General features: G+C 33.4%; 4 protein-coding genes across 5 annotated transcripts in view; 1 reads left to right on the forward strand and 3 right to left on the reverse strand.

The window, feature by feature from the left end:
* Positions 1-18,012: 18,012 nt before the first annotated feature.
* LOC120068917 (monocopper oxidase-like protein SKU5) lies at positions 18,013-22,598 on the reverse strand. Its single transcript, XM_039020557.2, has 9 exons — positions 22,074-22,598; positions 21,729-21,838; positions 21,354-21,624; positions 21,112-21,250; positions 19,664-20,030; positions 19,103-19,468; positions 18,940-19,018; positions 18,497-18,696; positions 18,013-18,397 (listed from the first exon to the last, which is right to left on the reverse strand). Exons 1-9 carry the CDS (start codon positions 22,212-22,214, stop codon positions 18,295-18,297), a joined length of 1,776 nt encoding a protein of 591 aa, XP_038876485.2. The 5' UTR covers positions 22,215-22,598; the 3' UTR covers positions 18,013-18,294.
* A 28,283-nt stretch (positions 22,599-50,881) lies between these two features.
* ATBETAFRUCT4 (Glycosyl hydrolases family 32 protein) lies at positions 50,882-54,378 on the reverse strand. Its single transcript, XM_039050841.2, is given in 8 exon segments — positions 50,882-51,237; positions 51,240-51,390; positions 51,491-51,578; positions 51,655-51,890; positions 51,971-52,132; positions 52,215-53,071; positions 53,158-53,166; positions 53,600-54,378. Coding segments are annotated over 8 exon segments (2,154 nt in total). The 5' UTR covers positions 54,012-54,378; the 3' UTR covers positions 50,882-50,998.
* A 14,560-nt stretch (positions 54,379-68,938) lies between these two features.
* On the forward strand, positions 68,939-71,760 carry LOC120068298 (O-fucosyltransferase 13-like). Of its 2 annotated transcripts, XM_039020019.2 has the most exons (6): positions 68,939-69,205; positions 69,663-69,742; positions 70,010-70,080; positions 70,179-70,267; positions 70,515-70,736; positions 70,878-71,760. In XM_039020019.2, the coding sequence occupies exons 1-6, from the start codon at positions 69,075-69,077 to the stop codon at positions 71,608-71,610; spliced, it is 1,326 nt and encodes a 441-aa protein (XP_038875947.1). In that variant the 5' UTR covers positions 68,939-69,074; the 3' UTR covers positions 71,611-71,760. The 2 variants fall into 2 exon arrangements, with proteins under 2 accessions (XP_038875947.1, XP_038875946.1); XM_039020018.2 differs by lacking the exon at positions 68,939-69,205 and having other exon boundaries at positions 69,988-70,080.
* Positions 71,761-71,987: 227 nt separating this feature from the next.
* The window catches only part of LOC120068299 (uncharacterized), a 3,078-nt gene continuing 2,976 nt past the window's right edge, over positions 71,988-72,089 (reverse strand). The window contains exon 7 of the mRNA XM_039020020.2: positions 71,988-72,089. This exon is cut by the window's right edge and continues 164 nt beyond it. The gene's annotated coding sequence lies outside the window, so the exon portion shown is untranslated.

A 72,089-nucleotide genomic window follows, 5' to 3' on the forward strand; every position in this document is an offset into this window, starting at 1 on the left:
TTTGGTCCTGACCATTCGTATATTAGACATGCAATCAGGGAAGCTCTATATAAAGGAGTTCGTATAAGACTAAATCACGAAATGTTTAGTCTCGTTATACAACGCCGTTCGTGACAAAGACTTTCATTTCACTAGGATGACCATAGGTAACATGACCTTAATCCTAAGTGAGTTGTGAACCCCTGCCTATGAGGGCAGTCCTTTGATTTGCATGAGTACGAGTGGCCAAATCACTGACTCAAACCTACCACTTTGGAGATTCGTCTGATTGGGGAGCTGGGAACTCAGCTACACAAGACGAGATTCACTCCTTCCCCGAAGCAGGGGTAAGTAGCTAAATTGCTCCCTTAAGAACTGATTCCAGGACTTAACAATGTGACGCCACACTTTCTCTTGGCCCGAGAAGTGTTTACTCATAGTTCATTAAAGAAATCAATGGTACTTAAGAAGTTAGATGTAACTACAGGGGAAAAACCATAAATTGGCCCAGCTATACTTACGAGTGATTTGTGAAGAGCCATCATACTGTTGAATAGTTATATCCAATGGACACAAAAATATATTTGTAGTGTAAACAGTAAATTGGCCTAACTGTACTTACAAGTGGTACTTAAGAAGTTAATGGATGATGGATATCGTGATTAAAGAGTTTAGTCAGTTATTCACATACCGTTGGAGCTTCAAGCTACAGGTCCATAAAGTTCCCTTGGTAGCTCAATGGATTCATGTTGAGAATCAGTTTTTGGGTTAGTTTGGAATTTGATTATATATGATATAATTAAATTGGTTCAATTATATATGATATAATTGATTTGATGTATTTGATATATTAATTGATTGGAGGAATTAAAATAAATACGAATTATATTAAATGCCATAAAGGAGAAAAAAAACTAAAAAGAACTATGGTTTAAATATTACATATAATGTATATTAAAACTATAGGTTATAAATATATGATGATAAATTAGCTATTATATTTATTTATAACAAAACAATTATGAGATCATTGTTGTTGGTTATTTTTCCTCTATTAACTGAATAAGTGGGAAGTTTTATTCAGTTTTGATAACTATTGAATAAAATGAAAATCATTTTCATTTTTTTTAAAGTCCAATGAATTCCAATTGCGTAAAGAGAAAAAGCTATACGATAGCGTTGAGAGAGAAAAGGATCAAGCATCGAGTTTGTTAGACGATAGCTCCTCACTACTCAACGATCAAGTATCCAAGTCTATACAATAGACTTTCTCATCTTCCCACTTACTCAGACATTTACTCGATCATATAGTTACTCCTTCCATCTACCAAATCTATACAGAGCACACACCTTCTAGATTCTCACACCAAGAATACCAATGTAGCCTCTTGGTAGTGTCAAGTTTGCTGTTTGTGGATCAAAGATCAAGTTTTACTCAATTTTGTTCGAGGATCTACTAATTCAAGTTTGTTGGGTTTGTTTGTTGCATTCGTGCACTTGATCGAGTTTGCTTGAACGCTTGGCTGATTGATCAAGGGTATACCAGAAGAAAAGTTCTTCAAAGGTTTTTCTTACTCGATCCTTTTGTATTTAACTTAAAAGCATGTTTTAATTTACTCGTTGATGCATAACTGTTATTTTTTAATTGTAAATGTTCTTGTTCTTTCATAATGGGATTTGGAACGATCTGTTTCCACTCAATGGTTCTCTTATTTAAGAGTTTCTTCAATTGGTATCAGAGCCAAGTTGAAAAGGGGAAATGTTTCCATTGCAACCAGAATAGGCACTGGAAGTGGAACTACCCACGTTGGTTGAAGAAGAAGAAGAAGACCAAGGTCAATCAAGATAAATGTGATTTACTGGTTTTGGAGACTTGTTTAGTGTTTACCTAAATGTGAAGACTTAGTTAAAACAAGAGAACCATGAGTAAATGGTGTTATGAAATAATCACTAAGGTAAACAAGAGGACAGTAAATGGTGTTAATAACCAAGAGGACCGTTCTACAACCCTAAACAAGAGGACCACGAAATAAGCACTGTTATGTATTAACGCCATTTACTGTTAACACTGATTAATTTCACTTCTTGATGACCTGGATAATTTGATCTGAATCTTGAGTTGTCTATGGACTCATGTTTATTCGGGATTGTCCCTTGATCTACATAGGTGAGGGTAAGCTCAGCAGCACTACTCATATGCTTTCCATTTCAGGGATAAGACCGGGTGGATAACTGGGGACATAGAATTTGTGAGATGGAATTCACTCCTACCCATTTTAGGGATAGTAGAAATGTTGTTCCCTTAAAGAATGATCTCGGATCTTGAATAAGGGGCCCCATCCTCTCACTGGCCTAAGAGGGAATGGATTTAGTAATTAAGATCCTAAACCAATTGTTCATTAGAGAGAAAGTGGTACTTAAGGAGAAAAGATGTAAGTTAGAGATAAAACGGTATTTGATCTAGCTAAGGTTACGAACAACCTATGAAGGATCAATTTATATCAAATTGACACTGTTAGTCTCGAATAGTTGGAGTCCATGATCTGTATATCCATTGAGTCTCCTTGTTAGCTCACTACAGATAAAATTCAAGAATTAGGTGAAGTGAGAATTTGAACTGTTCAAATTCGACCTTTAGGAAAAAATGTATTTTATATAAGATATAATTTATGATTAAATAATAAATTAATTATTTTTTGGAGAGTATATTTTATAAGATATTAAATAAAATATTAGCATGAAAGTGTTTTAAATTGATTAATGTGATTAATCAAAATTAGATGTTAAAGACAATATAATATGTGACATTAAATTATTTATTTTATTTAATTAAAATTATTTTAATTAAATAATTTCTAAAATATGAAAAATGTATTTTATATTTTGCCAAAAAAATTGATTTATTATCAATTTGTTTTAATAAAAAATTAGTTAGTGGAAAAATCTAATTGTACTGAACCCTAGCCCGTTTTCAAATTTTTGCCCAGTGGAAAGTTCGCACACAAAAATAGGTCTCCAGGGCACCCCCGCTGGGCCCGCGAGCCGTTTGGGGCGCTAAATTAGCTTCGTTCCTAAAACCGTCTGGCGCACGACTTTTTGCCATCGTTCTAAACCACTGGGTTCATTTTGAAATTTTCGCCCAGTGGAAAGTTCACACACAAAAGTTGGCCTCGGGGCACCCTCACCAGGCCCGATAGCCATTTGGGGCACAAAATAAGCTCCATTGCCAAAATTGTCTACGCACGGCTTTTTCTCATCATTCTGAACCCCTTGGTTCATTTTCAAATTTTCGCCCAATAGAATGTTTGTGCATAAAAATTAGCCACGGGGCACCCCCACTGAGCATGGGAGTTGTTTGGGGCACCAAACTACCTCCATTCCCAAAACCGTCTTACGCATGAGTTTTTCTCATCATTCTGAACCCCTGGGTCCATTTTCAAACTTTCGCTCCGTGGAAAGTTTGCGCACAAAAATTGGGACCCAGGCACCCGCGCCGAGCCCATAGCCATTTGAGGCACCAAATTAGCTTCGTTCCCAAAACATCTTAGCGCATGGATTTTTCTCATCGTTATTTACCCCGGTTCATTTTCAAATTTTCGCTCGACGGAAGATTCGATAAAAAAATTGGGCCTGGGGCACCCCTGTCGTACCCAATAGCCGTTTGGGGCAAGAAATGAGCTCAGTTCCAAAAATCGTCTGGCGCACGGCTTTTTCTCCTCGTTAGAACACCTAGGACCGTTTTCAAATTTTCACCAGGGGAAAGTTTGCGTACAGAAATTGGGCCCAGGGCAGCCCCGGGGGGCCCAATAGTCGTTTGGCGCACCAAATGAGCTTCGTTCTCAAAACCGTCTGGTGCACGGCTTTTCCTCATCGTTCTGAACCTTTTGGTCTATTTTCATATTGTCGCCTGGTGAAAAATTCGCGCACAAGAATTGAGCCCCAAGGAACCCCACCGGGCCCGATAGCCGTTTGGGGCACCAAATGAGCCTCATCCTAAAATCGTCTGGTGCACTCCTTTTTCTCATCATTATAAATCCCAAGTCCGTTTTTAAATTTTCGCCCGACGAAAAGTTTGCGTAAGAAAATTGGGCCCCGGGACACCCCCGCCAGGCCCAGGAGCCGTTTAGGGGGGGGGGGGGGGGGAATCAAATGAGCTACTTCCCAAAACCGTTTGGCTCACGACTTTTTCTCATCGTTCTGAACCGCTGGGTTCGTTTTGAAATTTTCACCCAGCAGAAAGTTCGCACACAAAAATTGTACCCCAAGGCATCCTCGTCGGCCCTAGTAGCCATTTGAGGCCCCAAATGAGCTTTGTTCCCAAAATCGTCTGGGGCACGGCTTTTTTTCATCGTTCTAAACCATTGAATCCGTTTTCAAATTTTTGCTTACGCAAAGTTCGCGCACAAAAATGGGGCCTTGAAACACCCTTGGCGGGCCTGGGAGTCGTTTGGGGCACCAAATGAGCACTGTTCTCAAAACCGTCTGGCGCACAATCTTTTCTCAACGTTTAGAACCCCTAGACCTATTTTCAAATGTTCACCCAGCCGAGTATCGACGAAAATGTAAGTGCATGTTGAGGAATATAATGCGAAAATATAACAAAGAGAATAATGTTACCTAATGCAGAGAGCAGAGGTGTACATAAAAGCACCAAAAATCGATCATGTCGGGTTGTATCTCCAGAAACTCGCAGTTTGTAAAGTTAAACATATTTTATTATCAATAAAGATATTTTTCGACATTACTTCAATAAAGTTGTTATTGAATCTATAAATTGCACTTATAAAATCTAAATCCAATAAACTATGATTCATGGCTATTATATGAATACTTGAACTTTATATGGATATATAAAAGTGGATCAGGTTCAAGTAAATAGTCAAAATGATCTATAGTATTTAAGGTTGGGTGTCTTATTATGGTAACACTATCAGATGTGGCCCACTCTGTAGTTGTTACAAGTTGTTGTAAACGTGCTACAAACGAAGTGACCCTGATTCATTCATATATTGACATGAGGAGTGGGGGCATCCTATGCAATGAGTTTGCATAAGACCAAACTAAGAAATAAGCCACTCTTACTTTATAACGTTGTTTACTGTTTAAGACTGACTATTTCGCTTAGATGACATACGTAACTCAATCTTAATTCTGAGATAACTATGAACTCTTGTTTATTCGGGATTATCCTTAGATTTGCATAGGTGAGGGAAGGCTCAACAGCGCCGACTCAATAAGCCTCTCATTTTAGGGGTAAGGCCGAGTAGATAGTTGGGGACATAAGATAGAATAAGGAATTCACTCCTACCCGATTTAGGGATAGAAGAAAGGTTGTTCTCTTAAGTATTTAATCCAGGTGTTGAACAAGCGCCCCAACCTCTATAGGCCTGATAGGGATCCGGTTTAGTCATTGGATCACAAACCAATTGTTCATAGTGTAGGATTGTATTAGCAACAGCAGAAGCACAAGGATCATCTAAGCACTAAAATTCACTAATTTTGGCAAAATATAAAGCATGCTCTTGCAGAAAACAAGTGAGTTTCAAGACATACCTCTTATAGAACTTCTTCAAAGCTCCTTCTCTTACTGCTATCTTCTCTGAATCTTGTTGCAGACCACCTCAATATCTTCCCACTATTCTCTTGGTGCTCTAGATTGAGTTGTGGGACATAAAATAAGCTTGAATCAAGGGATGAAGGAGAAATGCTCACTGCAGTAATCTTGTTGAAAAACCCTTTCTTTAACCCGAATTTTCTCTAAAAAATCTCTATAGATTGCATGCCCGGTTTTCACTCTAATCTCTTCATTATATTGTAGATCAACATGCAAAGAAGAGAGTTGCATGAGTTGCAACTCATGCTTGGAGAAGACAAGACAAACAGAAAAGCTTTTGTGTGAGCAACTTAGGAGATGGATAATGGAAAACAAGCTTTTTCCATTTTTGTGTTTTTGTTTTCTAATTTTCCAATTTTATCATAAACTCAAATTTTGATTTTAAAATTCATTTTATTTTAAAACTGAAAAAATTAAATTAAATTCATAAATTAATTTTAAATAAAACTTAATTAATTTAATATAAAATATTAAATTAATCTTAACACATATCCATCTATATATATTTAAATCATATTTAAATATATAAATTCTTCTATTCCATTTAATTCTCGAATTAAACATGTAATTATATCTCATATAATTACTAATTTTCTTAATTCTAATCTGAACAATTCAAATTAACTTATCACACTATTCTAGAGCTAATCTATTACGAGCTAGTAGTGAGACCTCGCAGACCTATAGATCATAGGCTTCAACGATCCGAGATTAATTGACTAAACTCATTAGATCAGATTAATCCTCATTCGTTAACCAATGTGCCACTCCACTAAAGTCCATTGTTGCACTCCCCTCACTGTAGATATATTATGTCCACATGATTTAACCATAATCAGTAAGTCGACCTTCATAGGTTGTTCGTAATAACGGCTGGGTCAAATATCTGTTTTACCCTCGAGATTACATCTTATTTCTCAAGTCCCTACTGATACTCTAATGAACAACTGGTTTGTGATCCAATCACTAAACCAAACTCTCTCAGGCCAGTAAGAGGGTGGGGCCCCTTGTTCAAAACCTGGATTTAGTACTTGAGAGAACAACCTTTCTTCTATCCCTAAATCGGGTAGGCGTGAACTCCGTCTTGCACCCTATGTCCCCAGCGATCTATCCGGCCTTACCCCTGAAATGGGAGACTTATTGAGCCAGTGCTGTTGAGTCAACCCTCACCTATGCAAATCTAAAGACAATTCTAAATAAACAGGAGTTCATAATTAACTCAGGATTAAGATCGAGTTACCTAGGTCATCTAGGTGAAATAGTCAGTCTTAAACAGTAAACAACGTTATAAAGTAAGAATGACTTATCTCTTGGTACGAATCTTATGCAAACTCATTGCATAGGACGCTCTCACTCCTCATATCATAACATGTACGAATTAGGATCATATCGTATGTAGCACTTTACAACTTTTTGTAACAACTACAGAGTAGGTCGCACCCAATGGTATTGCCAAAGAATAAGGTACCCAACCTTATTCATGTACCATAGATCATTTTGATTACTTGAACCTGATCCACTCTTATGTTTCCACATAAAGTCCAAGTACTCATACAATAGTCATGGGTCTTAGTTTATTGGACTTAGACTTTCATAAAATTTATGAAATCAATAATAAGTATATTGATTATAGAAAATGTTTATCATTCTACATACTGCGAGTTTTAGGACATAAAACCCAACACATAGAGGATCAGTGGAACTTAATGAGCAAGATGTAATATTGGGGTAAAACAGCATATTGACCCAGTCGTTATTACAATCAACCTGTCAAGGGTCGACTTATTGATTATGGTTATATCAAATGGACACAAATATATCTACAATGAGGAGAGTGCAACTATCGAACTATAGTGGTGTGACTTGATAGTTAACGAATACTGATTAATTTAGTCTAAAAAGTTTTGGCCAATTAATCTTAAATCGTTGAAGCTCATGATCTATAAGTCCATAAGGTCCCTCTACTAGCTCGTAAAACATGAACATCTTGAATTAATAAATTTAGTAAATTTGGAATCATATCAATTTAAAAATGTTCAAACTGAAATTAGGTTTGAATTTGAATAGTTCAAAATTTAAATTAGGGTTTGTATAATTATATTTGATATAATTAATTAATATTTAATTTATTAAAATTAAACGAAATTTGAGAGTTTATAATATTTAAATATTAATTACATGAATAAGATTCATGTTTAAAATTAGGTGTGTGATTAATTCAATATTTGATATTAAATTATGATATAATTAATTAAAATAATTTCTCATTTGAAATTGTGATTTTGATTTTGATTATTTTCTGAATTAATTGAATTTTAAAACTGAGAAAGTGGAAACGCCCCACTTTTGACAAAAGAAGGTATTTCCTCCTTGAATCACCACCTAGCCCATTATCTTCATCATCTTAGTGCTAACATTCAAATAGTCAAGAAATGTTTGCATGAAAGAGTTGAATAAAAACTCTTTGCTTGGTTAGAAGGGGTAAGGTTTTTGGCTGCTGAAATTAGTTTCTGCAGAAAAGTTTATTCATCACCTTCAAATCCTTTTTTCCTTTCAAAAATTCACTCCATTTGGAGTTCCACCACTCAAATTCAAGGTTAAGAATAGTAGAGAAGATCTCTTAGTGGATCACTATTGAATTGGAGCTGGAATCACATGAAGAGCAGCTTGGAATTAGAAGAATTCATCAAAGGTATGTAGTTTAGAAACCCTCTTCTGAAATTTATGTTTAAGCATACTTTTGGAACTCAAATTAAATGCAATTAGAGTGCTTATTGATTATGTTTTATTCTTTGCATGCTAGTATATCCTATCAATTGGTATTAGATCGTGATTTAAGCACTATATTAGTGTTAACTTGAGGTTTGGTGGGTGTTTTTCATAAGTTGTATGAAAATGATTAACTGATATGATTTTTCTGAGTTTTGGCATTCTTTTCTCTTCAATTATGTTGTAATTCTTATAATTGGATCTTGTTTGATGGGCCTTAATGCGTGTTTAAGTGTCTGTAATTCGATTGGAGTCATTAAAGCTGTAATTATGATGTAATTGAAGAAATAAGTGAAGAAGGTCGAGCAGTAGGAACTAGATTTTGTAACTACTACCATATACTCGATGCTCAATGGAATACTCGATGGCTTACTCTATGATATTTCATGAAATAACTCAATGCACGACGTCATACTTGATCATACTCTATGCCCATACTTGGTATTTTATGAAATACTCGATGCACAATACCATACTCGATGGTACTCAATGCAACTCGATAGTATTTTGTGAAATACTCGATGCTTAAGGGTATACTTGATGCTTAATGGCATACTCGATGCTTAATGGTACTCAATGGTTTTTTTTCCTAGTTCAGCCCATTTTCTAGCATTGGAGGTCAAGTTCGAGAGGTTTGGGTCTGGTTTAAGGCAGTTCAAGCAATCCATAAGCATTTTGGAGCCGATTTTTTCTGAATTTTATAATAATTGGACTTTTGTTTGCTTGATAATGTCAAAACTAAAACCATATTAGTCTATGTCTAATTATTTATGCATGTGATGTATGTTATAATTAAATAAATCTTGTATGTGCATAAAGTATGTCATGTAGATTTAAAATCCCACCATAGAAAATATGTTACATGCATTAAGAGTATGTTATAAAGTGTTATAATATATAATATGCATGTATAGGGTTTCAAATGTTTTAATATAAATGTTATATTAAATATTGAATTCCTTCGATGTATGTTGTGGATGCTTAGCATGTCTAAGATTTTGTAAGTTGTGATAAAATTGGCTTAGACATTTAAAATCCATAACAAAGATAAGTTACATGGTCACGTAGGTTAACCACTTGTTTTAATAGTTAAAATAGGTCGACATCTTGTAAAAATGGTTACAAACTCAACCGATATATAATCTTGTCTAAGGTCGGCGGTACTTAAGTTGACGATCTATGGAACACCTCCTATCTGGGGATTATGGTCGAATAATTGAGCGTTGTTAACCAGTTTTATGAGCAAAACGTAAGCGGTGTGAGGTTTTAAAACTGGTTTATCACCTAGACATCGTAGGTTAAATCCAAATATAAACTTTATACTTGGATAAACACCTAGATTTAGGTTGTTTAGTTAGTTGAAACAAATCTGAGTAAAAATATACCCAAACAAATAATAAGATACTATAATGGAAGTTTAATAGCATATATGATATGTTATTAGAACACTTTAGTGGGAGGTTATTAGAATGCTTCAGTGAGAAATTAATAACGTATACAATATGTTATCTTTGGCTCTCGCGTCCCTAAGAGTTCACATCAAGATTCATGCTTCACTTCATGTCGATTATGAACCTCGACTGCTCCATTCAAAAAGTGTTGGCATGAATCAAGATCAGGTGAATAAGGAAAGTTGTTCACAGTAAAATCAAAAGTGATGTTTTTATTTTAAATCTCAGGTGAATAACCCATGTTACAACCATTCGATTGGAGTTCACATCGAGATTTTTGTTTAACTTCGTGTCGATTATGAACCTCGACTACTCCATTCGAAAAGTGTTGGCATGAATCAAGATCAGGTGAATGAAGGGAAGTTGTTCAATGTAAAATTAAATATACGATATATAAATTTAACTCTCACGTCCCTAGAAAGCTCATACCGTAAGATCCACGCAATGCCACGTGTCATTTATGAACCTCGACTGCTCCATTTGGAAAGTGTTTGTATGCGATCAAGATCAAGGTGAATGGGGAAGTAGTTCATAGTAAGTGGGTGAAGGATATGTGTCAACATGTCCTACAATCTCTTCCGTTTGTTTGGACCGTGAGATTCCTATGTTCCGCCTACTTGTCATCTTTAAGTCGGTTTTGTTAGTCGTTTAACAATGGCTATCCCCTCAGATGGTTGTAACATGGGTTTCGGAATATTCAAACTCTAGAAATGGATGGGATTTCTTAGGTCGTTTTCCAACCTTGATTTTGCAATTTGGTAGCATCGTAGGGGTCGACCTCTAAAGTCTGAAAAATGGAGGGTTACACTTATAGAATTACTAAAGTATTAGTAAATTCGGACAAAAAACGGTAGCTAAATGACTATCGGAATATGAGTTATTCTGGAGATAGTATTTAGTCAAGATTGTCTTGCTTTAGTGAAGGAGTATTTGACTACCCCTTGATAGCGCTTATTCTGACTCACTATAATATCGTTGCAAATAAAAAATGATTGTGGGTATATTATTACTTTTTGCTAAAACTTGATTTGGATTGAGTTGCAATTTATTAATAAGAATATGTTTAATTTTCAGCATGTCGAATTCTTCTAAAATTCGCTTCCGCTTTAGTTAATGGGAATAACAATTCAATATGCAAATTACTAGCAAATGATGATTCAAAACAAGTTTTAACAAAAGATTATCCTATATCTTCCCACTCATCTAAAGTTTTGAACAATATAAATGAGTATGAAAAATTCAAACAACAAAAAGATGCTTAATGGAAAATGACAAAAAGACCTGGATAATAGATTCATGTGACGCTAATCATATCTATATTTTCTCTCAGAAAACTAGTTCCTAGAGACAACTTACAAAAGGCGAAGCAACCTTTAAGGTAGGGACCGGAGAGGTTGTTTCAGCTAAAGTAGTGGGAGATGTGAAGTTATTTATAGGAAATAGGTGCATTTTATTTGAAAATGTTTATTATATTCCTTCTATGAAAAATAACTCGCACATGTTAAAACCGACTAAGGTAAAAGCCATTTTGAACATAGAGATGTTTAGAACAGCTGAGACTCATAAGAAAATGAAAGTTTCTCCAAATGTCTATCTTTGACACTTGAGACTTGGTCACATAATTCTCAACAGGGTTGGGAGATTGGTGAAGAACGGTTATCTAAATCAGTTTGAAGACAATTCATTATTGTCGTGTGAATCATGTCTTAAGGGTAAAATGACTAAAAGTTCTTTTTCTGGAAAATGTTTTAGAGCCAAAGAACCCTTAAAGCTGGTACATTCGGACCTATGTGATCCTATGAATGTAAGAGCTAGAGGAGAGCATGAATATTTCATCAACTTTATTGATGACTATTCAAGGTATGGACATATTTACCTAATGCATCATAAATCTGAAACATATGAAAAGTTCAAAGAATATAAAGGTGAGGTTGAGATCCAATTAGGTAAAAAAACTTAAAACACTTCGATCAGATCGAGGTGGTGAGTATATGGACTTAGAATTCCTGGACTATTTGATAGAGCATGGAATCCAGTCCCAACTCACAGCCCCTAACACACCTCAAAAAAATGGTGTGGCAAAAAGGAGAAACATAACCTTCTTGGACATGGTTCGTTCCACGATGAATTATGCTCAGTTACCAAGTTCCTTTTGGGGTTATGAAATTCAGACTACGGTGTATATTTTGAACATGGTTCCCTCAAAAAGTGTTTCTGAAACACCTTACGAGCTTTGGAGAGGACATAAAGATAGTTTATATCACTTTAGGATATGAGGATGCCCAACACACGTGTTGGTGCAAAATCCTAAAAAAGCTGGAACATCGTTCAAACGTATGCGTATTTATAGACTACCCTAAAGAGACATAAGATCATCATTTTTATGATTCTCGGGAAGATAAAGTATTTGTATCTACAAATGCAACTTTCCTTGAGGAAGACCACATCAAGAATCACCAACCTCGCAGTAGGCTAGTAATAGATGAAATGACCAAAGAAATGACAAATACATCAACAAAAGTTGTAGATCACGCAAGTCCATCAACAAGTTATTAATGAAACTGATATTCCACATCTTTCTCAAGAGTTGAGAGTGCCTCGATATAGTGGGAGTGTTGTACAACAGTTTGACCTATACATGGGTTTAACTGAAACTCAAGTCATCATACCTGATGATGGCTTAGACGATTCATTAATTTTCAAACAAGCAATGGATGTTGTGGACAAAGAACAGTGGGTTAAAGCCATGGATCTTGAAATGGAGTCAATATACTTCAATTTAATCTAATACCTTGTAAATCAACCAGAAGGGATAAAACTCATCGATTATAAGTGGATCTACAAGAGAAAATGAAACCAAGCTGGAAAGGTACAGACCTACAAAGCTAGGCTTGTGGTAAAAAGTTTACCCAAAGAGGGGGGTGGACTATGAAGAAACCTTCTTTCCGGTGCCATGATAAAGTTATTAGAATACTCTTTTCCATTGCCACATTTTATAATTATGAAATCTAGCAAATGGATGTCAAGACAGTATTCCTAAATGGCTATCTTAAGAAGAGTATCTACATGTCTCAACCAGAAGAATTTATTAAACGAGGTCAAAAGGAAAAGGTTGGCAAGCTTAATCGACCCATTTATGGATTGAAACAAGCATATCAATCTCGAAATATAAGATTTGACACTGAGATCAAATCTTATGGCTTTGACCAAAATGTTGACGAACCTTGTGTTTACAAGAAAATCATTAACAAAACTGTTACTTTTCTAGTATTGTATGTTGATGATATTCTACTAATAGGAAATGAAGTAGAATTTCTGGCTGACGTCAAGAGATAGCTTGCTACGCAATCCCAAATGAAAGATTTAGGTGAAGCGCAGTATGTTCTTGGGATCCAAATAGTTCAGAACCGAAAGAACATAACTTTATCATTATCTCAAGCATCTTACATAGACAAGATGTTGTCTAGATATCAAATGCGAAATTCCAAGAAAGGAAGGTTTCCTTTCAAACATGGAATTCATCTGTCTAAAGAACAAAGTCCTAAGACACCTCAAGATGTTGAGGTTATGGATCGAATTCCATATGCATCAGAAGTAGAGAGCTTATTGTATGTCATGTTGTGTACTCGTCCCGGCATATGCTATGTAGTCGGAATAGTCAGCAGATTCCAGTCCAATCCAAGATTTGATCACTGAACCGGCGTTAAGAACATTCTCAAGTATCTTTAGAGTACGAGAAACTATATGCTCGTGTATGGTGCTAAGGATCTGATCTTTACTGAATACACTTATTTTGACTTCCAGACCAATATTGATTCAAGGAAATCAACTTCGAGGTTAGTATTCACTCTGAATGGAGAAGCAGTAGTGTGGAAGAGTATCAAGCAAAGTTGTATTGTTGACTCCTATGGAAGCTGAGTATGTAGTTGCAAGTGAAGCAGAAAAAGAAGCAGTAAAGGAAGCAGTATGGATTAGAAAGTTCCTAACTGATTTGGAAATGGTTCCAAATATGCACCTATCAGTCATCCTTTTTTTGTGATAACAGTGAAACAGTTGCAAACTCAAAGGAACCTCGAAGCCATAAACATCGAAAGCACATCGAGTGCAATTACCATCTTATTAGAGAGATTGTGCATAGAGAAGACATGATCGTCATGCAGATAGCCTCACAAGACAACTTAGCTGATCCATTTATGAAGGGCCTCTCGGCTAAAGTGTTCGAGGGTCACCTAGTAGGACTAGGTTTACAAGATACTTATAACTAGGGAAAGTGGGAGAATTTATGGATATCTAATGTTCTAGTTTATTGTATTTATATTTTTTCATTCTTTTATTGTACTCAACATTATTTGTATATATTTATCCACTAGAGTTTTAATCCAAATGGGAGTATTGTTCGGTTGTATGTCCTAAAACTCGCAGTTTGTAAAGTTAAACATATTCTATTATCAATAAAGATATTATTCGACATTATTTCAATGAAGTTGTTATTGAATCTATAAATTGCACTTATAATGTATAAATCTAATAAATTAAGATCCATGGCTATTATATGAATACTAGAGAAGATCTCTTGGTGGTTCACTGTTGAATTGGAGCTGGAATCACGTAAAGGGCAGCTTGGAATTGGGAGAATTCATCAAAGGTGTGTAGTTTAGAAACCCTCTTCTGAAGTTTCTGTTTAAGCATGCTTTTAGAACTTAAATTAAATGTAATTAGAGTGCTTATTAATTCTGTTTTCTTCTATTGCATGCTAGTATATCCTAAAAAATCCGACCTATCAAAATCGACTGAATTAAGGTCGGTCAGTTGGGGCTAGGGTTCGGTCGGTTGGTTGTCGGTTTACTTATAAAAAATTTGGAAAATTGACTGCCCGAACGACATATATATATACAATTATTATTTTTTTTTTTTTAAATAAGTATAAAAGCATGCCCACTACCACCAACCCAAGCCTAAGCCTACTATTTTAGTATTGATTTTTTTTTTGTGTGTGTTGCCTAATTTTCAAAACCTATTACATGATTGATTTGATTTTTTTTATAAAAAAAATGAATTATTTAAACTTTTAAAAGTTGAAAATTATATTAACCTAACAATAACACTTCATCAATTTATCTTTCCTTTTCATTCACCTTTGCCTTTGTAAAATAAATAAATAAAAATAATAAAAATAAAAATAAAAAGACCAGACCAACCGACAGTTGACCAAATTTCACACCTTTTTTTGGTCGATTTTCGATGCAGGTTTTCTCCCAAAACCGACACCAACCGACCGGTGTTTACCCCTAGCAGGGAGAATCGAGAGAGTTTCGAGTGTAGAGGTGCAGTCGTCGAGAGATGTAAAATCGAAAGATGAGACAGAATAGTCTGAAAAACGAGTTGAAGTGGTGAAATAATGGACTTCAAATGGGTTGAGAATTCAAAAAGTTCAAAATGATCGAGTATACGTTAATCGAGTATCGAATAAGACGTGGCTATGATCGAGTTTACACGTATCGATTGCAGTCGTATCAAGTGACCATGCATCTGGGTATCGGGTAACTGTGGTCGAGGATCGTGTCACGAGAAAACGAGAATCGAGTGACAAGTCATCGAGGATTGAGTTGTCAGGCGCATGGGATGCATCTCAGGTGTGAAATGGCACAATTACACGTGGATGACGTCAGCAAAAGGTCACTTTCTATTATTTTTCTACAGACGACCATTTTTCACTTGGACCTCTCAAATGAGGTCATCCTACCAAAAAAAAAAATTGAATTCGCCTCCATAAGAACTCATCAGGGAAAAAGATATACTGTACCAGCTGATTATTTACTGATGACCATTGAGAGAGAAAAAACAAACCCATGCTTGTTATTTTCATTAATCAATTCTATATATTTTAATTATCATTTTTTTTTTTTTTTTTGGTTTAATCATCTCTTGATTTTGGATTGTTTGGTTTGGATTTTAGATGTTTTCTTTTTTACTTCTCTAGTTGTAGGCATGGTTAAAAATTTCAAATTTTCGCCGGGGGAAATTTTGAGCAAATTTTGAGATTTCTCTGAGATTTCTCAAAATTTCGAAATATCAAAAATATTTCAGGAATATTCCAATTCCTCACATTTCGACGGAATTTTAATATTTCGAAAAATTTTAACTTTTTTAATTAACAGCATTACCTCACCTCAAGCTTTTTCAATCTCGTAATTTTATTTTCAAAATAAAGGATTAAGTCATTTTTATTTGTTACTTTTTCTAATTTCCAATTTTTCTGGATTCTTATTTTCAAAGAAATTTAATTTGAAAAACTATAAAAAAAAAAAAAAATGTATATTTTTTTAAACCTCATTCAAATTTTTTCATTAAATTTTCACGGTATTCCACCTCAAAATTGAATTTATGTGAGTTTTTTTTTTTAATCATCCAAAACTTTCATAATTTTCATATCATTTCACCTCAAAATATTCTTAAGCTTTATATTATTTTATAATTATTTTTTATTTCTTTTTTAAAATTTCTGCTCTTACATCAACATTGACACAAACATTTATAATAGACGTTTAAATGTTGTCTTGCTTCATAGAAATTGTGATTAAAAGTGATCAATCATATCCTAATTAAGCCACAATCAAATATTCATTAACTAATTATAACAATTTTCATCTATTATCATCAATTTTCATCGATATTTTCATAACATCAGGACCTCAATATTTCCATCAACATCGATATTTCGAACCTTAATTGTAGGTTTTTGGTCCCTTATTTTGTCAGATTTTGAAATCATTGACTAAAGCCAAAGATCGTACTCGAATGAGCAATCGAAAATATTCTGGAGTATCCTCAGGTTTAGGTATTGTTCCTCCGATGATTGTAATACCAAGTACTTCTTGCTGAGTTTTGAATGTATCCTAATTTTTTGCCTAATTCTTCTTCTGACGATCGATTCAACCTCTGATCAAAAAGATATACCTTGGTTATATTTCATCTCTTCAACAAGTTTAGCAATGAGCATAACGGCCCTATTGTTCCGATGGAGGGAAGAACCTATGATTCTTTTTAGTTATTGGGAGAACCCAAGTACTCTCTTTCGGATCCAGGAAACCGCTCTCAAAGATCTTTTTTCCTTTTGGAAGATACAAGAGCGAAACAATCAACCTATTGATATTAAAATAGCCAAAAGATTCTTCCAATGTATCATTTTTGTGTCCAATGAAATTCATAGGTATAGGAAAATTCCTAATTAATAATTAAATAAATATTTTAGAAAAGATTAGGTCATATTTCAAAATGCAGATTTAAATTTGACATATCTAATTTCTGACATGCCTCAATCTGATTGGTTAAACTCAAATGTTAATAAGACATTATTTGATTTTGAAATTTAGTGGTATTTTGTATCCTTGGGTGAAATGTGTTAATTCGTAATCTTTTAGATTAAATAATTATCTTTTATTGTCAAAATGAACTTAACATTCTGTTAACAATCTCAAAGTTAAAATTTGACTTTTATCCTTCGACCTACCTGTGTCACTATATTCTTTTTCTGGGTTTATTATTAATTAATAAAGCTATGATGTGCTTACACTTTATCAAATGAAAATTTGAACCAATTTTGTAGCTTCAAATAGAATTTGAGTTCTGTAAAGTGTGATTATAGAGCATGATATATTGCTGCTATGTTATCTTGTCATTTGAAAACGGTTCATAAAAGGTAAAGGTACATTTTTTTCTCACTATAAAATTTCTGCTAAAAGTATAACTAATTAACTCAAAAGCATTCTTCTAATATTGAAAAATATTTTGATTGAAATGCCTTTCCTCTCTAAGTTAAATTCATATGTACATTATTTAATTATTTATGATTATTTACGTTTATGATCCTACGGGTTAGAGTATACACTCTCTTACTATGCCATTATTTTCTCTCTGTGTCCCGTAGAGATAACTAACAGTCGAACCAAGTAAATCTATTGTCGATTTCATAATAATTTCCAAACGTGAATTCAATCATCAGTTTCACAACAAGAACAGACTTGTTGAGCCACCAAAATAGAACCAGAGGTTTCAAATCAATTGTCGTTTTCACCAAAGAAATAAAAAAACTCCTCTTGGCCCCCTACCTAAGCAAAGCCAGCCAACGTTGTCTAGTGATGCAGCTCAACAAAGAAAACTGGAAAGTATTATTACTGTATTATGATGATAAACGACACGTGAGAAAGTAGCAGAATTGAACATCGAAGAATTGTTAAGGGTACAGTTTGCGTATCATGACTCGAGAATTAAAAGAATGATTAATCCAAATCTAATGAACAAGGAAAACCAAAGATACATCTTCTACAGCTTCCAGCATGTGGGGAAAAAAATGCTATGCAAAAATCATGAAGAATTGGGTATCCACAAGACTTACAGACCTACACACTCAACCACAAACCTTACCGACACGCCCGACATTTTTGATAACTTACATAAACACGAGCAGCCATATAGCGGTGCTTAGCACAAAGCAGAGATTACACTGGAGATGATCATCAGCAGAGTGAATAACATCTTCAATCTATCGCCAGTGATTGAAGTTGCAGAAGAGATATCTTGTGGCCTGAGTATAGGAAAAAAGTAATTGAGTTCAGAATCATTCAAATTTTCAGTTTCCAAAAGATAAGTGGAAAAATAGTTGAAAAGGGCATTTGTTCCATACTTCTGTAATTTACTAAGCTGACCACAAAAGAGAGCATTGTCTGGCATAGGCAGTTCGGTTTTGTTAGTAGCCTCAGGATTGACAACCCGAATATATGTCTCTTGCCCAAGATACCACGAGTCGAGATTTTCTGTCCTGATGTTCCAAACTCCCACGTTGTCGAGAGATATCAGGATGGCAGTCCATGCTCCAGGATAAACCTAGACCAAGAGATGAAGAAGTCAGGGGCACAATGGAATATGGTATTTGTCGGCGTCAGTATGCAACGTATAATATCAGATAACCAACGAGATTATCAAATTATTGGATTTCTATTTTTCACATCAACAAAGTTAAAAGATTACTAGCAAGAATTGTACTAGTAATAGAAAAAGGTAGAAATCACATCTGGGCAGGGCAGAGAGGTGGCATAATACAACCCCCCTCCCCCCATCTAAACATACCTGAATTGTTGAGCGAGCTATTCCATCCCATTTATTGTATGTGCCCCTGCTATTCTCGGTCCACTCGCCATAGTCCATCCTACATCCATTAATCATTGAGTGAATACCAAAGTAACTGTGGCACACATTACTAGTAACCATGAAGATAAATGATAAAACATACCCCACGACAAAGAAGGCATATCCATTCATGTGATAGCTCTGCATCTTGGTCTCGTTATTCTGCAGTATAACCTCCATAAACCCTCTATATGTTCCATTAATTACTGATGTCTCTGTCTTTGGAGGTCCTGTAAGTGGCCTTGTGGGGAAGTCGAGCTTATAAACACCCTTTAACTTGAATTGGTCAGCCAATCTGATTGGTGTGGATGGATTGACAAACGATATTCCACTTAGCGTTGTTCGCATTTTACCATTGATCGACACAGGAGGCTTATTTTTCAAGACGTAAACATCAGTTACATTAATTGAACCATATCTGAATGATCCTTGAGGATTGGGACGAGCACCACTAGCAGATACATTCCATCTGCACAATTTGTTGGCCAATTTCTTAGATAGCACATAAGACTAAGAATGTCAAATTCTCAGAACTTACAAGTTTGCTTTTGTGACTAAACGTGAAATTTTTATTAGACACTAAGAAACAAATTCTTGTAATACGCCACTATAAGAAAAACTAAATGTTCATAATCTTCTTGAAACTTAAGATTTTTGGACAAACCTGATTGATCTTGCCTGGTTCATTGAGAAAGTTTTATCAAACTCATCATTTGGTGCTTCTGGAAGGGGACCAGCTGCCTTTCCTTTGGAATTAGAGTAATGCAAAATAGCAACACCTGTAACTCTTTTCCAAAGAGATTCGTTGACAAATCGAGCACTAGCTACAATGTAATAATCAGTGCTTGCATTTTGATCCATGGTTACCAAAAATGAATACGACTGTCCTACATGTATATCTAAGCTAGTATAATTCTGTTGCACCGTATACGACCCCTCTGTTTCTGCTAAAAGAAGATTGTGGTTTTGGATCCTGAAATTCAGACTAGTAGATATTCCAACATTGTGTACACGAATCCGATACGTTTTTCCTGTTCAACAAAACCAGAAAAACCATCAATCTTTAAACATCTTCACCACAACCTAGGGCTTGCTAACAACATTAAGGATTATAACAGAAGTCTAAGCCAAAAACGTAGTAGTATCAATATATATTTAAGTAGCAAGTAACTAACTATGCATAGTTACACAACTGACAACTAAATATGTTACTGATTCTGGGATCAGTTTCTAAACACATGAAGATTCATAAATATTGGATAACTAGGCGACCACCTTCAGTGCCTAAACGTGAAATCAAGAATGTATTGCATTCATTTGTACAGTAGCCACAGCAACCAACTTGAAAAAAAAATTATATGCCTTCCAACTAGTCTTATACTCTAGTTATCAAGTCGGTCAAATGAAAATGGAAGTTTGAAGGAAGGATTGGTTAGCTGACATGCACATAATTGACATAATGACGAGCTTTTTCAAAAGTCATTGAAGATGTTTTTCCCACTTACTAAATGCACCCAGTTGAATTTGTGAGGAGATACCTCTATCAAAAGAGATTACAGTGTGTGGAGCCTACATTCTATGGGCTTAGGGAAAGTTGGCTTATCTGTCCCACATTAGTTGAAACCAGAGCTAATAGTCTCATGTTCAAAGCCCCTTAAATGCGTGTGAGGAGGATTTTCCTTGGGAGAAAACTAGGAAAATAACGCAAGACTATGTTTGAACATGAGGGCATCCCCACTAGGTGTCAAAACCCTGCTCTTTGAGTTTTCCAATCAGGTTCATCACCCACACGGATGGACCCAAACAAAATAGGCTAAGGGATTCTCGGGCTAGAATCTAGATGATGCTCAGTCGTAGATTGGGCTCTGTCCACAATCAGGAGCATGCCACTTGTGCTCAATTGTATATATTGTAGTTTAAGCAAATACACAAATTAAACTTGGGACATCAAGCATCTAAACATTAAGGTCGAATTTCTGAGGCAATTCAAGTTAAAGAATGATATCAGAACTTGTTAATGCAAGTTGGTAAAGAAGGCACATTTTAAAACAAACACAGAGTAAGCAAAATATCTTTTTCTCTTAACCAGCTTTGTTGAGGTATTAGTGTTACCTGGATGAACTTCAATTGTTTCGTGGTCAATACCATCAGGGACTAGCGTGTCATTATATCTGTAGGGGCCTTTGCCATTAATAAGAACACCATGTGGCATTCCAAGATCCTTCCCATCATCAAGGGATTTTCTCAGAGCCTACATACCAATCCAAAAAGTATCAATATCATGCTCCATTACATACATTTACAACGCTGCAATTAGCTAGACCATATATTATGTTCCTTCAGCAAACACTAACCGTGTGATTCCGGGTGTACCAATCACCAATCAAAATTATAATGTCCCCATCTGGGTTTGCAAAAGGAATTGGGATTACAGGCCTATTGTTAATAATAATGCCACCAAATCCACCCGACGCTCTCTGGAAATGGAGTGATGGAAAGTAAAAGAAGCTCCCTATCTGATCCTTGACTTGAAACTGGTAAGTCCAGTTCCACTTGGGAGGAATTGGACAATTTGTTCCGAGGACTCCATCTTGCCATGAACTTCGCCTCTGTTGAACTCCAGACCTATACCCAACAAATCAAACTTTCTATTCTCAAACCAGCACTACAATCATAAATCAACATAAACTGCCACAGAATCATAACTTGAAGTTGAAATCAAACAATACCAATGCATGAGCATGCTCTCATCCAACTTGTTCCGGACATTGATAACAACATTGTTGTTAGTAGTCACATTGATAGTAGGACCAGGAAACTTCCCATTAATAGCAATAACCTGCAAAACCCAAGGCAAAAATCACAACAACTATTTAGATATGGTCTTCCTTTAGTTCCTCTCAGCTCAATTCCAACAATGTGCTCTGTTTCTCAAAAACATAGCAACATAGAAAGAAGATCTAGAGCTAAAAAAAAATCCAATACTAACCCATCTGAAAATGCAACTAAAGAGAGCCCCCAGAAGTGGAAAAAAAGAAAAATGGAAGGGGAAACGAGATCCAAAGGAAACAGACCTGTTGAGGGACTCCCAGAGGAGAAGCAGTGATGTAGGAGACTTCAAAATCAAAGAAAGCGAACGGATCTGCGGCCCAGGAGAGGGTCACAAACAGGCAAATTGGAAGGAGGAAGACCGATAAGTAAGCAAACGGAGCCATTCCACTGAATCGTTGATGAGTAAAACTCGAATTAAGAGCTGAAAAACTTAAATGGGTACACCCACCTCTGCTTTACATTATCAGGGGAGAGTGCGATGAGAAATGGAAGAGAGTGAAGAGAGAGAGAAAAGGAGAGAACGAAAACGGCTATATTTCACTGCTTTTGATAATGGAAGGTTGCAGAGGTTTGCAGTGGTGTTTGAGCTGGTGGGGCGTAGTGTAGTGTAGCTAAGAAGAGGAGTGCGTGAAAGACAGAGCAATTGCGTTGGCTATTGGTTTTTTTGACAATGGGGTACTTGGTTCTGTCGGTCACCGGTCATCCCTTAAATCACGTTCAAGCCAACAGAGAGGAGAGAGACAGAGAGAGAAACTCCAGTAGTCGGTAAATATTATTATATCACTCTTTTTTTATATGAACCTAGCAACTGTGTCTTCTTTATTCTTTAACCAACGCGTTTATTATTTATTTATAAAATAAAATTATTTTTAAAAAAACACTTATTTCTCACCTAACTTCCTATGTTTTTTTTTCCTCTCCTAATTTCCTATATTTATTGAGTTGAATCATGTGATTAACAATTTTGTAACGTTGGAGGTGGGAAGAAAAATGGATAAGCGATAGTTTGTTCGTTTCTCATACAAGGGTCATTTGGATTATCTGGTTTGTTCTACCATAATATAATATGTCTTGCCATTTAGATATTTTCGTATTTACGAAAACATCTCGATAGTTTTAAATGTCATCTGAAACATGAGTTTTTTTGGATTCTCGTGATCAAGGAATCTCTTTTATACTTTTTTTACTCTTCTTTTTTTATTTTATATATATGTGTATATATCACTCTTATTTATTTACATTTTATAATCAAAATAAATACTTTCAACAACTCTTTTTCGCTCTATCGTGGGATTCATCCTAAATACCTTTTTCGTTACATCAATATATATCACTCTTTTTTCTTATATCGTAGTTTTTTTTTTTAAGAAGTTATTCAAATTTAAATTTAAAATAATGTTTATTTTATAAAAAAAAATAATAAATTAATATATATTATTTTCTTGATAAAAAATAACATATACAAATAATACAAACTATATTCATTTTAAAATAAACTCAAATTAATAAAAATAGATTGTTATATAAGTTCAAATTATATTAAATTAATTATAAATTAATGTGTCATAAGGATGTTCTTAAAATATTATATAAATTTAATACAATTCCAAGTAGAAATACCACAAAATAAACATAGTTCTCCAATTATTTATAGATTTCAAAATATTGTTACAAAACAAACATAGTTATCTACAAATGTTACTGTAATTCCGAAAATCTAAAATTTCGAATATCTAAAATTCTGATTATCTAGATTTCCAAAAAATAAATGACCCTTTAGATTTTTTTTTTTTTCTCCTTGTACTTTTTTAACTTTTGAAATGGTATCATTGCATTTTGAAACATAAGTTTTTAGTCACTTTATTTTGTTTTGTTTTTAATAAATTAATAAAGTTTCTAACATGTTAATCAGAGCATTTCAAGCCACATGGATTAGATATGAGCATTAAGGTAATAAAAATGAAATGGAAAAATAATGTAACAAAATACCAAAATAGTTTTTGAAAAGTCTAAGGACAAAAATGGAATTTTAAACATATTTATCCGGTTTGTTTTAAAATATATATATTACTCAATAATTATGTATACCGTTCGACACAATTTCTTGGACAATTTTACCTATTATCATTTCAAAGGTCTCCACACATAATTACCTATATGGGAAAAATAGTTGTAGAGTATAAAACTAAAAGTGAATGTAGTTTAACACAAAATAATTACCTATATGGGAAAAATAGTTGTAGAGTATAAAACTAAAAGTGAATGTAGTTTAACACAAAATAATTACCTATATGGGAAAAATGGTTGTAGATTATATAATTAGAAGTGAATGTAGTTTAACACAAAATAATGTATCATGAAACAAAAAGTTAATCTCTATTAAAAAAAAAAAAGAAAAAGAAAAAATAACGATAATAAAATAAATTTTTAGCCAAAATTTAAAAATTAAAACAAAAAACCACCACGCAACCTCACAAATGTGGGAAAAAAAACAATTTATCTTTTTCAAACAAAGCTAAAAATCCAATAACTTGAGTGAAATTTTTTAAAGAACAGAAATCAAATAAAATGGTACAAATGAACACTTTGGTAGCGTTTGGAGCACGATGAGTGTAGAGAGTTGAATTGAGTTGGTAATTATTATCTAGAGAATTACATTATTTGTGTTTGGTGTATAAAGTTGAGTTGGCAATTATTGTTTATGTTTGAGGACAGGGTTGAATTGGGTACCTAGTGTTGTTTCTGTAAATGAAATTGTTTTCTTTTTTTTTTTTTCCTATTATTGATTTTAATTTTTAACTATACACATATTTTCCCTTTCCTTTCTAAGATAAAAACAAAAAAAACTTCGAACTTTTTTCCATTATCAAAACATAACAAATTCTCTACGAAGTATTCATATACAGAACACGAAATTTTAAATACAATTTTTTAAACACTCAAATAGAAGTTATTCCATTCAAAAACTCAACTTAATCATTAATTACCATAAATGTTAAAAAGAATTGAAAGGATTAGTGTCATCAAATGAAATTATTGGCATTGTTTTAGATAGAAGGGGTAACACTTAAATGTTAATCTTAAAAGAACCAAAGTCTTACCATTTAAATCATAAAACCAACTATCAAATAGTCTTTTTATCAATTTGTGGAATATAGATTTACCTTTTTCTAAAATCAGTGAAATGATTTTAAAAATATTTATGTCTATTTTTTCTATTATTATATTGCATCCATGTACAAACTATCTTAAAAAAAAATAAAAAAAAATCCTTGAGCCATAATTTTAAATTCCACTATCTCATCAGAATTATGTAATATTTGAAAACATCAAGGGAAGGATTGTTTAAAACATACCATTGAACTTTGTTTAGTGAAACAATAATGGGACGTCGTATGTAATATATTTTAGATATAAGAAATAATGAAATAGAAGAAGATTAACTAGATCTAAAAGAATAGCTATAGAAAGAGAAAGAAGAGAGAGAGAAATGAGTTGAGAAAGAAAAGGGAAAATAAAACTCGTACAAGTCAGATAGAGAAAGAAGAGAGAAAATGAGAAAGACAAAATAGAAGGTGAAAGAAGAAGAAGATGGGAGAAAGTGAATAAATGTGAATAGACGCACAAGAAAGAGAGAAATGACAAAGTAATTGAAGGAGTTGGGAGAGTAATAAAAATACGTGGGAAAATGGGTGAGAGTGATAAATAGTGGATAATTAAACTCACCGTTTTATTTTTATTAGTGGTCATCGAAGTTGGACACACAAAGATGGTAGTCGGAGTATGACGCTGAAGTTGTTTGTACGAAGGTAGTCGTTGGAGTTAGTTGCTAGAGTTATCGTCGAAGGTGGTTAGTGGAGCCCAGAGTTCTTTGTCGAAGTTGGTCGTGTGAATGTGGAAGTTGGAGTTGTTTGTACCAAGATGGTTGTCGGAGTGTCATCGAAGGTGGTTGCCGGAGTCCAGAGATGGTCGTCAGAGTTGGCCATCCGAAGATAGTTATCGGAGTATGTCGTCGGAGTATGGTAACGGTAATCACCAACAAAGACCGATGGTTGGAACCATTAAAAACATTAGATGGGGAGAGAATTAGAGAAAGTTAGGATGAGTTGGTAAAATAACCAGCTCAAACCCACCAACATTTAAAGTTGGTTGTCAAACATTAAGTTCGTAAAAAATACCAACTCTTCTTGGGTTGTCAAACATCTTCTTATTAATAATTGACATGCATTATCTCACCTAAGTCTAGAGATTCAAATCCTCGTATCTCATTTATTATGCTAAAAAAAATAGAACTTAATAGACTTTTTTATCTTTTAATATTTAAATTCAATAACTACTAAAAGTGGAATATTCAACCATCGATCTTAAAAAAATATATGAGTACAAATTAATTACGGTTAGCTATATAAGGTTGGTTAAATTAATTGAGGTAAGCTATGTAAGGTTGGTTTTACAAGGAAAGGCTAGCATCGGATGAATTCCTAAATAATAGGGATGATCACAAAAATGAATTCAACTTTTATTTATGTGAAGTGATCAACCCAATGATCTTATATAGATGGCTCAATAAAAGAAGAAACAAACTTAGCAACTGATTGACTAATTTCTCAAACTAATTAATTAATTGAAAACAGTGTAAAATATATAGGGAGTACATTCTAATAGAGGAGCTTTAGTGAGCTCTCTTAATACCTCTCCCCCCTCAATCCCATATGTTGTGAAGAACATACATTGGGCTTGTTTTTTAATGGAAGAAATGATGTGGTTGATAGAGGCTTTGTGAATACATTTGCAATCAAAGCACTAGCTGAAAAGTGGTGTATTCTGATTTTCTTTTGTTGAACAAGATCTCGAACAAAATAAATGTCAATTTCAACAAGTTTTGTGGGAGAATGTAAAACTGGATTTGCACTTAAGTGTACCGCACTAAGGTTATCACACCATAGAGTTGGATGCTGCCATAATCAAATATATAAATTTGTGAATAGTGAATATAACCATATTAATTTTAGGGAAGCAAGAGCTATACTTCTATATTCTACTTTTGTACTAGATTTGGAGATAACTGTTTGTTTCTTTGATGCAAATTGATTAAGTTTCTTCCAAAATAGACACAAGTTCCAGATATTGACCTCATATCATCTAGGTCTGAAGTCCAATCAGCATCTGCAAAAGCTTGAATCATCAAATCTTTTGGCTTCTTAAATAGGAACCCATGATCAATAGTACCTGTCAGGTATCTGAGAATACACTTCACTGCTTGCCAATGAAATTGATTTGGAGAGTGCATGAACTAACAAACTTTGTTTACACTTTAGGAAATCTTTGATCTTGTTAATGTTACATACTGTAGAGCTCCAACTATGCTTTTGTATAGCTTTACATCTTGAAATATTTCACCATGAAAAGCTGATAAAACAAAACCACTTATCATAGGAGTAGGCTTGTGTTGGGGTTGATACTCTAAAGTCTCGTGTCCCGTAGTTTATAAACAGTATGTACGAACATTTGTGTTGTTAATATATGATATTTACTTCACATTTTGTATTTTGTTCATTTACTGGTTTTATTTACTTTACCATAAACTAATAAACATAAAATCTCTAGTTATCTGTATATGACTCAAGCATGTATGTGGTGACATACAAGTGGATCATGTCTTGAGTGATAACTAAAATGGTCTATAGCATATGGATATAGAAGGAAAACCTTATCCTGGTAACGCTACGGACGAGGCTCGCTTTATGGAATGGTCACAAGTGTTGTGACTTATCACAGATGGTCTGATCCTGATCATTCGTGTTGAGGACATGCGAGCGGGGGTATCCTATACAAAGAGTTTGTATAAGACCTGATCATGAAGTGTTAACATCTCATTATATAACACCGTTCATGACAGAGACTTCACTTCACGAGGATGACTATAGGTAACATGACCTCAATTCTGAATGAGTTAGGAACTTCTGCCATTGAGGGAGGTCCTTTGATTTGTATGGGTGCGAGTGGCCAGGTCGCCGATTCAAACCTACCATTTTGAGGATTCGTCTGATTTGGGAACTGGGAATTCAACTACACAAGATGGAATTCACTTCTTCCCCGAGGCAGGGGTAAATAGATAGATGACTCCCTTAAGGGCTGATTTCGGGGCTTGAACGATGTGGCGCCACACACCTTCTCCTAGCCCGAGAAGTGTTCACACATAGTTGGACTATGTTGTTTTATTCATTAGAGGAATCAGTGATACTTAAGGAGTGAGATATAACTACAGGGGAAAAACAGTAAATTGGCCCAGCTGTACTTACAAGCATCTGTGAAGGGTCATCGAACTCATAATTGGTTATATCTGATGGACACAGAAATATATCTGTGGTAAAAAGAGTTTAGTTGTTGGTCTTTAGTGGAATCACTGACAGTTAACGGATGGTGAATCTCATGGCTAAAGAGTTTAGTCAGCTATTCATGTACCGTTGGAGCTTCGAGTCACATATCTATTAGGTCACCTGGGTAGCTTGGATAAAGTCGAGAACCAGTGTTTGGGTTAATTTGAAATGTTCAAATTGACAAGAGGAAGTTCAATTATATATGATATAATTGGACTAGTTAATTATATATGATATAATTGGCTAAATGTATGAGATACATTAATTTGGAGGAAATTAGATATAAATATGATTTATATCAAGTAGAGGAGAAAATACTATAGTAGATATGTGATATCAAACTATAGGATATAAATATAATATGATTATATCTATTAATTGATTGATTGATTGATTATATGATAATTAACCAATTTTTCACGTTCAGATGTGGGTAGTAGGCTATGTTGATTATGGTAACCGGTGGGTTAAAAATGAAAATTATTTTCATTTTTTCAGATCGTGCATTCATTTTTTTCGTCCGCCCAAAAGAATTCGTGAAAACTATCGCGAAAGCCTATACGATAGAAGCTCTTCCGTTTAAACAATCGTCTACCTCTACCTCACGATTACTCAAAACAATCGTATACATTTTTCCTAAACGATCATTCAGTCTTTTCTACATGATCGTGTAGCTATTCTATACGATAAGCACTTTCGATATACGATAGCACTGTTATATCTCCCACTTGCTTATCATTTACATGAATCATTGTCCTTCGTCCTCTACCAAACTCACCAAAGCCCACTCTTTGGGTTTTTACTCCAAGGATACCCAGATTTCACTAGTGGTGGTGTCGTCCCCACTGCAGTGTCCGTGTTCATAATGTTCAAGTTGTTGCAGTCGACATATCCGCCAGGGGTTGGTAGGTCTGATGGAGGGTTTCCGTTGCATTGGGTTTAGAAGTGCGAAGAGAGTCTTCAACTGGTATGAACCCTTTCCCTGTTATTTATTGTGTTCTGAGCATGTCGATAATTAGGTTTATATACATAACTGTTAATGTTAAATGTATATCGTTTGTATTTCAGTCACTATGAAATTGGAGCGATCTAAACACACTTATGGAACTCACGGTATGAGATACTTCAGCATGGGTTTGACATCTTGCATTTTTTTTCCTTGTACAAAAGATCTGATATAAATTTCTTTTGTGACAGAAAAAGGCCTCCAGACTCAGGATATGATACCTCAACTTCTAGAAAATAATTCAATAAACTCAAATATTTGAGAGAAAATTTATTATTCAACTCATATATCAGTTTATCATTCATATATGTTGAGTTTACTGTAATGACAATATCATATACATAGATGAGTACATAGCAAAATACTCCATTTTTATGATATATTATAATAGAATAATCAGCTTTAGAGTTTGTAAAGCCTGTCAGAGGAAAGAAAGAAGTTAGCCTCTCAAACCAACCACGAGGGGCTTGTTTTAATCCATACAATGCTTTTCTTAGTTTGCATACTATTGTTGAGGTTGGATTGGACTGGTCATTAATGACCGGACATAAAGTGGATGACTTTGGACCAGTAGTAGTCGACTGATAGGGCTGTAAAATAGGCAGATAGGTAGATATGGAAGATTTATTTGACAATGACTGATTTGATTTAACAAAAGATGAGGTAGGAAATTTGGATTCATCAAATAGTACATGTCTCGAGATATACACTCTGCCATATTGGGATAAATATTTATATCCTTTATGGGCAGAACTATATCCCAAAAATATACATGGAGTAGATCGAGGATCAAGTTCGTGTTTGTTGTAGAATATTAATGATAGATAGCATAAACAAACCAATGTTTTTAGGAATTAATAGTTTGGTTTGATGCCAAAAATCTTTTTTAAAAGAGATATTTGGTCATGAACTAAGGTAGGAAGTCTATTAATCAAGTAAATTCTGGTGGAAAAAGCATCATCCCAGAAATCAAGACTTAGAAAAGAATGAGATAATAAGGTTAGGCTTGTTTCTACAATATGCCTATGTTTTCTTCTACCGTACCATTTTGTTGAGAAGTATGGAGACATGTCATTTTATGTTGAATACCTTGTGATTGTAAATAAGGGATGAAGGAACGAAATTCACCCCTCCATCAGTTTTTCGACTGTTTGTTTAAAGGATAAGAAGGCACTAAATGCTTCATTTTTAGTTCTAAGAAAATAGATCCGTGTATATCTTGAGAAAGCATTAACAAAGCTAATATAGTATTTAAATCCATTCCTAGAGGTTTGATACGATGGTCCCCAAATATCAGTCATGACTAATTGAAAAGGATTTAGAGTAAACAGTTTGAGAATTGGTAAATGGAAGATTATGACTCTTAGCAATAGCACAGTCATGACTAATAAAGAAGTTATTTTTATTTGAATAGGAAATGTTACAAGTGGTAAGGATATGTTTGACAGTATTCAAACGTGGTGTCCTAGCTTATTATGCCAAATATCAAGTATGGAAAGAATAGAAGGTTGGTTTGTATTACAATTTGTGATGGATGTATGAAGGATTTGAGAGTTGTCTCTTAGTGTTGAGCTATGGGTAGAGAGTGGTCCTTGGGATTTAGCTTTCTCCAACGTGAAGCAATATAGTCCATCAACAAGATTGCCTTTGAGAAGAGTTTGTCCATTGAGATCCTTCACAAAGTAAACATTCGAGTGAAATTCAAAATAGACATGATTGTCTTTAGCAAATTGGCTGACAGTTATAATATTTTTTGTTATTTTAGGCACCTTAAGCAGATTTTTAGGTTGAAAGATAGTATTTGAATGGTTATTGTTAGGAAAAGAGGATTTCATAAAGGAAGATCCAATATGAGAGATAATTAAACCTGCACCTATAACCACCTTGTTGTCGTCGAGATATTCTTATCCAAAGGTCAGATTTGATGCATCATTCATGACATGATTGGTGGATTCTATGTTTGGAAACCACTGATTTTCCTTGTTGAGTTCATTTTGGATTGAGGTTGATAGATAAAGAACTTGAAGGAAAACTCAACATGAGGAGTTCCTTGAGCGGAAGCGGATCGTCCAAATTCCATTGTGATTGAACGCATATATTTACAGTCATACATAAGGGATTATGCATCAGAAACTAAATTACAGCATGCTTCTGAAATAAAACAAAGGTTGAGAGATTATACCTTTGAAAAATCGTTCTTCATGTAATCCCCCAATCCAACTTGTTCACGAATGCTTCGAATAAGTCATGAACACTCCTCTCGAACAAGCAGCGAACAGCAACTCGATCCTTGAACCAACAGGGACACTACCACTCGGATTCTTCAGTATGCTCAGGGTGAGAACCTAGGAGTGGTGGACTCTAACTATTTTGGTTAAGAGGATATTTATGAGTTTGGAGGAGGAAGACGATCGAAGAAGCACTATCGCATAGGAACTTCTCGATCATTCAGGCTATCGCATAGAAAAACTTCTATCGCATAAACAAAGAGAGCCTATCGTATATGCTCTGAGTTTGTCGTGTAGACTATCGCATAGTCTCTCCTTTTCGATCTTTAATTCTCTTTGGTGTATTTTTTTCTTAGAAGTAAAAAATGAAAAACTCTTTTTTATTTTATTCCAACTGTCATAAAGTTGCATAACCACTCATTAAGGTAGTCATCGAGAAAAAGGATTATTATTCAAAATAATAAATAATATAAATAAATATGATAACTAACTTGTCATATTATATTTATAACCTATAGTTTTAATATAAACTATAGTTCTTTTTCTCTATTTTATGGCATTTAATATAAATCATATTTATATTAAATTAACAACTATTTGAATCTAATTGAAATATTTATTCCTCCAAATAATGTATCAAACACATTATATCAATTATATCATATATAATTGAATTAATTGAATTATATCATATATAATTAAATTCTCTCTTATTAATTTGAACAATTCAAATTAACCTAAAAACTGATTCTCAACATAATCCTTTTGAGCTACAAAGGGGACCTTATGGATCTGTAGCTTGAAGCTCCAATGGAATGTGAATAATTAATTAAACTCTTTAATTACATTATCTACCATCTATTAACTGTCGGGCACTCCACTAAAGACCGACTGTTGCACTCTTCGTACTACAGATATATTTATGTATCAATTGGATATAACCAATCAACAGGGCGATAACTCGTCACAAATTGCTCATAAGTACAATTGAGCCAAATTACCGTTTTACCCCTGTAGTTACATCTAACTCCTTAAATACCACTGATTTCTCTAATGAACAATAAGTCATATTCCCACTCTGACCGAGTTCTCTCTGGCCAAGAGAGGGTATGGCCATTATGTTCAAGACCTAGAATCAGCCCTTAAGGGAGCAATTTATCTACTTGCCCCTACATCGGGGAAGGAGTGAATTCCCTCTTGTGAAGCTAAGTTCCAAGCTCCTTAATCAGATGAATCCCCAAAATGGTAAGCTTGTTGAGTTGGAAATTTGGCCACTCTCACCCATACAAATCAAAGGACCGCCTTCATAAGCAAGAGTTCACAACTCACTCAGGATTCAAGTCATGTCACCTATGGTCATCCTAGTGAAATGTAAGTATCTATTGTTAACGGTGTTATATAAAGAGACTAATTATTTCGTGGTCTGAACTTATACAAACTCTTGTATAGGATACCCCTGCTCGTATGTCTCTACACGAATGATCAGGATCAGATCATTTGTAGGACTTTACAACATTTGTAACTCCTACAAACCGGGTCGTATCTATAGTATTATCAGGATAAGGTATCCAACTTTATCCATCTACTACAGACCATTTAGGTTATTATTTAAACAAGATCCACATGTATGTCTCTACATACTTGTTTAAATTTACATAAAAAAGAACCTCGGATCTTAGTTTATTGGATTGAATATATGCTTATAAAATAACACTTATTTTATTAATAACAATATGTTTATACATATTTTACAAATTACGAGATTACAAGGAGATTTAGGACACAAATCCCAACAATCTACCACCTGTCCTAAAGCCTAGGGAGACTAATGTACAATATAAATAAAATACAACATACAATAAACTAGGACATACATTATACACTATACCGCAGTTGTTGGGGTTGATGCCCTAAAGTCTCGTGTCCTGTAGTTTGTAAACAGTTTGTACGAACGCTTGTGTTGTTAATATATGATATTTACTTCACATATTGTATTTTTGCCCAGTTGCTTGTTTTATTTGTTTTACCACAAACCAATAAACATAAAATTTCTAGTTATCTGTATGTGACTCAAGCATGTATGTGGTAACATACAAGTGGACATGTCTTGAGTGATAACCAAAATGGTCTGTAGTATATGGATATATGAGAGAAACCTTATCCTGGTAACACTACGGATGCGGCTCGTTTTGTGGAATGGTCACAAGTGTTATGACTTGTCACAGACGATCTGGTCCTAATCATTTGTGTTGGAGACATGCGAGTGGGGGCGTTCTTTACAAAGAGTTTGTATAAGATCTGACCACGAAATGTTAACGTCTCGTTATATAACACCATCATAACAGAGACTTCACTTCACTGGGATGACCATAAGTAACATGACCTCAATCCTAAGTGAGTTGGGAACTCCTGCCATTGAGGGCGGTTCTTTGATTTGTATGGGTACGAGTGGCCAGGTCGCCGATTCAAACCTACCATTTTGGAGATTCGTCTGATTTGGGAGCTGGGAACTCAGCTACACAAGATGGAATTCATTCCTTCCTCGAGGTAGGGGTAGGTAGATAGATATCTCCTTTAAGGGCTGATTCTAAGGTTTGAATGATGTGGCGCCACACACATTCTCTTAGCCCGAGAGGTGTTCACACATAGTTGGACTATGTTGTATTGTTCATTAGAGAAATCAGTGGTACTTAAGGAGTGAGATGTGACTACAGGGGTAAAACGGTAATTTGGCCCAACTGCACTTACGAGCATATGGGAAGGGTCATCGTACTTATGATTGGTTATATCCGATGGACACAGAAATATATCTATGGTAAGAAGAGTTCAACTGTTGGTCTTTAGGGGAATGTCTGACAGTTAACGAATAGTGGATCTCATAGCTAAAGAGTTTAGTCAGAGACCGTTGGAGCTTCGAGTCACAAGTTCATTAGGTCCCCTGGGTAGCTTGGATAAAGTCGAAAACCAGTGTTTGGGTTAATTTGAAATGTTCAAATTAACAAGAGGAAGTTCGATTATATATGATATAATTGGTCTGGTTAATTATATATGATATAATTGGCTAATTGTATGAGATACATTATTTTGGAGAAAATTAGATATAAATATGATTTATACCAAGTAGAGGAGAAAATACAATAGTAGATATGTGATATCAAACTATAGTTTAAACATATAATATGATTATATTAATTAATTAATTAATTAATTGGTTAATTATATGATAATTAAGCCAAAAATCACATTTGGACGTGGGTTAATGGGGCAGCGTTGGTTATTGTAACCGATGAAATAAAAATGAAATTGTTTTCATTTTGAATCATGAGTTCAATCTCCCGTCCAGAAGAGATAGAGAGAGTGCGTTGGTGTTTCCTAAACGATCGCTTAAGTAAATCGAGAGCCTATATGATAGTTCTTCTCCGCCTAAACGATCGTCCACCCCACGCCTAAACGGTCACACACTATTTTCTACACGATCACATAGCTTCTCTAAACGATCGTATAATATGTCGATTTTGTTAAACGATCGCATACCATTTCCTAAACGATCGTTCAGTAAATCCTAAATGATCATTCAGTAAAACCTACACGAACGTGTAGCTTCTCCTAAACGATAAGCATTTTGTTATGCGATAGCGTCTTTTTTCCTCCCACTTGCTTATCGCCTACACGATCCGTGCTTCCTTGTTTCTCTACCAAATTCATCAAAGACCACGCATTGGGTTCTCACTCAAAGAATACCCAACGCTATTTTCTGGTGGTGTTGTCCTCGCGACATTCGTGTTCGTGTGGTTGTTCATGCTGTTGTAGTCGATGCTGCTACTAGGCGTTGGTAGATCATGTGGAAGGTTCCGCTACGTTGAGTTCCGAAGATTGAAGAATGTCTTCAACTGGTATATCTTATTTATAGCATGTCGATAATTACTGTGTGTTTGCATAACTGTATGTTCGAATGTATATTGTTGTATTTTAGTCATGGTGAGATTGGAGCGATCCGAACGCGTTCATGGGACTCTTCGGTAAGAGATCCTTTAGCAGTAACATATCAAGTATGGAAAGAATAGAAGACAGATTTGTATTACAATTTGTGATTGATATGTGAAGGACTTGAGAGTTGTCTCTTGGTGTTGAGCTACAGGTAGAGAGTGATCCTTGGGATTTAGCTTTTTCCAATGCGAAGCAATATAGTCTTCAACAAGATTGCCTTTGAAAAGAGTTTGGCCATTGAAATCCTTTACGAAGCAAACATTCAAGTGAAATTCAAAATAGACATGATTGTCTTTAGTAAATTGGCTGACATTTATAAGATTTTTTTTTTTTTTTTTTTTTGTTATTTTAGGCACATTAAGCATATTTTTAAGTTGAAAGATAGTATTAGAATGGTTATTGTTAGGAAAAGAGGATTTCATAAAGGAAGATCCAATATGAAAGACATTCAAAACCTGCACTATTGCCTACAACGACCTTGTTATTGTGAAGATATTATGATCCAAAGGTTAGATTTGATGCATCATTCGTGACATGATTTGTGGCTTCTGAGTTTAGAAACCACTGATTTTCCCTGTTGAATTCATTTTGGAATGAGGTTGATAGAAGAAGAACTTATATTCTATCATTGGTGATTTGAATGTGTATTCTATCCATTTTGATTTAAGCTTGGTCCATGAAACCATTTTTCAAGAAGAAGAGAACATTTCAAGGTTGTGTGCCTGAATTTACTACATATTTGACACTAAGGTTTGCCATTATTATTCCATAAACGTTTTTTTTTGCTTGCCATTCCGATTCTTGTCACGTCTGTTGTTATCATTGTTGTTCAATGGATAAGTCGAAGGATGTGTCTGTTTGGTTTGATTTTGCATGGTCAAGTTGATTGAAGTTACAGATCCATCTATATTTATCAAATTTTGTTTTTCAATTCGGTTTTCTTGAGCCAGCAACTAAGAATAGATTCTATTTAGAGAAGGGTACTCGTATTTATCAGTGATTACAGACATTGTGGAGTCATATTCGAGACCTTATCCAGTCAAAATGTGCATAACATGATCTTCGTGGGATATTCTTCTTCCAGCTGTTTTTAAAGAATCGACTAGGGTTTTGATTTTCTGGAAGTATTCTTCCAATTTCATATTCTCCTTTTTCATCACTTCTAATTTCCCTTTAAGTCAAGAACACGAGTCATATTGTGAGAAGAAAATCTTGCATTTAATACATTTCAAACTTCTAGAGATGTTGAACAATCTAGCATTTCAGATAAAATATATTTTTTCATAACCCCAAGAAGCCAAGAAATAATGAGAATATATTGTCTTACCCAGAAAACATACTCAGGATTTGGTGTTCTTGTGGAGGAAGATGCCAATTCAGTCGTAATGCACTTCGATGGAGCAGAACTTTCGCTATTGATAAACTTTTCGAGTCCATAACCTCTCAAAGTTATGGTAATTTGAAGTTTCCAGGAGAGGAAATTGCTTTCATCAAGCTTCATAGTAGTGATTTTACTTCTTGGATTGATTACTTTGAGTGGAATTGAAGAATAAATTGTTTCATCGAAAGAGTGATCTCTGGATGGGGAATCCATTGTCGAAATTTCTTTTTCCTAGAATTCTTTTCATTAGACTTCAAGCTCTAATATCATGATGAATTTCAAACAACAGGGATCACAAAAATGAATTCAACTTTTATTGATGTGAAGTGATCAACATAGTGGCCTTATATAGATGGCTCACTGTGAAAAGAATAAACAAACCTAGCTACTGACTAATAGACTTCTCGAACTAATTAATCAATTGATAACGGTATAAAATATATAGTGAGTGCATTCTAATAGATGAGTTTTAGTGAACTCTCTTAATAGCACCAAACATATTAATGAATGCATTGATATAAAATACATTATATAAAAGTTGGGCAATGTGTAATACTTAATAGGATGGGCAAATAAAAATTAATAATTCAAACCCATTGAAAGGGAAAGAAATACAAAAATAGCGGAAACGGGAAAACGTATACAAAAATTGGGAATAACGTTTAAATCTGTCTGAGACAGGCACGTGATTGCCAGCCGTTGAGCATTTGACGTTAAGAAAAAGTGGGCCCCTACCATAAATGTAGGAGGCCTTAACTTTTTTGTTTGGCTCGTTTGCTGGAACAAACATAGGCATACATACATTAATAATATTAATGATAAATAAGAGAAATATATGATTAAAATTTAAAACTTCTACACACACCCATTCATTTAATGCCCCTTGCCCTTTGTAATACAAGATTCCTACTCCTTTTCTTGTTTATTTTAATATAGTTAGTCAAGAAAAATCTCACATGATATTTACGAATTTCAATGGTAAATGAAGAATAAGTAAGACATTCAAATTTCTATTCAAATGGAGTTACAATCATGTAATTACAGTCCGAACGAGTCAAAGTTTACCTTTTTATTTTATGATGAGATAAATTAAACTTTTTCTTAATTAAGATTAGATTTGATTGATTTAATGATTACTCGACCTCTTCCTTATTTAAGTCTAAATCGACTTTTATATTTGATCTATTTAATTGGTTTTTGGCCTATTTTTATTAGGTCTAATTTCGTCTATGACTATTACTATTTGCAATTACACTATCTTTAAAGTCTTAAAATTTTTTAATCTCATATACTAAAAGGCTTCTCAACTTTTAATTTTATTGTTAACGAATTTTTAAATTTTTTAAACCATTTAATAGATTTTTAGTTTTTGTGTTAAATAAGTCTTGAATATAAGTGATCTATTAAATATAAATTTGATTTTTATGTCTCATAAAACTCTAACTTTTTAATTGTGTGTTTAGTAAATTCATTAAATTTTAAAAGCATTGGATAAGTCATGGCCTAATAGATACAAATTTAAACATTGAAGGTCGTTTGTTACATGGGAATCCAAAATTCTCATGGAATTGACATTTGGATTACCATGTTTTTTTAGAATAATGTAAGATGCCAATACATCCTAGGATGCCTTTATAGGACTTTTTAAGAGTTTTTTATGCCATCTTCGGTTTTAGGATTCTTATGCTGAGGGCATCCTCTTTTTCCTTTATCAACATTTTGATTTTTTTCTTTTATATATATACATCACTCTTTTTTTATATATATATTATAATTAAAATAAATATTATCAATCGTATATATCACCCTTCTTTTATTTTAGTCCATAAAATTTAAAATAGTAATTATTTTGACTCTCTACTTGGTCAAATGCTTGGCTGTAAATCTACAGGATTTAAAATCATGTACATATTAATATTTATAAATACACATATTTCAATTTATTTGTTTAAACAGTTAAAAATAAACTGAAGACAAATGTGAACCGAAATGATTATTTTATAAAGTTAAAAAAAGATATTAAGAAGGAGCTAAAGAAAAAGAAAAAAAAAAAAAACTGAAAGGTGTACGAAAGTGAAACCGTGCAATTTAATATGAAAGCGAGGACATAAATAAAGTTTTTTTTCGTAAAAAACAAGAAAAGAGCAAAGGAAAATAATGGGTACATTTAGGGCATTATGAGGTGGTAGCATAATTATCAATTAAAATAGGTAAGAATTGAAATAATTGAAAAAAATAAATTAAAAATTATTGAGATTTTGATATTTAAAATAAATTAAAATGGCCATATATAAGAAATAGGATTAAGGGTGAGGGCAGGCTGTCATTCAGAGTAAAAGTGCGAAACATCAATATCTATTGTACAAATTTGATAGGCCCAGTTTAGATAATTGGTACCCTTACTTTTTCGAATTTCACCACTCTATCTAATATTTGTACCAACCTATAAATTTATATTCATTTCATACAAACTTTATATTAGCTTCAAATTTAGAAACTTAAAAAACTCGTTAATCCATTTACACAATTCAAGTAAACTACTTCCAAAATTTCATGTTAGGTAAATTTAAACATTTTGAGGGTCCATTACAAATTTAATCTCTAACATTCCTTTTGATAATTATTTAGGCCTCGTTTATTTTATTTTTTTAAGAATCAAATGTATTTCTTTTAATTTTCTTATAATGGTTTGCATCATTCTTAAATACAAGAGTTGAATTCTTTACCAAATTCTAAAAACAAAACAAGTTTTTAAAAACTTTTTTAGACCGTGGTAGCCATTTAATTTTTAATTTTTAGTTTTTAGAAATTAAGCCTACAACCACTCATTTCACTTATAAATTTCTTACTTTGTTATCTTTTTACCGATATTTTCAATAACCAAATCAAATTTTGGAAGCTAAAATAGCAGTTTTAAAAATTTTATTTTTGTTTTTTAAAATTTTGCTAAAAATTCAATTATTTTGCTTAAGAAAGATGAAGACAACGGTAAGAAATTGGCTTAATTCTCAAAAACAATAAAATAAAAAACAAAAAACAAAATGGTTACAAAAAAAAAATATGAAAAGGAAGATTTTCAAAAATAGAAAAATAAGGGAAACTATTTACACAAAATAGCAAAATTTTAATCTTTGTTTATAGAAATTGATAGAGGTTGATAGAAGTTTATCATTGATAAATCTATCGGTGTCTATCATTGTTTTATTTTTTTTAATATTTATGTGAATAATTGAACATTTTTCTAATAGCAAAATTTTAATCTTTTTTTATAGAAGTTGATAGAGGTTGATAGAAGTTTATCATTGATAAATCTATCGGTGTCTATCATTGTTTTGTTTTTTTTAATATTTATGTGAATAATTGAACATTTTTCTATCTGTGAATTTTTTGAAAAAAATTTGGTTTGGTTTTTTAAAACATTGACATAAAATAGACAAACAAGAAATTTATAAGTAAAAATAGTGTTTTTAGACGTAATTTTTAAAAACTAAAACTAAAAGTTTATTTTTACCAAAGTAGGCCTTAGTATTTTTTCTCTTTTTTAATTTTTGAAAATTAAACCTATAAACATTCTTTCCACATCTAAATTTCTTACTTTATTATCTACTTTTTATCGATGTTTTAAAAAATTATCTCAAATCTTGAAAACTAAAAAAATAATAAATTTAAAACTTGATTTTATTTTTAAAATTTGGCTAAAAATTCAACTCTTGTACTTAAATATACAAATCATTGTAAAAAAATGAGAGACAATAGGCTTAATCTTTAAAATCCCTCTCCCACCAAAAAAAAAAAAGAAAAAAGAAAAAAGAAATGGATAAAAAAAAACTAAATTTCTTAAATGGTCTCTAATAATTTCTTAATTAAAAAGTTTCCTATAGTTCTCTCAACTTTCGTTTTTGTGTCTACTATTTATTTTTTTATTTTATGTAAAATCAATTGTGAATCCATCATATCTTTAATTTATTAGATATTTTTTTGTTAATAAATTCGTGTATCTATTAGACACAAAATTACTTTATCTCAAATAGAAATACCACCATTCAATTTTACTAATATATCATTATTTTTCTTTTAAAATGTGTAGTCCGCTAAAAATTTATTAGACACAAAATTTAAAGTTAAGAAATTATAAATCTTCTATTTTTTTTTTAAAGAAAGCCATTAAATATAATATAATAATATTAAACGTTGAGTGTTTAGAAGTTGATTAATTTCGAAAATTGAAGAGTGAACTTATAATTTATGTACCTTTTCTTAAGTAAAATTTTCTATTTCGGATTTTTTATACGTAAATCATGGTCATTTAAAATTTATACTAATACTTTCGCGTGTGCATGAATTCAACATTAACATAAAGAATGAATTGGCATTTTTATTATATGATAAAAGGATTAATGAAAAATAAATAAATAAATATCACTAATGTAAATATAATATAAATAATAAATATTTTAATTTATAATAAAATTTAAAACATTTAATGTTTTGGAAAATATATATGAACGTTAATATTTTACCAATATTTTATTGTAAAATTGGGATATGACTTTTGAAACCTTACAACATAAGTTTCAACGCCTTTCTCTCTCTACGCTCCTTTGTAAAAAAGTGCAATCCATTTGCATTTGAAAGGGAGGGAGAAAAGGGACGTATCCCAAGAAAAGCAATATTAAAAAAGAGATAATATGTTTTTCTTTTTCTTTTTCTTTTTAATTGCAAAAAGTGTTATTCATTTATTGGGTGTGTGTAATAAAACCTATAAAATAAAAGTTATATTATACCAAATATTTCACAAATTTTGAGTTTTTTTTTATTTTATTTTATTATGCCATTAAACTTTAAAAAATAAAATTTGGGTTACTATACTAATTTATAATTAAATTTGATGTAATTACAATGAGACTTTATTGATTGATAAATTGTAATAGGTCTCAATCACAAATCTAATGGGATAGATTTCGATCATGTTTACTTAGGTATTTTGTAAATGTAATCTAATTATAATTGAAGTTGTTTATTTTGCATTATGTTCTTACCATTACCTTTACCTTTACCATTTAAGGTAAATTGATAAATATAAAGGTAAAAGTATTAACAACAATGACAATTTCATAGTTCTCATAATGTAACAGTAATGATAAAAAGTAGTGGCTATCACGTAGTTTTCAAACACAATTAGGTTGAGCAATTTTCACTCCTCAATTAGATTGCACGTTTGGGAACTGACTTGGAAGTGGGTCTCACAATGAACACATGTAAACAACAATAAATATAATCAAATAGGGTCCCCTGTTTTAAATTATCATTAATGGATTACATTTCACCTAGAATAAATGTGACCTTAGTTTAAAAAATATATATTATATAAGTTTTTTTTAATTAAAAAAATAAAAAAATGACCTAAAAACATATATGACATCATTTATAACTCCATTAGTAGATGATGAATGTTAAAATATTGAATATGCTAGTCATATTAATGATATATTTTGGGTTGAAATAAGGAGTAACAACAACCTTGATCTTTATTAAAGTTGTAAACACTATCATGTACACATATTAACTCGATTCATATATTTGGAAAAAAAAAAACAAAGTTTAATAATAAATTTTAGGGAAAATTAAAAGTTGAAAAAAAAAAGGGGGATGAAAAATGTATGGAGAGAGAGAATGGGTTGGCATTAGAATATAGAGTGCGGAGAGATGGGTGTAAAGTTGTGTGTGGATGATTATTCATCACCCATTCACATGTAAACGTGAAAGTTTTGATATGCCAACTCATTATTATGCCCACCACACACGACCCCACCAAATCTTTACATTATATTATTACATATACCTACTATGATATATATCTTATCTTATCATTTTTTTTTAGAAAAATCAATTTACACTTCAAGTCAAGTTAAGTGTATTAAATTCAAACTTAGTTAAAAATGTATTATGTGAAACATATAATTCTTTCATTAAAACTTTTAAATTATTATGGTTGGTGTGTGACCAATATTCCACATTGATTAGATAATAGAAAGATCTATGATACACAAGTGAGGACAATTATCTCAATAGTATGTGACTTTTTGGGTGAAAATTATGAGGTTTTATGTTCAAAGTTGATAATATCATACTATGTGGAGATATGTTTGAAGGTTCGGTGTTCTCAATAAATGGTATTGGAGTTATGCTCATTGCACATAGTTGTGTAATAAACATGAATGGATGTCCATACATTCAGTTCTTACACATGTGTAGATTTCTTCAAATGTCATATTAATAAAATTAATTGAGGATCTAAATTGATTCGTTTGTGAATATTTAGGTGTTTAATTGATAAAATTATAGTCTCATACAATGTTTATTCGAATAAAATATGATGGACGATGTAAATTAATATAATTATTAGTTTAAAGTTTAGATCAATACAACTCCCAAATTTTAAAGATGTAATTTTAGTTCTTGAATTTGGTATCGTCTTTGTCCACTCAGTTTTAACAAACTTATGTTATTAATCCATTACTTAAATATTGATATGATTGTATTCTTTTTCTTAATTAGATTGACGAGTCATTATGTCAAGAAAAAGTATACTAATTAGATGAAATAAGAGTATATATCAGAGAAACAAACTAAGTTGATAGTACAAGGTGTGGGCTAGAAAATGCTCTCTAAATTGAAAAAGAAGTACGAAACTAATGCAATGAATGGTAGTGGGTTTGGTCGTTCCGGGGACAACTTTCTAGTACGGATATTGGCCATACTCTGATCATACGAATGACTTTGATTTGTATCTTAAATATCTCATCCCACTTCCCCTACAAATAACAAGCATCAGTTAACATGTCTATCACTAATAGTCGATGGTAAGATGATTATCCCTTAATATACTTTTTTTAATAAGCATATTACTTTTTCTTTTAAAATTTAAATTATCATATTTACAAAATCTTATAATGCTATATATAGAGAGAGAGAGCAAGCATATATTTGTAAATATTGTAATGGTAATTATCATCAATTAAAATTTCTCCAAAATTTAATCAATTCTGTTATAATAGAGATAAAAGTTAGTTTACAATCTGGTTATACTGTTAAGAGTTGAATTAATAGTTAGTCATTTCCTCATGTTTTTACCTAAAACTCTAGTCAATATCAAGAGGGATTTCGACCATTTATTTCAAAGCTCAAGTTATGCCAGTATTAAGTATGGGATCATACAAAATTTATAAAAATATACATTAACAATTTAGTCATTGGCCGACAGCTATTACTCAACATAATATTTTATAATAACAAAATGAAATGTTAATTGCCAATATAACTTTTTTTAGGCTCGCCTTCTACAATTTTTACAAATCTAATTTGTGATCATCCGTCCTGGTGAATTTTGTTTTACTTTTTGATTTGTATAGTTTTTAAGTTCTCTTGTATCTTTTTCACAGTTGTATTTAAAACAATAATATGAAAATGTTTAAGTGAAGTTTAGCGATAATTGACATACACTTCTTATATTGACATGGAGATTCATTTTTTTTATTGTACTAAAAAGAAAAGAAAAAAAATGAAAAAGAAATATTGTTTCAAACTTTCAACTACCGGCCTGGCTTTTGATGTGTGTGAATAGGAAAAGGCTATATCTTGAAATTATTGACCCATCCAAAAGGGCAAAAGCTGTCAAATGCGTGCACGAAAATGGGCAACCATAATTATAATTTTTTGGCTCCAATGTTCTCAGTATCTTTTGAATCCATATAGTAAAAGTTTTTTTTTTTTCTCAAATTATGCATCTTTTACCTTTTTAATATATGTGCCGTTGGAATAATACGGTTTCCACACCAAAATTATGTGCTATTAATCAATTTTGTTTCATCACAAGTGTGTACTTATCACATGATTAAATATCTTTTTTGCCCTTTACTTTAAATAAGGGCAATTCATGCCTTTATTTTTTTTCAAAAAAATTGTTAATGTTCTTATTCTTATACTTGTCTTCAAAAGACATGAAAAAAAAAAAAAAAAGAGAAGACAAATTAAAAACATCAATTATCTATTTTGATCCATCAAATAATATGAGTTAATCGATTCAATTTATGTTATGTGACGATTGGAGTTGAAATTAATCTAGTGTGAACTCACTGAAAATTGATTGGGCTAAACTTATTGAAAAGGTTTGGGTTAGACTCAAACAAACCCAAGCATAAAAGTTGTTGGGCTCAAAGTAATCCATATCTGTATAAAATCCAACCAAATTCTATAAATACGAAAAAATGATTTCTACACATATATAGTCTAAATAAATAAAATACTTACTTACACAATTGTATAAACTTTTCTATTTTTTACTTGAATACCGTAAAAAAATATTATTTTATATAAAAATCTGACTGTATTTACTTTTTTAACTTTTTTTACCATTCGGTGCTTATATATAAAAGATGCATATAAAGAAAGTTTCTCGTGGTTATAAATTTCCAAAGGTGGTCTCTTTTTCAGAATCTATACGAGTAATGAAAGTTTATTCTAAAATCCCAAAAATGTTCCCATCATAAACGAAAGCAAGATTCAACAGAAAACTTCAAAGGAGAAAATAAGGTAAATATATTGGATATATATTTTAAATTTTCGATAAATAAACTATGGCATATTTGATAAGTGCATGAACAAGACAACTTGTACAATATATTGTTTTATATACCAAATAATATATACTATATATATTTATCTTATCTAGTAAATTTGTAATCACACTAAAAAAATAAACTATGATATATATGATGTATATTTACATTTTTCAATATGTTACTAGTATATTCGACATATGCTTGTGATCGATTTTCAACTAGGATTAGAAAAAAAAAAAATAAACAAAATCTCCTAAAGGTAACATAAAATGAAGGTAAAATTAATTTCAAATATGGTGCATTAAATGAAGATAAACCAAAATTAATAAATAAAAAAAAACAAAGTCAAAATTCATATAAATGATGCTAGTAAAATTTTTATTAAATATTTAAAAATATTGAAATAATGATGAAAGTTACCTTGGTCTAAAATTAAAGCTAAAAATTATTAACAAAATAATTCAAAGTCTTGGAAATCAGAGACAAATGTTCGGATCACCATGACTTGTCCTATCGCTTCGGAGATTTTGATCTCATACCTATGCTACTACCAAGCTCACCGCTGCCAAGCAAGGGACGACATTGTTTGTGCGCCCTTTACCGTTCTCGCTCAGTGTTTGCAACGACTGGGAGGCACGGGAAAGCTTTGAAAGAGCCTCCCCCTCAACCTGCATGAGACAAAGGAAGCCAATTTTCTTACTCGGCGGGAAGGAGCAGAAGAAGTTCTTTGGGAAGTTTGATCAATAGGCCCGAAGAGGTCAAGTCAAATATGCTCACTTCAAGGCTTACTTTCAAGATTACCCATTAAAGATTCAAGGCTTACTTTCAAGATTACCAAAGAAGATTACCCTTTTTGTTTCTTTTTTTCTTTTCAAATATAGCCACAACACAACAATACAGAATATGATGCACAATAACATAGCATAGAACAAGTATAAAAAACTCACCTCCCCAAAAATTGAAATATGAAATGTGTCAGTGTCCCCATAATTAACTTCTTATGGACAAAAAGGGTAAGAAGAGAGGCTTTTTTTTTTTATTTTTTTTATTTTTATTTTTATTTAAGCATTTCTCAAGTATTTCTAATGGGATTACATTATTGATTGAGACAGATTTTTTTGAATTATCGTATTGATGAGAACCCTGCTAAGATATTTATGAAATATATAGTGTAGAAAAGATTTTTCGTGTAAAACTTTTTAAAAAGTCAAGGCAATCAGTCAAAATTCAAGAGAAGTCAGAAAAGTTAAGGGGTCGTAGCAGATTTAGGAAGATCAACAAGAACAAAAACTAATAATAAGACGATCTAAGAAGACTACCGATCCAAAAAATATATATACAAATTGATGGTCAAAGTTGACATACTTAAGGGAATTAATATTTAAAAGGGTAACACTTACACTGAAATCAAACATAATTCAAGTTGATTAGCACAAAACTAAATTTTCGTGTGAATAAACTCTTCTTTGAACTTCTGAAATAATTTTTGATCCATGTCTGATGTGGTCAATAATCAATTTCTTTTACTAACGTTAAATTACCAATTCAGCCCCTGTTAAAGTCTACATTCAGTTTAATTTCTGGTTTCAAAATTCCAGTTTAGTCTTTTATGTTAATTTAGTTTCAATTTAATTCTAAATATCTTTACAAGTTTTAATTAAATTATTTTAATGTGATGAAGCCATGCCTCCATAACATTTTCCCCCATTTTTTAAAAAATCAAACCTAAAATCTCAACATAGTTGGCTAGCTAAATACAACACATCTCATTGCACAAAACTCAATTATTCAATATAATAACAAATTGAAAAAAAAATCGATAATTTGCATATTAGAAAAAAAAAAAATCATAAGTAACAATTTGTAACTTCCAAAAAACAAAGATCAAACTATAAAGACTAGAGATTGGAACTTCTAAAATTGAAACTAAGAGTAAATTTTAAGGAACAAATTATTAATTCTCCGGAAATATAAATGAATAAATTATCAACTATGAGAAATACAGCATTAATTATGAAGGATAAGGTTATAATAAATACAACAGCTGAACAATTTCCATATTCACTTCTCCCCATGTTGTTCTCCAAAGTCAACGTATTGAACTTTAAAATTGAGAGAGAAAAAAAAGAAAGAAATTGCAGTTAGAGATGCCCAATCTCTCGCGGGCCGATTAGGCGAGAAATGTGAGAGAGAATGGGAAAACAATGTTCTTGTGAGCTAAAAGAGTACGGGGCTATATTCTCCATCCCACTTTGGTTAACCTCTATTTATTTATTTAGTATAATATTTAATATTATATTATTATTATTATTATATAAACATTACACTTAAATTTCAAGTTTGTTGTTTATTGGTCAAGATAATGAATATATTTAAATTGAATATTTATATTTAGATTATATATATGAATAATTTAATTTATATTTATTTTCTTCGATAAAAAAGTTGAATATTTATATTTATATTATATATGTAAATAATTTTATTTATATTTATTTCCTTATGTAAAAAAAATTGATTAGTTTTTTTAGGTCAAAATTTGAATAATTTATCTTTAAATTCAATTGCAGGTAAAACTAACCCTAATAAACAATGTGGTGATAGAGGTAATTACTTATTTAAAATTTGCCCACATTAGTAATTTCAATTAATTTATTTTTTAAAAAAATAATGGAAAAAATTTCCAGTAGGGAATCCCCGCCCTACCCCATGAACATCTCTAATTGTAGTGAGTCACAATATGATTAAGTTATTGTAGATGTATCATCTATATTTGATGTTTTGCAAATATAGCAAAAACACATCAAATATGAATGTCTAATTATTTTCAATTATATATTTGCCCTAAATAATTAGTTGATAGAGAGAGAAAAATGGGACCAAACATGCGATGGTCAACAGAGGTAAGATAGGGTGGTCGGCGACAAATGGTGGGGGGTTGGTGGAAGAGAGATGCTGGGGGAGAGAAAGAGAAAGACAGCAATTGACAACCGACAATCGGTGACCGAACGTACGGTGGTCGACGAAGATAAGTGGTGAGGAGGTGGAGCAGTGGCCAGCGACAAATGGTGTGGAGCAATGCTGGTTTTTTTAAGAGAGAGGTTGGGAGGGGGTCTATTGCTTCCAAAGAAGAAGTTCAAGGGGTTTTTTTTCAAAAAAAGTAAATTTTTAAGTGTATCATTTTAATTCAAGTGTATTAAAGGATATCAAGTGTATCATTTTAATTTAAGTGTGTCAAGAGATATCAAGTGTATCGGATGTGCATCAATAGTGTATTAAGAGATATCAAATGTATCATATATATAAAGTGTATCGAGTGTGTATCGAGTGTATTAGGTGTACTAAAAGTTTGGACTATGAGCCTAATATTAAAGACTTGTTTTGCCCATTTTACAACTAACCAAAAAAATGTTTGCGATCCAATAAATAATGGGCCTTAAATTCTGGAGTTCAACCACACCAAGGGAAGCCCAAAGAGTACAGCCTGAGGCCCATAACGACAGGCCATTCTTCTCCAACAGAACAAGAAAGGGAAATTGTGCTAGATGGCCAAAATGTGGGTGTTGTTTTGAAAGATGTTCAATTTTTTAATATATTGAAATATGGTCATCCGTATTTGAGGAGAGACCTGCCACTGGTTAGTTTGTTCTATATTTGCCTCTATAAATATTGATTATACACTTCCTTAGCTAGTTTTGAAAAGATATTTACAAATAGTGCTAGTTGTAGATTTGATTTAGGTTTGAAACTTAAAATTATAACTTTTTAATTGATTAAAAGATTTTTTGAGATTTAATTCATCTTTATTTTGACGTCTCCAACAAAAATATTATATGTATCTCTAGATTTTTTTTAGTAAATCTCTATCTCTATATTATGTTTATTATTAATGTTCCCACCCAATGAAAATTTCCAATCTTTCTAGCATTATCGACTTCATCTTCCTCAATAAAAAACTGTGGCCAAACAACAATAGTTTCAAAATATTGCTCATACAACACTCACACCTCCCCAAAACCACGACAACATTTTGACACAAGTTTTCAACTCCATTACCGAAAGCCTTGGCGAGGAGGCAGCAGCCGTAATCCATGTCCTGTAGGTATGTAATGTGTTTTTATAATAAAGGTTTCAAAGTGTTTTGCATATTAATTTGTGAGATTTTTAAATGGTGGTGATTAGAATGAAAAATGAATTAGGCATTTGAAAAATTTGTATATCTATGGAAAAGTTGTTGCAGGCATCAAAGACTTTAGATTTTAGAATAGAGAGTATTTGTGTGGTTTAGTTGACAATCTTTTAGTTCATAATATTTTTATTTACATGACTTTATGAAGTTTTTAGCTTTTACACTGTTGTGTGTGTGAGATTTAAATTATTTTTAGAACAAACTATGACTAAAATCCCAAAATTCTAGCTAAATACAAGGTATTTGCATGATTCATTCTAATGAAGATTGAAAATACTTATGATAACATATTTCAAAATTTTAATTGTGTATGAATAGAGGATATTTATTGGACTTATAAGAAGTTGATTAATACAAAGTATTTACTTATTCTTTACCTAAACCTAAATTCTGGATTAAATTATAATTAACTATATTTTATGATTAACGTTAATTTTGGTTCATAAAATGTATATCTTTTCTATTTTCAACCAATATTTTATAATCATCATTCTTAGATTTTGTACCTCTAGTTCTTTCCAATGATATTATTTTAGATATTGTTTTTTAAGAAGTTAAGTTACTTTTGATATATTTTATTTTTTATGTACTTCATGATACTTATATTCAAAATTTAGATTTACGAGAGATTGAGGTGGCTTAGTTTGTTAGAAATTTTGTTTAGTCATTTTTCTAAAACGCCTGTTTTGGCCATTTGTTCAATGAGAAACTGACATAAAAAAGAAAAAGAAAAAAAAAATGGTTCAAATACTATTTTAGCTATTGAACTTTGAATATTGTTCATTTTGGTCTCTAAACTTTTAAAAATGTCTATTTTAGTCTCTAAATTTTTTAAAAGTGTTTATTTTGGTCCTTAAGATTCGATTAATTTTTAAGGATGAAATTGCATCTAACATCAGTTAAACAAGATGAAGGTGAAGTAAATGTCAATAACGAATTCGCCCAAAGAGTGAATGACCAAAATCTTAAACTCAAGATAATTAAAAAATAATTTGACCACCTAATTCATGAAACCCTAGATTTTTAGGGTAGTAAACTTATTTGGTAACATAGTCATAAAAAATACAATTTATTTCACTATTTTGTTTAAGAGTTAATATAGTTTTAATAGCAAAGACCAAAATAAATAATTTTTAAAAATATAGGAAATGTTTTTTTAATATTTATGAACCAAAATAGAACAAAATTTCAAGTGGAAGAACCAAAAATGTACTTACATATTTGTCTTGTTCCGGAAATAATTACGGAAAATGGGAAATGAACCGAGTATAATCATTTTATTCCTAAAACATTCATGCCTTAAACATATCAATGAATATGACATTTAACATCTACATATAAAAAAACACTATTCGCTTCATCACCTTTCAAATGATCATTTCACTGCATAGACAGAGTCGTCAAACATGTATAATACACTTCTTCCCTGCAGAATTTCATCAGGCTCGATTCCATGATATGCGCTTCTACCTCTCACCCTAGGACATCCCATATGATCAGATGCAACAATGAAACAAATAGGAACATGTATAAAGGTAACAAAACCACAGAACTTCTTGATGAGTCGTTGTCTTCGCTGGGGCGGTATGGGCGTATAAATGCAGGATTCATCTGCCATATTGTGAAGGAGGCTGTAACGTTGGTGTCCTTAGCATTGTTGAATACGAATAGCCGAGCAGCACCGTAGATCGCTTTTGTCGGATAAATTCTTGATGAGATGCAAGTTCTCCCACCTTGAGCAAAACTTTCCACCACCGAATGATCAACCTGGATGGCCACACATGATTCAGTGTCAACTCTCAACTCTCTTCAACTAACTGATTTGTTTATATGTGAATGAATGAAAGAAAAGACTCTTGGAACTTACAAGTATTCTTAAAGATAACTTTTCACCCTCTAGTACTGGAACAGAACTTCCATAAATTGGCTTGATAACGTCGTTTGCCTCCGAGGATCTGAAGCTCCGAAAGTTTAGACTTTAGAGTTCATTCATTATATCAAAACTGAATTGGAACTGAACTAATTCCAGACCTTGATTCATCAGTGCAAAAGAAAGTCTTGAGAGTACCATTCTGGCCTTTTGCAACATAAAAGTATACTGGAGTATGCTCGCTGAGGCTCTCGTCTGCAAGTACCGAAAGACCGAACGGCCCCAATGCGCCACGGTCAGCTGCTCCGCCCCTTGATTGGCAGCTGAATTCTTCATTGCTTTCGATTGCCTTTGCCACAGCCTCCTCATCCAACTCGAACTCGGCAAATATATCTAGCTGTGGGAGTTTCACACTGATAGTTAGCAAGAAAATACATCTCTCATATTGGAAATTATTGATGTGTTGAAAAAAAAAACCTGAGTTGATGTGCCAACATCAAGGGGCACCACTGATCCTGGCTGCACCACCAAATTGTTGAAGGCAAGGCTTCTTTGTCTCAAACTTTCTACCTCCTCCACTGGCCATTGGAGTAAATTGGTCCCAGTTTTCTTATCAAACAAAATAGTTCTTGGAATTGACTGCCAAAAAATCATTGTATTACAATGCTACAAAAAATGAATTCATCAGATAACTTGGGAACTAATAACAAAATCAGCTTACTTGCACTGATGCCCATCCCTTCTGAACATCAGCAAATTCACTGTCAGACTCTCCAATCCAGCCCCACAAAACTCTTCTACCTTTCTTATGGTCGTAGAAAGACTTGGACGCATAGAATATCCCATAGTCATATCTCAAACCAATCCCAACATTAATCTTGGGATCATCAGGAACCCAAGTACAAGTCTTCTCATCATATGTTCCAAGTGAATAGTAATCGTGTCGGTCGTCGTCAAGGCTTGTCTTTACAACATGCTTCACCTCAGGTCCATTAACTGAAGTATCCAAGCCAATTTTCCCAGCTTTGGACACAGGAAAGAAGTCTAGACATTCCCACATTCCAGTACCAGCAACAGCACAAAGCAGATTGTCCAACAGCTGAAAACTTTTGAAGTCCTCTGTTTCATACAGCAAAGAGATCCCAGTTCGATTGACCTTCGATCCAATCGCCAGGCGCCATTTCCCTTTGGACGTGAGCCATGCCGTCGTGGGGTCACGGAAGTCTCTGAAATGGATGCCAGGTGGGGGGAAAAGAACTGGATTACCAGGGAATTTGACCCAATCGATGAGCAAAGGATCAGACAAGTTGGCTGGATATGCCAGGTTTTGAACTTGGACATGCTCTTTTGTGGAGCCAGTGTAGAGCATCATGATTTGGCCATCAGGAAGAATAGTGGCAGAACCGGTCCAAACTCCATTAATATCATACCATTGATCTGGAACCAAGGCCAAAGGAAGGTGAAGCCAATGAATCAGATCTCTGGACACTGCATGCCCCCACACAATGTTTCCCCACACCGCAGCATGTGGATTGTGCTGGTAGAAGAAATGGTACCATCCCTTGTAATACAATGGACCTATTACATTTTCAATTCTCATCAATACCCAAAAGGAGAGGCAGACATGAACAACATCTCAATGAGGCAAAATAAACATGGCTTACCATTAGGATCTGAGCCAGAAACAAGTAGATTCCCCCAGAAGCACAATCAGATGTTGCAAAGAAGAACCACAAAACAAAACAAAAAACAATCAGAAGTTGCAAAAAAGAACCACAAAACAAAACAAAAAACAATCAGAAGTTGCAAAAAAGAACCACAAAACAAAACAGAAAACACACATCACATTTCAATCAATCTCATTAAAGAACATGTAACTTGTGTATTGGATAAACATTTCTTTCCTTTTTTTTTTTTTTTTTTTGGTTTGAAAAGTCAAAAAGGGCATCGAATCACTTTCCAGTTCCCATTGCACTTTTTGTTTTTTTTCTTTCAATTGAAGATTCACAATCGTTCCACCAAATCAAACCCACATAAAAATAACATTATAAACAAGAAAGGATTCAATTCCTCCAAGAAAGAGGGAACGAAGAAGAAGAAAAATACCATTCATCCAATTCCCCTCTGGTTGGAAGTGGAATGCCGTTCTCTGCCAGGACAACATGCTGTTATTCCATGGAAAAGGAGCGACATTCTGGCCAAGAAATTGCCGGTTAGCCTTTTCCGACACACCGGCCGACACCCCACGTGACGCCGTACGGAATATCTCCGGCGACTTCGACTTTAAGAACGAAAGTCCTCGCAATGTGGCAAGATAACCCACACCATTCTGACCAATAATGGCGACCAATAAGCAAACCAAGAGCAACCCAGATGAAATCAAGACGGCCAGCTTAATGGGTCGCCGGTGAGTGGCGGGAGATTCGACGGGTTCATCAGGAAGAGGATTGTAAACAGGCAGATTTTCCGGTCGATCTCCGGAGCGAAAGAAAGCAGAAAATGGATTAAAGTTCACCATGAGTATGCTTTGAGATTAATCTCAATCAATCATCTGTTGATATCACTCACACAGACAAAAGAAAACAAAAAAGGGAAGAAATAAAGAAAGAAGGAAAGAAAAGAGGAAGAATAGGGGGTGAAAGTTGAAACCCACAAAGAAAAGCTAAAAATGGATGGGATCGATTTCAATGGCGAATGGAGGGAGAGGGGTGTTTTTATTGTTGGCAATATGCATAGCTTTCGCTTGTTTGGGTATGGAGAAGGAGATAAATTAGGCAAAGAAAGGAAATGTGAGGCTTATACCAAAATGGAAGGAAGATTTATATAGAAATGTATAAAGATGAAATCATGAAAGAGTAGAGTGAGGAGTGGAGTTATGGTCATTTGGACATCAAAAAAGTGTCCTCTTTCCTCATTCTTGGCTGTCCCAACTTCTTTTTATTTTTTCCTTTTTATTTTAATGACCCTTTGATGGATCATTTCCATGTGAATTTTCTGTTTGTTTGTTTCTACTTACTCTGTAATTATAAAAACAATTTCATTATTATTCCACAAATTACGATATTGTCTTTTAACCTTTTATAATCATTTCAAAACTATACAATCAAATTATGATCCAAAAATTCTAATAGTGTGAGAATCTAAATTGTCACATCATTATAAATTCTAATTTAAGTTCAAAATTTTGATTTTTTTAAAATTATTTCAAGTATAATTTTGTGAGTTTTAATTAAAATTAGATGTCAATTTTTAATACCTTATGATGCAAACTTTGTATTTTATAAAAAATATTAAGTCTCTAATTAGTTTAACGATTTATTTATATATAAAATCTCATTAAATCTTAACATTAATTTTTACAATAGAGATTGAATCGTTATAAATTTAAAGTTTAAGAACTAAATTGTTACATAGTAAAATTCATGGATTAAATTGTTACAAAACTGAAAGTATAGGGATTAAATTATTACAAACCAAAGTTTAGAGACTAAACTGTTACTTTCATGAAAGTTCAGGGACGAAAAGTATTTTTTAACTTGTGAAACATCAATCGTAATAGTGCAACTTTTAAAAGGATAGATGTACTTTTTAACGAATGAAAAAGTTGATAATATTTTTTATAATAGAAAAATATGGTTCATAGGTTTTAGTTTAATTTTCATTTCAAAACCTTTTCATTTCGTCCCTAGGTTTTTTTTTTAATCTTGAGTTTTGATGTGGTTCTTTTTGTCCCTAAGTTTCGATATAATGCATGTTTACCCTTATATATATATATATATATTTATTTATTTAACTAATGTTCACTATTATGATGTAAATTTTTTAATTAATTTTAATATTGATATAAAATTAGTAAAAAGTAATTTAATTATAATTAATTTAATTTTTTAAAATCAATTAATAGACGTTAATATTGTGAATTGAAAGTGAATATTTATTAAAAAAAAATCAAATTTTAACCTGTAGAATGTTGAAACCGTAGGAATCAAATTAATATAAAATTCAAAACTTAACCGTAAAAATATAACATCTTAAAATTTAGGAAACAAATATAAATTAAACTCAAAACTCATAAAAGTATAATATTTTCAAATCTCTGTTTTTTTTCCTTTTATAATTTAACCTTAAATCAATCGGAAATGTTTGGTTTATAATTTTGTCTTAAATTTCCAAAGCGAAAGATAATGTGATGATGAAATGAGAGGAAAGAGGCACGTGTGATATGTTGGACACACATGAAAGACGCACCATTTGTGGCAGCTGATTGACCTCTGCTAGATCTGTGTCCTAATTTGTTCAACATATAAAACATTTTATTTGTTTTATTCATTTTTTAGGATATTATATTATATACTAAATTATATTTTTTAAAAAAAAAACTAGTTTTTTATAATTTCTTTCTTTTTTTACTAAAGAAGTGGGAATCACATGAATTAATACAGTCTAAATTGCACCTAATCATTGCTCTTTGTTTTATCATAGATGATGTTATTAAAATGATTTACATAATCAATCATTGTACATCAGGTAGCGTACCATGTTAATTTAGGTTAATTTGTACTATATTAAAAGGAGCAACAAAGGGAGAATTTTTCACATTCCTTTTTGTTCTTACAAATTTTTACAATTTTCATTCTATCCCTAATATATCCCTTTGTTGAAATCTACACACCTCATGAATTGAACCATTTCATCAAAGCACTCATCTACAAAGAGACTCCACATTTTATCAAAGTACTTATCTGCAAAGAAATTTCATCCCTTCAGCGATAACCACCATAGCTTTTTTGTATTTATTTACTTAAGTCTTTGCAAAATTTTGTTTATAAAGTATCCGAGATCGAAATTGAATTGGAATGTATAGAAACTATAAAAATCTAAGCCATTATTGATATAGTTAAGTGTCAATTGAAAACTTTAACATTGAATTCTAAAGTGTAATTTCAGGTTCTTTTTTTATCTCTTTTATTTTTGTTCAAATTATTTTTTGGAGAAACCATTAATGGTAATGGATTTAACAAAATAAATAAATAATAATAATAATAAAATAAAGTTGAATTCCAAAACGACAATTCTATGTTTTTCTTTCTTTATTTTAATTACTTTTTGAAGAATATGTTAATGGTAGTGGAATTTTTGCTTTGATTAATTGAGTGATTTTTGTGACTTAAGTTTTGCATATGTTAAGAGGTGACAAATATAAAGTAAACTGTTGAAGTATTGTTATCTTCTTTTAGCAAATTTCTTCCTTTTTAGAAAGATGAAGATCAATATAGTTAGATATGATTTTATTGATATTTGCAAGAAACTATAATTATCAGGTATCTACATTGATTTGTTAAGATTCGTATTTTGATATTTTTAATTTTTTTAAAATTGTTGGACAGAGATATAGATTTGTCAATATATACAAATCGTTACTAAACCTGTGTTTTTATAATTATAATAATTAATTATTTATTTTTTAAATTGTTGTGCAAGAAAATGTGTTGAATTTCATAACAATAATTCTAAGTTATTTCTTTAACTATTTGGGTTGGAATTACTTTTCCGAGAAAATTTTGGATAGGTAAATAATATTTGCAAATAAGTGATTTATGGCTTTTCCATATCAGTTATTGAGTTCTTCCAAATCTAATTAACTTTTTTTTTGTGTGTGATATTTTCTTTTTCAGAAAATAAAAAGTAATTTAGAATAGTAATTCTAAAGAAGTATTTAGAAAACAAAATTACATTTAGATTATGCTCATTACAAAATGAAATGTTATTTTTTAAAGTAGTTTACAAAAATTTAAACTAATAATCTAAAACATATTTGAAAAACGTTAACAGAGTTGAGAATCTACAAATTATTTTAAAAAACAACCAACCATTCCAATATTACGGATATTAAGAATGCCAACACATAAAGTCTTGCCTATCTACTAAAAGAATAGGACTTACCAAAGATATGTTGGTTACCACCAAATCTCCAACCATTTGTATTTGTTGAGTTATTTTTGCATTCCCAAATTAGGGATTCCATATCGTATAAATACCTCACCTATGTACATTTCACATACAAGAAATCATAAAGGAAAACTTGGCTTGTCACTGTCGTTTTCTACCTATCGTCTACTTGATTGAGCTATCATTTATCTTGTCTAAGTGTTATCGTCTGCAACATGAGTCAAGCCATATCCTTCAATCTTTCCTTTCTAACTTTGTATCAGAGCACATAATGACCAACGTCAATCAAGGAAACCTGGGAGCCACCCTCGACACAACCAACTTCAGTGGCCCATCCTTGAATCAACTCCTCAATCAGATAACCTCCGTTAAACTTGATCGCAACAATTTCCTCCTATGGAAAAACCTAGCGCTTCCAATCCTTCGAAGTTATCGACAAGAAGGACACATGACCGGACAAAAAGTTTGTCCCCCAATGTTTCTGCAACCTGCAGTTGGTGAAATCATACCGACTGGAGCAGGAGCTGCTCCGCGCAGCACAGAAGGAAGTTCCGACAGTGGTGCTTCCAGCTCGTCGACAGCACTTGAGATAAATCCTCAATATAAAGCGCAGATGGCTGTAGATCAACTTCTCCTCGGCTGGCTGTATAACTCCATGACACTAGAGGTTGCCATTCAAGTAATGAGATGTGAATGTGCAAAGGATCTGTGGACCAGCATTCAACAACTCTTTGGTGTTCAGTTTAGGACTGAAGAAGATTATCTGAGACATGTGTTTCAAACAACCAGAAAAGGTAATTTGAAAATGGAGGAGTACCTTCGAACTATGAAAATGAATGCTGACAATCTTGAGCAAGCTGGTAGTCCTGTGCCACCAAGAGCTCTTGTTTCACAGGTACTACTAGGACTTGATGAAGAATATAATGCCATCGTGGCCACGATCCAAGGGAGAGCGGACATGTCATGGTTGATATGCAGTCAGAACTTCACATGTATGAAGGGAGATTGTAACATCAGTCAAAACAAAAGACAACGACAGGCTTCAATCAAGTCAGTAATGCATCAATGAATATGACAAACACTAGACATGTCAACCAAAATAAGTCCAATAGCAGTAATCAGTCTACTGGGGGAGGACAACGAGGTGGTGGTGGCCATGGCAAAGGTCGAGGCAGAGGAAGAAACAACAACAAACCTGTGTGTCAAGTCTATGGGAAGATGGGACACATAGCGTTCTACTGCTTCAACAGGTATAACAGAGATTTTATTCCTAATTCTCCTCAAAACAAGGGACAACCCTTCCCCAACAATCAAACCAAAAACACACAACCTCACCCAACAACCCTAGCCACTGCTTATGAGAGTAACCCCTTTTTGACAAGACAAGAAAACATGACTGGTGTAAATTAGTATGCTGATAGTGGTGCCTCCAATCATGTTACCTCAGACTTCAACAATCTTGGCAATCCGACTGAATACTCAGGTACTGAAGTAGTCACTGTAGCTAATGGTAATACTCTAGAAATTTCTCATGTTGGAATTGCATGTCTGTATAGTGATGCCTGCAATTTGAAACTGAATGATATGTTATGTGTTCCTGCCATAGCAAAAAATTTGGTCAGTATATCTAAGCTAACAAAAGACAATAACGTGTTCATTGAATTTTACACGGATTACTGTCTTGTTAAGAACAAGGGTACATGACAAACGGTAATGAAGGGAATGTTTAAAGATGGATTGTATCAGTTAGAGGGTGCAGAAATCAACTCAAAGTCAGTAGGAAATGGAGTACCATCACAACCAGTGCACAAGAATAAAGATCTGTCTACTCTTAGCATATCTTCGAAGCATATGGTGTCTAAGATTACATGGCATAAAAGGTTTGGCCATCCTTCGTTAAAAACACTAGAGTTTATTATCAAAAGCTGCAATCTCCCTATGTTATCTAATGAAGAGCTTAACTTTTGTGATTCTTGTGGGGTCCAGCTCCTTTCTTGTCAACAGATGGGTACAAATATTAGGCTATCTTTGTTGATGATCACAGCAGGTACACATGAATCTATCCTCTGAGGTTAAAAAGTAACACACTGACAGCTTTTCAACACTTTCTCACCATGGTACAAACTCAGTTCAATACACTGATCAAGTCCCTACAGTCGGATAATGCGGAGAATTTTTTAAGATACACAAAGTCTGTCATCAATTTGGCATTGCTTCCAGATACACCTCTATATACATCAGCACAAAATGGAAGGGCTGAGAGGAAGCACAGACACATAGTTGAGACAGGGCTAACCCTACTCGCCTAAGCACATCTTCCCTTACATCATTGGTGGGATGCATTCTTATACTCAACTCTGCTGATTAATGGCCTTCCTACCCCTATCCTAAATGGACAGTCTCCAATGGAAGTGATGTTAAAAAAGAAGCTTAGGTTCGAGGAGCTTCGAATATTTGGGTGTGTATGTTTCCCCTGCTTGAGACCATACAATTCACATAAGTTGAGCTATCGCACAGATAAGTGCATCTATCTTGGTTCGACTGTGAATCACAAAGGCTACAAATGCCTCAACCCCAGTGGCAGGCTATTCATCTCTCGGCATGTTGTATTTGATGAAACATGGCAGGCTATTCATCTCTCGGCATGTTGTATTTGATGAAACAGACTTTTCTTGTCAGGTGTCTCCTTCAGCTTGCGAACCAGCCAAGCAAGCAGTTGTCGTCCACCCGATTTCCTAGCTGCCCTTCAGTCAGGTCATACCACACAGTGGCTCCATACCCTTTACATCCACAACCTCACTCTCACCAACTGTCAGAACAACCCACACCCAATCACCAGCTAATACCTCTACAGACAGCCCAACCTTCCCACCTCCTTCCTCTGATATTCTACCCACCGATTGTGTACCTGACGATCATTTACCCTTATCGCCTAGTGACTAGCCCATTGATCGTCTACCCACCAGTTGCTTACCCAGCAATCGCTCACCTAACGATCGTTCACCTACTGATAATTCACCCAGCGATTGTTTACCCACCACTCACTTACCCACCAATCGTATACCCATCGATCGTGTACCCTCCGATTTTTTATCATCTGACTCACCATCACCTACCGCCCAACCCACCGATAGTTCACCTTCATCGTCCACTACCCAGCCTTCACCCGATACTGTCCCAAATCCTGTGCCCGTGTCTACTCATCCCATGATTATCCGAGGAAAGGCAGACATCTTCAAACCCAGAATACTGTCCTCTCAAACCCAAAAAGACTGGTCTATAACTGAACCTACCCGAGTCAGTGATGCGCTCAAAACCACACAGTGGAACAAAGCAATGAGTGATGAATTTCAAGCACTAATGAACAATTAGACTTGGACTTTGGTTCCTCCGTCACCGTCAATGAACATTGTTAACAATAAATAGGTATTCATAATTAAACGGAGTCCTAATGGCTCCATTCTACGCTACAAGGCATGCCTCGTAGCAAAAGGCTTCCATTAAAACCCGGGCATCGATTTCTTCAAGACGTTTAGTCCAGTGGTCAAAGCATCCACCATCCGAATCGTCATTAGCCTGGCGGTACCCAAAGGGTGGCAATTGAGACAGTTAGATTTCAATAACGTCTTCCTTAATGGCGTCCTCGATGAAGAAGTTTACATGCGTCAACCGTAGGGATTTATTGATCCTCGACTACCAAATCATGTATGTCGCTTACTTGGCCATATATGGCCTCAAACAAGCACCAAGGGCCTGGAATAACACACTGAAAATAACACTATGTAGTTGGGGCTTTCAGAATGCTAAGTCTGATAAATCTCTCTTCATATATCGGAGCACTTCTACCTTGATACTCTTACTAGTATATGTTGATGATGTAATTATCACCGACACTGATCAACAGGAAATCAACAAGCTTGTAACAGCTTTGGACTCCAAGTTTGCTCTAAAAGATTTTGGCCACCTCTATTACTTCCTTGGAGTCCAACTGCACAATGTCCTCAATGGAGTTCTACTGAATCAGGAAAAGTATGTCAAGGACCTACCTCACCGCATTGACCTTAGAGATCTAAAACCGACACCCTCTCCAAGTGTTCTAAACAAGTAACTCTCTATCTCCGATGACACTCCTCTTGACAATCCCTATATCTATCGGAGCACGATTGGTGCCCTATAGTACTTAACCACCACAAGACCTGACATTACATATGCGGTTAATCATCTAAGCCAGTACTTAAAGCAACCTACGGACATTCATTGGCAAGCGATGAAGAGAGTTCTAAGATATGTCAGTAGCACTCGACACTTTGGCCTTTATATTCAACATGGGTCTGACCTCTCTATTTTGACCTTCTCTAATGCCGATTGGGCAGCCAACATAGACGATCGAAAATCAGTTGTTGCTTATTGCATCTTTCTTGGAGGTAATCTTGTCTCCTGGTCCTCCAAGAAACAATTCGTTGCCTCTGTAGAAATTATTTGGGTGCAACAACTACTGTCTGAGATTGGTGTCAAACATAAGTCGATTCTAGTCCTGTGGTGTGACAACCTCAGCACCGGTGCTCTAGCCGTCAATCCGATGTTTCATGCGCGGACTAAGTACATTGAGATCGACATTCACTTCGTTCATGATCAAGTCCTCCATGGTCAGCTTGATGTTCGTTATGTCCCATCCTCCGACCAAATCGCTGACTGCCTCACCAAGCCCTTAACACACTCACAATTCTTCCACCTTCGATCCAAACTCGGTGTAGTAAAACTACCCTCTCGTTTGAGGGGGGATGTTAAAGGTATTAAGGATGCCAACACATAAAGTATTGTCTATCTACCAAAAGAATAGGACTTACCAAAGGAATAGGTTGGTTACCACCAAATCTCCAACCATTTGTATTTGTTGAGTTATTTTTGCATTCCCAAATTAGGGATTCCATATTGTATAAATACCTCACCTATGTACATTTCACATACAAGAAATCATAAAGGAAAACTTGGCTTGTGACTGTCGTTTGCTACCTATTGTCTACTTAATTGAGCTATCATTTACCTTGTCTAAGTGCTCAACGTGAGTCAAGCCATATCCTTCAACCTCTCTTTTCTAACTTCCAATAATCCTTAATTTAATAATTATATTCTATTAATAAATATTTCTTGAATTCCGACTAATTGTATATGATTGGATTGCTAAATTATTTTTTCTTTTTCTTTTCCTTTTTTGTGCTTAAGAAAATCTTATATAATATCCACATAGTTCTTTAGTTGCTACATATTTTTTACTTCATAATTTCATATATATTCTCTATAATAATAATTTTATTTTTGAAAGAAATAAATAATGACAGATTTTTTAAAAAAAAAATTAGGAATCCATAAAGGAATAGTTAATTTTTTTTTTTTGCTTTTTTTACTGCAAAAATTATATATATAATATTTATTTTACTACTTTAAATTATATAATAACATCCTTTTACGAATAATATTCCAATTTTTTTTAAAGGAAAATAATGGTAAGAATATCTAAGTTATTTTAGAAAATAAATAAATAAAAATTTATCTAATTTAAAACAAAGAATCCAAAAAATATTTGAAAAAAAAGTTAACTTCTTTCACTATTTTCACATCTAAGAAATTAATAATTATGCTTAACTTCTAAGATGGTATTGTCCTTTTAGAAACTATTTAGGAAAATATTTTTGTTTTCAAATTATTTGTAAAAATATTGTTGTTTTTTTTAAATAGGTCGAATTTTGAACGCTCCACCTTTCCCTTTCGTTATTTTTGTACGTCGAACTTTGAACCCTCGACCTTGCCCTAACTTTATTATTGAATCTATTTAATTATTGTTGTTATTTTTTTTAAATAGGTCGAATTTTGAACGCTCGACATTCTCCTTGATGTGTTAAAAATAATTTTGTATTGGGAGAGAACGAAAGAGGGAAGAGTAAGAGAGAGAGCGAGATACGAGAGAGCGGAGAGAACGAGATATTGAGAGAGAACAGGATCGGAGAGAGCGAGAAATTGAGAGAGAGCGAGAGCGGAGAGAGCAAGAATTTGAGAGAGAGCGAGATTTTCCAGTTTTTTTCTTTTCAACTTGGGAGTTTCCAGCTTGATATGTGATTCTTTATAACCCATCTGGAAACACACTCATTTGGATAAATCTTTTAGAATTTAATTGCTATTGCTCGTAGATGGAGCAATTTCATCTTTTTGGTTCATCATATTCTTATGTTTTTTTATTGTTGCTTGACATCATAAAGATTTTATTATTATTTATAATTAAAAAAAAAAACTCCATCAAAATCTTGACCTCACTACTATGATTAAAATTTTTGTTCTTTATATCAATAATATAGTCTTATTTATAGACTTGCATGTGAAGGATTTGAGTGTTGATTTGATTTATTATGTCCCCAAATTATTATCTAAAATATGTAAATTTGAATATTGAAGTTTTTTTTACCTAATTTTTTAGATTTAGACTATCTGATATTACTATTTGTGTCAGTAACATTTAAAAGCTTCTATATCAAAATAATTACTATTCATAATATATAAAAATAATAAATTAAAAAAATAATATCTCATAAAAATAAAAAAAAATTAAAATCAAATATCTCGTTTATATAAAAATAATGACAAAAATCAATGTGTCCCACAAGTTAATTAAAAGAAAAATGTACAACTTTATAATAAAAAAATTTGAATATACAATAAATTTATTTACTTTCCATAGATAGAGCGAGAATGTAATCATTACTTTCCATATATACATGACCAATGAGAAAAAAAAAACTAGTAATCATTAGTGGAAAAATAACAACAATAATAGAGAGAGCGAGATCTTAGGAGAGAGCGATACTAAGAGAGTCTTCACTTTATTTGAACTTTCCATAGAAATATATAAAAAAAAAAAGAGAAAAAAAAGTTAATAATCATACTATAATTGAATAATCATTAGACAATAAATTGAATATATTAGATTATTATACTATAAATTGAATATATTAGATTATTATAATGTAAAACTTTATTGATTACAAAAAAAAATAAATATACAATAGATAAGGGAAAATTAAAAGGATATTGTTCTTTTAGAAACTATTTAGGAAAATGTTTTCAAACTATTTGTAAAAATATTGTTTTTTTTAAATAGGTCGAATTTTGAACGCTCGACCTTTCCCTCTCGTTATTTTTGTACGTCGAACTTTGAACCATCGACCTTGCCCTAACTTTATTATTGAATCTGTTTAATTATTGTTATTTTTTTTAAAAAAAAATAGGTTGAATTTTGAACGCTCGACATTCTCCTTGATGTGTTAAAAATAATTTTGTATTGGGAGAGAACGAAAAAGGAAAGAGTAAGAGAGAGAGCGAGATATTGAGAGAGAGAAAAATCTAAGAGAGCGAGATATTGAGAGAGAGCGAGATTTTCCATTTTTTCTTTTTAACTTGGGAGTTTCTAGCTTGATATGTTATTCTTTCTAACCCATTTGGAAACACACTCATTTGAATAAATCTTTTAGAATTTAACTGCTATTGCTCGTAGATGGGACCATTTCATCTTTTTGGTTCATCATATTCTTATGCTTTTTTATTGTTGCTTGACATCATAAAGATTTTATTATTATTTATAATTAAAAAAAAAACTCCATCAAAATCTTGACCGTCTTATTTATAGACTTGCATGTGAAGGTTTTGAGTGTTGATTTGATTTATTATGTCTCCAAATTATTATCTAAAATATGTAAATTTGAATACTGAATTTTTTTACCTAACTTTTTAGATTTAGACTATCTAATGTTACTATTTGTGTCAGTGACATTTAAAAGCTTCTATATCAAAATAATTACTATTCATAATATATAAAAAGAATAAATTAAAAAAAATAATATCTCATAAAAATAAAAAATATTAAAATTAAATATCTCATTTATATTAGAATATATTAGATTATTATACTATAAATTGAATATATTAGATGTTATAATGTAAAACTTTATTGATTAAAAAAAAAAAAATTGAATATACAATAGATTATTATAAAAAAAAATTGAATATACAATAAATTATAATAAAAAAATTGAATATACAATAAAATGAATATATAATAAAAAATTATTTATTATTCAATCCTTAACCATCTGGAGCTCGTCTTAGTAACGAAGGACACTTCCTTCGATTATGTCCTAACTGGTTAAAAACTCCACATCGTTGTTGAGTGGCTGGTTCTGTCCAATCCATCTCGTTGTGATAACGTGAATTTTTCCCTCTACCAGGTCTTCTCAACAATGATGGATCAAGATGTAAGACGGGCATATTATGGTGTGTGATCTAGTAATCTTCATGCGGTACAGGTTGAAATTGAGGAGAATAACATTCAGCATACGTTGACAATTTGTAGTAGTCCTCAATAAAATCTCCGTAGTTCATGTTGAAATATGAGCAAACGGCCATAAAATGCGAGCATGAAATGTCGAATGTTTGCCACTTGTTACATGAACAGTACCGCTCGGACCTATTTAGCCTCAATATTTGAACGTTTCCTCCTTTGGCATTGAGACTTGACGTCCGATCTTCACATGAAACACACCTTCATACCGATCGTATGATTGTACTTCATGTTTACTAGATCGTGCAGCCCATTTATTTATTTTGTTGTATGCGTACCTGAATTTTTACTCCACTTAGTATTATAAAATATGTTTGAAATAAACTATTAATAAATTATATATAAAAAAATAATATTTACCGGGTGTATTTATCTTGACGCTCCAATGCATCCCTTATTTCTGCTCTTCTTTTCTCGAAATAGTTCACGCATTTGAAGAATGTTATCTGAGCAAGAGCATTTACATACAACATTCGAGCTCCTTTGAGGACTCCATTTATGCACTCTGATAGATTTATCGTCATCCACCCATATCTGAATCCTCCATCATGTGCTTGAGTCAATTGCTCTAAACTAATGTTGTCAAAAAAACTTAGACAGCTCCGAATTGATCTTTTGAATTTGAAACTGACACCCGACACGACAAACATAATTTTTCAATGAATTAAATTTATACTTTTTATTGAAGTTGCTGACGATATGTCGTAAGCAGAAATGATGGTGACATTTCGGTCTCGTCCAACCATTTGCTGGGTTGTTCATTACTGTAATTATACCAGCATGTCGATATGAAATTAAACACACCTCTTCGTGTGTTACAATTGCTCTCAGGTGTTTCATACTTAGTGATCTCGAACAAGACATCAATTCATGTAACAAGTAGCAAGCATTCGACATTTCATGCTCGCATTTTATGGCCGTTTGCTCACATTTTAACATGAATTACGAAGATTTTATTGAGGACTACTACAAATTGTCAACGTATGCCGAATGTTACTCTCCTCAATTTCAACCTGTACCGCATGAAGATTACTGGATCATGCACCCTAATATGCCCGTCTTACATCCTGATCCATCATTGTTGAGAAGACCTGGTAGACCGAAAAGTTCACGTTATCACAATGAGATGGATTGGACAGAACCAGACACTCGACAACGATGTAGATTTTGTAACCAGTTAGGACATAATCGAAGGAAGTATCCTTCGTTACTAAGACGGGCTCCAGATAGTTAGGGATTGAATAATAAATAATTTTTTTAATTATATATTCATTTTATTGTATATTTTTTATTATAATTTATTGTATATTCAATTTTTTTTTTTTATAATAATCTACTATATATTAATTTTTTTTTTTGTAATCAATAAAGTTTTTACATTATAATAATCTAATATATTCAATTTTTTGTCTAATGATTATTCAATTATAGTATAATAATCTAGTATATTCAATTTGTTGTCTAATGATTATTCAATTATAGTATAATAATCTAATATATTCAATTATAGTCAAATGATTATTCAATTATAGTATGATTATTAGCTCTTTTTTCTCTTTTTTTATATATATTTCTATAGAAAGTTCAAATAAAGTGAAGACTCTCGCTCTCGCTCTCCCTGTTATTGTCGTTATTTTTCCATTAATGATTACTAGCTTTCATTTCTTCTGGAACAATCACAAACACTTTTTTGATTATGGTTCTACTATCAGAAACTCAATGCGTAGCATTCAATGTGTATTCCTGAATCTCATTTTTCAATTATTCAACCATTTCATTTTACCAAGTTCAATGTTAGTCAGATTAGTCAATATAAACTAAATTTCGCTCTCTCCAACATTTTCTCTTTGAATTTCGCTCTCTCTTAGTCAATATTCATGATAATGGGAGAGAGCGAGATTGGAGAGAGTAGTTTGAGCGAGAGTGGAGAGAGCGAGAAAGTGAGAGAGAGCGAGATTATGAGCGAGAAAGTGGGAGAGAGCGACACCACTAAGAGCGGAGAGAGCGAGAGCAACTTGAACGCCTCATTAGAACGTCACGCCCATGCGATTGAAAAACTCGTCTGTGTATCTAACGGCCGGGCAAGTATTTATGCGTTGAATTTGGCCACATTCTTATAGAGGAGATCTCCCAATCTACTCGTGCGTTTGATGTGATTTCAAAGCCATCTGAAAGATAAAAGAGTCTAGAGTGGAATCGTTTGCAAGCCCAAATGATGATTTTTAAAACACGGCGAAACCATTTGGAGCTTATGAGCGATATGAAGCCGTTACGCTTGGAAATTTGAAGAGTTTTTAGTTTTGGTTGGTTTTCAGTAAAAGGGTAAGAAGAAGAGGCGAGAGCAATTTACGTAATTTGGTATGGCGATGATGTCAGTACAGTTAATTGACATTATTTTTTAAAAAATTAAGTCATTTGACATTTTGGAAGGTTGACAAAAAACTCGATGGGGCAGGTCCCCGGTTCGGGGTGGGGATTCCCCTGTTTGATCGGGGATGGAGTCAAACCGGAGAATTTATTCGGGGCTCCATTCGGGGACAGTATCCCCGCTCTGACCCTGACCCGACCCCGACCCTGATTAATCCCCGACCCCGAATTTATATTAAATATTTTTATCCCCTCCCCAGTTCCTTCTTGCTCTCTGCAATCTGCAATAAAACATCCCTCCCCTCTCGCTCTCGCTTGCGCCCTCGCTCTCGCTTTCGCTCGCCCTCGCCCTCGCCCGCACTCTCGCCCTCGCCCGCGCTCTCGCACTCTCGCTCTCGCTCATCCCTCCCCTCCGTTGAAGTCTGCCACAAATGGGACTCCGCGGGGACCCCATTTCCCCGACGGGGAATCCCCGCCCCCGTCCCCACCATTTGAAGGCGGGGATGGGGGACAATTTCCTCTACGGGGCCGGGGACGGGGGACGACCCCCGGCCCCATTGTCAACCCTATTTTGGACCCAAAAAATGGGTCATCCGTACAAATTTCCCGAATATATTTCTAAAATTAGACTAAAATGGGAGAATATACAATAACCAAAATGGTACTATATACAAACCGGTTCATGTGGACCGTTTTCAGTTCTATCCGGTTCGAAAATTGAACTTCTTCTTAAAGATCTTGTCGGTGACGACGATCAATCTAAGGCCGAAAGAGCGAAGAAAAACGTCCTTTCCTTGTGATTCGATTCTTTCAAATACGAAATCTCCGACCAGATCCGTTCTTGTGGACGGTGAGGAAGAAGGCTTTGCTGCATCTGAAATGTTTTATGTATCAGTGAAGCCATTTTTTAGCGTTCTTCTTGTCACTCTTTCTTTGTCCTTGGCGGTGCTTCTCTTGTCGCCGCCCTCTTCGCTTTTCTCCGGCACTTCGTTCTCATTTACTAATGAACGGTACACTTTACTTACCTTAATCCATTATTTTCTGTTCTGGCTTCTGAGTAAACGATTCGATGTTCATGAATTCAAATAATGAAATTAAGATGCATAATGGCAATGATTTTGGCCTTTCGTTTCCGAAGAAATAGCAAATAGTGGAACTACCGATTGAACTTGCAACATTTGAGAATATATTTCCATTTTTTTCTTTGTTGATTACTTTGTACTATGTGACTGCATTGATAGTAGAGAAATCGATAGGAAATTGGAACCTGATGGTTTTGTTTTGCCTCGGATCTAATAGTAGGAGATCTGTGGCCTGTCGCTCCCCTTGCCTATCATTCCTCCACAGGAGTGGTCTATTTTACTTCCTTTTATGAAATTGAAAAATATACCTACAGTTCCAGCTGAAGACTTTGGAATAGTTTCGTATAAATGACGGAAGATTAAATTGACTCAATGTTAATTGCAGAGGCTACACGGATATATGGAGTGTTCGAAGGATAGTAGAGTGGAGGCCTTGCAAGTGGTGGCTTCAAGGCCACCTACCTGGTAAACTGATTTGATTTGTAGTGACATCTTCTCGTTTATTCTCATATTCTTTTCTGTTTTCAACTCTCTGCTGATAATGTAATAGCAAGATTCGTAAATTGGTAAACTACTGCCTGATTTGGGTACTTGGGAATCCTTGAGTAGGAATTCACGGCACACAAAATTGCATAGAATGTACAAGTGTTGGGAAGGGTTTCTGATGAGTTTTGATTGTCTGAGTCAGTTTTAATTGGCTTTCATTGCAGACTTTTTGTTGAAATGCTGCAGCTCTGCCCGCTGATAGCAATGGATATATACGCGTGGATTGCTATGGTGGGCTCAATCAGATGAGAAGAGATGTAATATTCAACGAGTTTCTCATATATTTAATTTAACTTTACTTATTACTTGGATAAAATTTTCTAGCTAAAAGCTGTGCCCTTCGTTATGTGTGCAGTTGTGTGATGGAGTTGGCATCGCACGGCTGTTGAATGCAACCCTGGTTCTACCGAAGTTTGAAGTGGCTGCATATTGGAATGAATCGAGGTAATTTGTGATAGTTTCTTTTTCCACTCTCTTTGAATTTTTATGCATTGATCTACCTGCAACTTTTTATCCAAAAGTCCTTGGTAATTGCACTTAATCTGGCATTTGCCTATTGATTTTGTCTGACGAGTTCATTTACCAACTTCTCCGCGTCCTCTAATATACTCAAATACATTTTCCATGCACCAAAAAAAAATATAAATAAGAATAAGATGCTGGCATGCTTAAACCTTGCCTGTTTTTCCAGTGGTTTTGCAGATGTATTCGATGTTGACCATTTCATTAGTCAGATGAATGGTTATGTTAAAGTTGTTAAAAAGTTACCCCCAGAATTTGCGTCCAAAGAGCCGTATCATGTGGATTGTAGTAAACGCAAAGGACAATTTGATTATGTTGAAAGTGTCCTTCCGTCCCTATTGGAACATCATTATATCTCAATAACTCCAGCAATGAGCCAGAGAAGGGACAGGTACTTCAGAACCGAAATATTCTTTCTTGACCCCACGAGCTCCATTTAAAGCATTGCATGTGCTATTCAGGACTTTTGCTTAGGAGTTTTCAGCAGCTTCCCTTGAATTTTTAAACTACCTTCCTCCAAAACATTTTACAGGTATCCCCAGTATGCAAAAGCTGCCCTTTGTCAAGCTTGTTACAATGCTTTGCGCCTTGCTAAATCGGTGGAGGAAAAAGCCAAGGAGCTTCTAGAAGCCATACCAAAACCTTTTCTCTCTCTTCACCTTCGTTTCGAGCCAGATATGGTGGCTTACAGCCAGTGTGAATATAAAGGGCTTTCTCCCGCTTCTCTGGAAGCAATCGAAGCGACTCGGGGAGATAGAAAACCATGGACTGGAGAGTTGGCTGGAATATGGAGAAAGAGGGGGAAATGTCCTCTCACACCCCATGAGACAGCCCTCATACTTCAGGCGCTCCATATTCCAACTAACACAAACATTTACTTGGCTGCTGGTGATGGTTTGATGGAACTAGAAGGCTTTACATCAATTTATACCAATGTAGTAACTAAGTCTAGTTTCCTCACCAGCGACGATTTCTCAAGCATGCATGGGAACACAAAAGCCGCACTGGACTATTATGTGTCTATTAATAGTGATTCTTATGTAGCGACATTCTTTGGAAATATGGACAAGATGGTTGCAGCAATGCGAGCTTTCAACGGAAAGCAGAAGACATTGTTTTTAAGTAGACGAGCGTTTGCAGAGTTTACTTATAAGGGCTTGAAGGGGAAGGAGCTGCACCAAGCCTTGTGGAAGACTCATAGAGATGATTTTGCCATGGGTCGGGGATCTGCATTATCCGACTGTTTTTGTGAGTTCAAACTATGATTTCAAGCAACTTAGATTTGTCATGACATTTCACGGCCTTACTTGAACAGGTCCTTGAGCTCTAAAGAATTTCATAATTGTCATTTTTGTATGTAACCATTTTCCCGTTCATGTGCTTTATTAAATCTACAATCTTCAAATATTGAGAAAGGATTCTTGCTTACCAATTAAAATTGGAACCCATCTTTTGATATAAAGTAGATCAGGGTCGTTTTGATTACAAACATTGAACGAACGAGCATATGTTATTGCATACCAAATTTAGAGTTTCTATGTTATTTGTAAACATTATTTTCCCTTTTCAAGGTTAGCTATGGCTAACTTTTTTGTTCTTTGTGATTTCATTCAATTAGTTATCTTAAATGTTGGAAACCATAGATCATCAGAAGCCTTTTATTAAGACGATTTTAACTCTGTAAGTGTGGAAGAAAAATAGAAATAAAATCTGATTCGAGTTATTATTGTATGGAATTTGGCCG

The sequence above is a fragment of the Benincasa hispida genome, chromosome 12, assembly GCF_027475165.1.
Source record: "Benincasa hispida cultivar pf3 chromosome 12, pf3_genome.v1.1, whole genome shotgun sequence".
Classification (NCBI taxonomy): Eukaryota; Viridiplantae; Streptophyta; class Magnoliopsida; order Cucurbitales; family Cucurbitaceae; genus Benincasa; species Benincasa hispida.

Bases quoted from the DNA above. Each gene is read 5' to 3' on its own strand.
- LOC120068298 (XM_039020019.2), top strand. From the start codon at position 69,075: ATGTTTTATGTATCAGTGAAGCCATTTTTTAGCGTTCTTCTTGTCACT. The intron at 70,081-70,178 runs GTAATATTCAAC...TTATGTGTGCAG, and splicing joins TCAATCAGATGAGAAGAGAT to TTGTGTGATGGAGTTGGCAT. The intron at 70,737-70,877 runs GTACTTCAGAAC...AACATTTTACAG, and splicing joins ATGAGCCAGAGAAGGGACAG to GTATCCCCAGTATGCAAAAG.
- LOC120068917 (XM_039020557.2), bottom strand. From the start codon at position 22,214: ATGGCTCCGTTTGCTTACTTATCGGTCTTCCTCCTTCCAATTTGCCTG. The intron at 21,839-22,073 runs GTCTGTTTCCTT...TGGGTTTTGCAG, and splicing joins CTCTGGGAGTCCCTCAACAG to GTTATTGCTATTAATGGGAA. The intron at 19,469-19,663 runs GTTTGTCCAAAA...CAAATTGTGCAG, and splicing joins AACCAGGCAAGATCAATCAG to ATGGAATGTATCTGCTAGTG.